A 72089-nucleotide genomic window follows, 5' to 3' on the forward strand; every position below is an offset into this window, starting at 1 on the left:
CTAAAATAATTATTAAAAAATATAGCCGCAAGCGGCAATGATTGGCCTCCGCCACCACGCGATATAAGAGGAGGGGCTAACGTGCCCCAATCTTCCTCCTTTTATTACACCTACTGACCGCAGCACTTAGAACAAAAACATATATGACTTTTGATGGCTCACAACTGAGTTGGTTGGTCGGGCTAATGCCCCAGGAGGAGTTCATTAAAGCATTAAAGCATCACGTGTAAACATGTTCAGATTTGAAATAACATGGGAGGTTTCCTTCATCATATATATATATATATATATATATATATATATATATATATATATATATATATATATATATATATATATATATATATATATATATGACCTGGGTCTCATTGACTTTTTTGATCCGATGCCAAAATGTTTTTTTCCTCTTTTAACTTTCAGCTTGAAACAGCTGCAACAACAATAATCTGCAATGTTGTATTTTTTTATTTAATCAACTAGATTTTAAATATTTTGTTGTGAGTACTCAAATGAAACATGTTGTTTAATGAACTTCGCTTTTGGGACTGATTGGTCAGAGATATTGTGTCTAATATTGATTTAAAGTATCGTTGTTATTTATATAGGCCGTAACAATGGTTACGGTTGTTATAACAATCGTTGTGACATCAGGATTATGTGTCATAAAAGCTTCCGGAACGTGAAAGGTTCTAAAACGACTTGAAGTCCTCGACGTAGAACTATTTTGGGTGGCGGTAATACTTGGATTCCAACCGCCATAAAACACCTAAGAAGAGAAGAAGAGTTGAGCGGACTCAACGTACGGTGAACGTACGGCATAAAACACCAAAGAAGAAGAAGAATAGGAAGAAGAGTTCAGTAGACTCCAACCGCCATAAAACACCAAAGAAGAAGAAGTTCAGTTGACTTCAGTCGTAAAAAGTCTGCTTGACTTGTCTTTTCTGCTTTTGTGAGACAGCAGAGTCTCAGAAATCAAGGGTCTTCACTGACCAATCAGGGTAAGAAGCTCTTTGGACACTGGGTTTATTGACCTTTCTGGTCATATCATAGTTTTTAAAAGGAATGCATGCAACAAATTTTGTGTCTCTATGACAAACTTGACGTCGGGATGTCTCCTATAAGTGCAATGTATAGACTTTTTAGGTGCTGCTGTTACGCACAAAAAATTGAATGAAACAACATTTTTAACAGATTCTTAATTTTGGGAAAAATTAATGTATTTTCTGGACTTTAAGTCGCACCGGAGTATAAGTCGCACCAGCCAAAAAATGCATAATAGAGAAGAAAAAACATGTGAGTTGCACTTTTGGGGGAAATTTGTTTGATCAAATCCAAGACCAAGATCAATTTAAAATAATAACATTAAAGAACAAGTGGTACTAGCTGTGCAAATTGGACGGACATGATACAGTCATAGTTTAAGTTTAAGTTCCCTTAAGACTCTGCTTCTCAAACATTTCACTTTACCACCTCAGAAAAATTGACCTTTCAAATACCACAATATGTCATTTCCAGATCTAGACCAGGGCTAACACAGATTTATTATGAGAAAACATGTGGAAGACAAAAATGTGGCTTAAATGGACTCTTAAATTCAGCAAATATTTGAACTGCAAAGAAATCAGCGTACCGCCTGAAGGAGCTCAGGTACCACAGTTTGAGAAACCCTTAAAAGCCTTAAAACACAAATCACATCTTTTAACGACCCAGAAAGGTATGACCCCTAAAAGTCAATGTTTTGTTGTTGCCAGGAGTGTGCCAATGCTGTCCTGTTCTCTATTCATCCGACTATTTTATATTCATGTGGCACCTGCAGTGAAAAGGTGTGGCATTCTCAAAAGAAGTGGTCCGAGGAACAGGGGCCTAAAGTATGTGCAGGACCTAAAGTATGTGCAGGACCTAAAGTATGTGCAGGACCTAAAGTATGTGCAAGACCTAAAGTATGTGCAGGACCTAAAGTATGTGCAGGATCTAAAGTATGTGCAGGACCCAAAGTATGTGCAGGATCTAAAGTATGTGCAGGACCTAAAGTATGTGCAGGATCTAAAGTATGTGCAAGACCTAAAGTATGTGCAGGACCTAAAGTATGTGCAGGACCTAAAGTATGTGCAAGACCCAAAGTATGTGCAGGATCTAAAGTATGTGCAGGACCTAAAGTATGTGCAGGATCTAAAGTATGTGCAGGACCTAAAGTATGTGCAGGACCTAAAGTATGTGCAAGACCCAAAGTATGTGCAAGACCTAAAGTATGTGCAGGATCTAAAGTATGTGCAGGACCTAAAGTATGTGCAAGACCTAAAGTATGTGCAGGATCTAAAGTATGTGCAAGACCCAAAGTATGTGCAAGACCTAAAGTATGTGCAGGATCTAAAGTATGTGCAAGACCTAAAGTATGTGCAGGATCTAAAGTATGTGCAAGACCTAAAGTATGTGCAGGATCTAAAGTATGTGCAAGACCCAAAGTATGTGCAAGACCTAAAGTATGTGCAAGACCCAAAGTATGTGCAAGACCTAAAGTATGTGCAGGATCTAAAGTATGTGCAGGACCTAAAGTATGTGCAGGACCCAAAGTATGTGCAAGACCTAAAGTATGTGCAAGACCCAAAGTATGTGCAAGACCTAAAGTATGTGCAGGATCTAAAGTATGTGCAGGACCTAAAGTATGTGCAGGACCTAAAGTATGTGCAGGATCTAAAGTATGTGCAGGATCTAAAGTATGTGCAGGACCTAAAGTATGTGCAAGCCCTAAAGGGACAGATGGCCACTCTAGTTCTATATTATTTTCAGATCTCTTTAGCCCTTTATGGTCTACTCGGTGGTTGATGCCAGAGGCTTTGTGGCTCTCGCTTCACATTCACGTGCCAGTGGAGGGATTATCTCTGGAGATGAGCAGCACGTGGAGTGCGTGGAGCGCGTGGAGTGCGTGTCCGGTGCAGGCGCGGGTGGGGGAGACGCAGGCGGAGACGCAGGGGGAGACCAGCTGACCTCAGCCTTCACAGGAGATGTGCCTGGACAGAGCTCCTCGTGTCGGACCAGAGAAAGTCAGATTGGACAAGAGAAAAAACTATATCCCAGTGTGATTTCAAAATAAGAATGGAATGTTCAGTTTGAAGGCTTAGGAGTGTTTTGGTTCAAAGAAATGTACTTTAATTATGAATAAATGATGGCTAATTGTAAACCTAAAATTGGGAGTGGGTTTACACCCACAACCCTAGGGTTGCTAGTTTGATCCCAGCTGAGAGTTGTATCCTTGAGCAGGCGTTTTCACACCCTGAAGGAGGCTTGAGGAAGCCGACACACATAGCTGTGTTTTTAATGTGCCATGAAAGGCCTTTGGAAGGCTTTTTAAATTTTTCTAATACAAAAAAGTGCCTGATATTCATCTTTTTGAAACTAAATGTACAATATGCACTTACCCATGCTCACTCTTGATGATGTGAATTACTTGCTCCATATCTCTGCTATGATGATTAAGATAAAATATAATTTGCCTTTAATGTAAAAGATAAATATAAATTTTTGATAACTATACACTGAAAAACTAAACTCTAGATCAGTGGTCCTCGCTTTTTTGTTCGCGACCGATAAAAACAACGGTCGGTTGCATTCATGACCCCCAAACATAAAAAGTAGGCTACCCCCAAATATTTTATCTTATTTGCAAGCAGCAGACCTAGATACAAAATGTTGGTCGGCAAAGAAATAATTATCTACATTTACCACTGCATTTCATTTGAAGGGTGTCAAGCCTTGTTTAAGACTATTGTACAATGTTAAATTTTTACCACATACCATCAATGGACCCCCTCAAATCCTTTCACAACCCCAAGAGTGAAAACCACTGCTCTATATTATACTATACTGTGTATAATGTGTGTGTGTGTGTGTGTGTATATATATATATATATATATATATATATATATATATATATAATGAAGGAATACCAAATATTAACTTTACTTATTGTATTAATACTGTATTTTGATATAAGTTAAAGTTATATATATATATATATATATATATATATATATATATATATATATATATATATATATATATATACTGTGACATATTGTCAATAATCCCTCGTGTAATATTTTCTGTCCATATAACAGAGAGTGTCATTATTATTATTATTATTTAGAGTTATTTCTAAGTGATCTGTTTTCATTATATTTCTCCTACTTTAGATTATAAGAGTTATTTTTAAGTTATCTGTTTTTATTATATTTCTCCTCATCTGTGTTGCACCAGTGGAATTTCCCCATCGTGGGACAAATAAAGATGATCTTATCTGATACTCTAATGACATCAGCAGTACTCTTTGTTATCCCGTCCTCACTAACACGTCAGGGACAGAGCCTGGGAGAGAGGGACAGGCGGGCCCCCCAAACTGCAAGAACATTGGGCTCAATCACAAACGCTTTGTGTATTTTGCAGAGTCTTATTTTGAAGCCCGTACACCCGTGCGCATTCCCGTTTCCGGCCCGCTTGACTCTTCGGATTCTCCGGAAAAAGCCGAGCCCAGGAGACTTCGGCTCCGCTCGGACACACAGCACCCGGCTGTATGGTGGAGAACACGTCTATATTTTTACCTTTTTCTGGGAACCGGCTGTATGATTAAGCTACAATCTTCAATGAGTAAGCACATCCCAGTAAGTACACGGCCTTCCGCTCTGCATTTACACACTTTAATCTGAAACGTGTGCAATCTGCGCTTTTATCCCACGGTTTAGCAGCAGCGGCAGCAGCAGCTGGCCGCTCCGGCGGAGACGAGACGGTGGCCTGCAAGTTTCTTTTGTCGTAAAAAACAATAGATTTCGCGAAAGGCCCGCGCGTGACATTGACCCACGGCGTCGCGGGCGGACGCGCGGTTCGCGGCGGTGACATTTGCGTCGTGTTCCGTGCGTCGAACCGTCGGGTAATGTTGTTTTGGCGTCGCCCTGGACTACACCTTAAGGGCCTCTAGCGCTGCGTGATGGCGCCCACGGTCCGCGCACACAAAGCCCCGCACTCCGCCGCTCTCCTGCGCCTTCAACCGACACATTTACACAGAAACCCCCCCGAAAAATAAACGACACCCCAAAAAAACGCGTTCCGTCCACGATGCCCCACTTTTGGCACGTTTCTGCCGTTTGCGTTTGGCGTCGTGCGCATTATTATTGCACCGTTTGCGGCTTGATACCGGTTTGTCCGTCTCCCACTTTATCCAAATTGTCTTTTTTTACGCACACATTGCTTTTTATGTTGCATTTCAAAAGATAACGAATGATTGTACATGTCAAGCTTCGTGTAATTAGCCTCCCCCCCCCCCTTTTTAACCTCTTAATCAACTTAAACGCGTTGTGGGCTGTTTCCCATGTTGTTGACTGTCACTGTGGTCGTGTCAGGGGCCAGTTCCTAAGCAGATTCATGAGCTTGTGTAATGGCTGCTTTCTTTATCTCATCAAACGTCAATTACACGACTGGGGGCTGGAGGGAAATCGGACTTGGCGGAAAGCGCAGTTCCCCGGTATCAGATGTGGGAGCACAAAATGGCAGAGAGTGAGCGAGAGAGAGAAACGGTTTAGTGAGTGCGAGTTTGAAGGTGCAGGAGCCTGGCTTGGGGCCTCTTTGCGCAGATAGTGGGGGCCTCTTTGCGCAGATGAATGTGACCTACATGTTACAAGTGACACATCCGCACGATCCAGGATCAGAAAGTCCATGTACAGTAACAGCAGGGCAGGAAGCAGGGAAAACTGGACAATAAATGCACAATAAATGGACAATAAATGAAGATTCAAGGCTCAAGCTGAATCATTTCCTGGGATGTTTCATTAATACTTCCATTTGCTTGGATTTTAAAACATGCCAAGACCTGTGTTGACATTTTTGAGCACAAATATCATGGCCAAAAAATTACAATTGACTATTAATATCCATAACATGTTTAGCGATTATTTTGATAATGTCGTTTTTAAATATAATGAATGCTTAAACGACCGTTATAGAAGCATATTTTGTTGCATGGCTGTCAAAAGTATTGGAAATCGGATGCTAATCGATACTAAAACTTTAATCAAAACTAGATACTCATTTGATCCCGTATCGATTCTTTACAATGACACTTCCTGAGTAGTTTTAGAATGATCTTGTTTGTCAGTCTATTGTTTAAAACCTTGATACAAATGTTGATCCCAGAATCCAGTTTATTCCTTAGTTTCGAAATTGAGTTGGAAGTTATGGAAGTTAAGTATCGTAATGAGTAGTTCTTTTTTCTTCTTCTGCCAATCTTGTGATAAAATGGCGATTTATATTTGCTGGCGATTTATCACGATTTAAATGCAACGCAAACAATTATTGTCAACGCTCTTTTGCGATGAATAACCTATAATATTGTTTATGGTCCCATCTCCATCCAAGGCCTAAATGTGGAGGACAGCGTTTGTAAATCACTCTATCCAAAGTTTTTCTTGGATACTACAATATATTGCTGTCAGGTGTCAATAAATCTTGTTATTGGCTAATGCAAGAATGAATATCGCAAATGCTAAATCTATCGCGATGATATGGAGCCGCACTCTGGATTAGCACCCGTTCAGAGCGGCGTCTGCGTCTGAGCGGCGTCTGAGCGGGTCTTGCTCAACGGCAGTCCTAGTTTTATGTGCAGATGTGTCTTAAGGGCCAACTCGAAGTCAGTGTTGGATAATACATGTGTTCGCTCATCCGGGAACTTGTGCAGCGGCAACCGAGTCCGCCATTTTGAAAGGGGCACAACAGCGCATCTACTACATACGAAATCCAGGAAATATGGGGCCAAAATGCCAAAAACCTGCTTAATCTGTCAGGACATCGCTCTGTTGACTGACCAAGAAATGAGAGCTTTGTCGTGTGCCTTAGTTTTGCCGTTATCGTCTAAAGAATCAAAGTATTCGTAGCTCATGATGTCGTAGAAAAGGATGCAGTCGTGTTGGTTTTTATATATCGCGTGCCCTTTTCAAAATTCCGCTACAGGGAAGTCCCGGCTGTACGACGTCACCGCGAACGCATGTATTGCACGTGTCGGATCAGTTCGTTGGCGTTTCTTTCCTGTCCCTTTTTCACATTCTTTAAAGTCGGGATATTGATCTAAAATGCTGCTGCTGCTGCTGCTGCTGCTGCTGCTGCTGCTGCTGCTGCTGCTGCTGCTGCTGCTGCTGCCGCTCGCTAACCCCCCGGTGTTCTCCCCTGTGTCCTGCAGCAGTTCTGTGGTGTTCTGGGTCACACATTTATGGAGTTTCTGAAGGGCAGTGGAGACTACTGCCAGGCACAGCACGTCGTAGATGCAGACGAGTGAACGGCCAAACTCGCCATCCAGCCGCCGCCACACTTGAGCCACAGGAGGGTACCCCGCGTCGCAGGCAGGACCGGCCCACCCTCCCCGAACCAGCGACAACTCTGTCTGGATGGGGTAACTCCAACCGCTGCACACTGCCCTCCACCTGGCCGCAATAAGGTGGAACCAGCCTTGTTTTTTCTTTATTTTCCCGTTTTATTTTCGTCCAGAAATCTTTTTTGGTTCTGATTGTCCGCCCTTTTTTCCCGGCTTCCAACTCTTCGATATCGCCCCGACTCTAACGCTACAGTCGCCGCCTTCGTCTACTCGTCCCCAATTGTTTTTGAAAGAAGCCTGGAGGATTTTGACCCATCTGTCGTTATCCTGTGGCATTCCCTCCACGTCTTAAAGTGTTTACATCCGCGCTTTTTCTGTTGTTGCTCCGTACGAGACATTTGGCTTTTGTTACATTTTCTAGTTTACTTTTCCGTTGTCAAAATGGCTCGTATGAACAGACCGGCCCCAGTGGAGATCACCTACAAAAACATGAGGTTCCTGATCACCCACAATCCCACCAACGCCACGCTGAACAAGTTCATTGAGGTGAGAGAACGCGCTGAGCGGCTGTGAGGAACTGCTGCAGGGTTTGCAATGGGTTGTGTTCAAATGCAGGTGTTTGCCACAGACTTGGAAGGATTTGAAGTTGAGGGAGACACAGTTTTTGGTCATTTTAACCCCCTAAACATAAAAGCCTTCACTTGGAAATGACAACATAATCCAATCTGCACCTTTTTAAAGATGTTTAGATTCTTTCATTGAATCACTTCCATCCATAGATCTCTCTGGGACGTTGTAACTAAAAGCCGTTTTCTCCAAATGCATACAACTAGGATCAAACAGAAGGATTTGTTTGTATCTAAATCCAAGCTTGATTTATCATTTTACGTCCTCCAAAAATAAGGTGAAATTTTACACCAATTTTCAGTAAAATAAGAAATCCAAAATCCCCTCTATAAATACTTGTCTAATCTAATACATCAACAAAATAATTTCAAATCATTCTAAACCTTGCTCTGTCCATTTTTCAGATTCATATGCACCAAATGTGTGCAATTTTTTTACACATAAAATTGCTTTATGCATGTTTTGAATTTATTTCAAGTTGATTTTCTTTTCTTTTTTTATTATTGTTGTTTGGTTAAAACAAAACAAAAAAAGCTCTCGACATCCAAGCACAGAATAAGAGAGACAGATTTGTTATTTGGCTTCTTGTGCCTGCCCTTCTCTCCAACTCTCACATTGATGGACATTTCTCTAAATTAAAATATTTTCCCCTTCATCTGCAGCGTCTCGCCTGAAGTCTCAAAGTGTAAATCTTGACTTGGGTTATGGAGCTTATCAAATTGGTTGTCTTTAGTTCCCTGTTGGCACGAATAGAGCAAAATATAGTGAGGACGAGGTTCAAATCCCTCCAGATATAATTTAAATCACAAGTGAACTGAACTTTGCATTTTAGCTTGAGAAACAATCTGAACTGCTGCAATGATTAACAAACTAATAATTATACTTGTGTTTTGCTAATGATAAATGTTCTGTACAGACTCTAAAACGCACCCAAAAAGACGTTTCTATAGCAAAGACGGTAGCCATTTATTTTTACATCAAAATATCAAAAATAAACTTTCTGATTTTCATCAATAATACACTTTTTTTTTTTTTTTAAATGTATTGAAAAAGTCTCAACGTTCAATAGTTTTACTAGTTGATTAATCTAAACAAATAATACAAAATAATTGCAGCCCTCCTTGACCTGTAGAGCCTGAACACAACCTGTGGAGTTATGAACATGTTTGTGAGTGTCATTGTTCTGCTTTAATGACAGGAGCTGAAGAAGTATGGAGTGACCACCGTGGTGAGGGTGTGCGAGGCCACGTATGATGCCACTCTGGTGGTGAAGGAGGGGATCCAGGTCCTGGTGAGTCACTACAGTCAAACTTACACAAGCACAACTGACTTGTTTACAAGAAGAAAGAGCTGGGCACCTGACTTGTATTCTTCCGTTTTCAGTTCAGCTAATAATAGTCTTGTATTTCTCGTCAACCCGACATTAAGAGCTGTAAACATCGCTGTGACTGAGCTTTGGTGGTTTGCCCCAGTTTCACTTCTGTCTGTGAAAAGCTGAAGGTGTCCCGCAGGCGGCCCCAAAGCTGTCCCCGTAGGCGGCCCCAAAGCTGTCCCCGTAGGCGGCCCCAAAGCTGTCCCCGTAGGCGGCCCCAAAGCTGTCCCCGTAGGCGGCCCGTAGCTGTCCCCAAAGCTGTCCCCGTAGGCGGCCCCAAAGCTGTCCCCGTAGGCGGCCCGTAGCTGTCCCCAAAGCTGTCCCCGTAGGCGGCCCCAAAGCTGTCCCCGTAGGCGGCCCCAAAGCTGTCCCCGTAGGCGGCCCCAAAGCTGTCCCCGTAGGCGGCCCCAAAGCTGTCCCCGTAGGCGGCCCCAAAGCTGTCCCCGTAGGCGGCCCCAAAGCTGTCCCCGTAGCCGTCCCCCGTAGCCGTCCCCCGTAGCCGTCCCCCGTAGCCGTCCCCCGTAGCCGTCCCCCGTAGCCGTCCCCCGTAGCCGTCCCCCGTAGCCGTCCCCCGTAGCCGGCCCCCGTAGCCGTCCCCGCAGCTTTACACTTGGCAGAAAAAGCATGCCTACGGAGATAAACTATGTGCCAAAGGAGAGTAAGAAAGTGGTCATAGATTCTTCCTCCTTTTGCAGTTGAAAAATCAGGAACTCCAGCTTTAAATTCCATTGGACAAATGTACAATCAAACTTGTGCTTGTGCAAAAAGTAGTTTTCCCGGAGCATGTTTTAGTTATCAGGCTAAATGTCCAACTCAAACTGTGGGTTGTGGATTTGTTTATTAAATATAGAGTAAATTCATCCCACATTTTGTAATATTTTGAGCTGGTCCATGTTTAGAACGTAGCAATAGTGTAGTCCTGTTTTACCCCTAATTTAGCCCGGTTTTAGACTTGTTCAGACGCGGCAGAGAAAAGCTTAGATGTCAGCGGTGCAGTTTGTCTCGGCCCCTCTCGCCTCGTCTTCACTAACATCGCTCTTTTCCTGCTGTGAGCTCAGCCTTTCGCTTCTTTGTTTGGGTTTCCGAGCGACCGCCTCTGACACCACTTCCTCTGCTCTGTGCTGCTCCAGGATTGGCCGTTCGACGATGGAGCGCCTCCGTCCAACCAGATCGTGGACGATTGGCTGAACCTGCTCAAGCTGAAGTTCAGGGAGGAGCCCGGCTGCTGCGTCGCTGTGCACTGTGTGGCAGGTCTGGGCAGGTGAGAAGAATACTTAATGTATATGAACCGATCTCTCTGTGAAAAGCTGGGAAGTGGCATAGCATGATTATGAACTGGGGCTGGGGGATGTGGTGATAAAGGTTGAATAGTTCTCTCATTCCTGTGACAATAAGGGCTGCAATCCACTGGAAAAAAGTCTTTGTTGACTATAGACCTCCTCGTGCATCGATAAGTTGTCTAAAAGGAACGTGGCCAAAGTCTTATAAACGGCACATTTATCTGTAAAAAGGTAGAATAATGTCATTAATTGCTCAAACTCCAGCAAACTCTCTCTCTCCATGCCATGTGGTTAATATGAATCTTTAATATAAATAAAAGAATCATTAATTCTAATAAAAATCTTGGTCGACCAATGAATCGACTGCTCACCTCCTTTTAGGAACAATATATAATTCCTGTGGAGATGTGGAGATGGCCATAATGTACTGCTGTACCACTTTGTTATAAATATTGTCTTCAAATGTTCCAAACAGAGCTGTCGTCCTTTAGCCGTTTACTCGATTGATGGTTTCTTAGTTGACCAAATCTTTAAGGCTGAAGTGAGTTCCCTGATGGACTGGAGGCAGGTGCAGTGTGTGAGCTGTGACTCCTTCATATGAACAGTCTCCTCCCTCTGTCCAGACTCCACAGCTTTCAGCTTCCACATTCTGAACAAAGGATCTGTCTTTCCCGCAATTGAATGGGATTTATTGTGTATTTATGATGAGATGTTGCCGTCCAACAGGAATGATTTTGTATGTGTCTGTTATGTTATCATTATTAAAGTTTTGATGACAAACCTGACAATTGCTGCACAACAAATCTACAACAAATTATTATTTTCTGAACGATACAAAAAAGCAGGAATTACCCCAAAGTGACAAAACAAGTGAAAAAACGATGATCTCAAGCGGTGGTAAATATCTGATTTGTGGACCTTTAGCCATCTAAACAACTAATCGATAGAGTGCTGCTCGTGGTGGAGTGCTCGGCACATATGCCTGTGGTTATGTGAAGCGAGTTTAATCTGCCTCACTTATGAGCATGAATTTTTGCATGAGATCCTTATGCCCCGCCTTCTTTTAGTTTTCAACCAGTGCGCTCTGAAAAATTGTCAAGTTTTTTAACCATATGGTCTGATTTGGTCATGTTTAAGGTGAAGCCATTTCAAGTTGCACAGGAGCATTAGTCAAGTGCAGCTCTAATTCTATTCATCTGCAGACTTTAGTATGTTTTTCTTACCTTGACATTTGCCTTTGGCAGAGCTCCTGTTCTGGTGGCACTCGCTTTGATCGAATGTGGGATGAAATACGAAGATGCTGTCCAGTTCATTCGACAGTAAGTTTATGCCTTTTCTTTCATTGTTTTGTTATGAGACAGACGCAGAAAGAGTGTTAAAATACTTTGGCCGTTAAACAAAGTACAAGACGACCAGTGCAAATGACCCAGTTTGAATGCTTTTGATGACTAGAGGAAGTTCACCTTGTACAAAACAAAGTGTCCACAGCACGATCTGGATCTACAGAAAAGTGAAGCCATGACTCATCACTGACTCATCACTGACTCACCGCTCTTACTCATGCAGCAAATCATTCATGTTGTTCATGTCATGCCTGATTACACTGCGTTTCAAATGCGGTGGTTGTGTTGGACAATTATTACCAATGTTTTTAGAATCCTCTCTAAATTGCTTTGTCTGTGGCCAAATATAACTTCCACAAACTACTTTACAGAGTTAGATTTGAACGGTCAGGCTGTAAACAAAGGCAATTGAGCTAACTCATTTTGATAACGGGTCTAAACTGGGGACTTAAACTGGGGTCTAAACCAGGCATGTCCAAACTACGGCCCGGGGCAACGACCAACCTAATATTAATGTTCCAAGTCTTAATAAAGGGGCGGAGGCTCATCAAAATAATGTGAAATGCTAAATTTCAAATGATAAATACAACATTGTCGGGTTGTTTGTGGCCCTCTGCTCCACATAAGTTTCAAAATGCTGCCCTCAATGAAAAAGGTTTGGACACCCCTGGACTTAACCAAAGAACTTAAACTGGGGTCCAAACCAAGGGACTAAAACTGGGCTAAAATAAAGAATTACAATGAGTAAATGCGTGCTATTATTCAAACTTATACGTTTCAAATGTAGAAAAATAAAGGTTGCTGCCAGTGCAACAAACTTTTTAAGATGAATAAAAATAAATGTGTCATTGTCATTTATTGTAGTCAAACAGTAATAATTTAGACCTTTATCCTCTGCTGCTCATATTTGATCCGTCACAGCTCGTAGTTTTGAAACGATCTCACTTGTTTGTCTCTTCCAGGAAGCGTCGAGGAGCCTTCAACAGTAAGCAGTTATTCTATCTGGAGAAATATCGTCCAAAGATGCGCCTGCGCTTCAAGGACTCCAACGGCCATCGCAACAACTGCTGCATCCAGTAAAAATAGCATATTCAGAAAATACAAAAAAAAAAACCGACAGCCAAAATTCGAGCCAACCAACTTATAACCATGAAAGTCCTGGCTAGCGCTTCACTGGCAGGCTTATATCTTTATTACATTGTGTTGAAGTACTTTTGTTTAGAAATTCCATGCGCAACTTTTTATCAATGATTCCTTCCTCCTCCAGGTATCAAAACGTGTCAAAATAGAGCGAACAGTCCCTAAGTGTGCCCATTAAAAGATGAGAAAAGGCAGCATGAATCAATGTAAGATGTTGGATTATACATATTTGAATTGGCCAGTCTGTTCCCTGTTCTTCAAAAATGGGTTGCGTTCACTTTCTTAGATTGTGTCAATGTAAAAGATGAAGTGTAGGACCCAATATTGATGTAATTAATACTAAAAGAAGTCGCCAAAATCCTCAATTTGTTCCTTCGCAATTGGACCTACAACTTTACTGTATACATTCTATGGCTTGATGCTTTTCTGTCTGCAATCACGTTTTAGTAATTTGAAGATCTCATGGGTTTAGTCTCCAAATCTACTATTATTGGACCTATTGGCCACATAAGATTATAACTAGGGCGGTTTTAATGTCCATCTGCAACGGTCAAATACAGTAGGGCGAGTATGGAATGATTCTTGTCATTCTCGAACTTTCGATTTACCCTGATACTAATCATTGATGTGTGCAGGGTTCAAAAATGATATGAGATTATGTTTGGATACGTGACAAATGATATGAAAGTGAAAAAGTTTAAGCAAATCAAGGTTTTCACACTCGTGCACAGGCCCGGCCGGCATGTCTCGAAGACGCGCACTTTTTAACCAAATGGGGAATACAGTTGCTGCTTTTTATGATTTTTTTTATTTGTCTGTAGTGTCTCATTTGACCATTTGCACCTCCAAAAGAATGACTTGAAACCAACATGAGTTTGAGAAGGAATACCAACGTCCTTGTGTGTAATAGTTCTGATATTTTCTCTCGGTGATGTAAAGTAGACATCTTAGAGCTTTTCAAAAATAAATTTCATTCAAAGATTTTGGCAATTAATACAAAACATTTTTTATTTTAATTTTTCAAAATGTTTCCCCATTTAACCCATACTCAATAAAGGAATATCTTATCTTATCTTATCTTATCTCTATGTAACAAATTAACATTAAACTACTGACTTGATACAGCAGTGTTGATATATAATCTGTTTTCAAAATGGTTTCACGATTAAGCCAAAAGTTTAAGATAGTTTATGGTTAATGAGATGAGAAAACCTTTTGTCGTGCAATGGGGAAATTAAATCAAGATTATAGTCTGCCAAGGATATCAAAATAAGAGACGGAAATAAAACCAAGGCCCTCCCGACGGGTTGAAGTTTAAAAGCCTTTATTTAAACCTGGCATATTATATGAGGAGCTCCACAACGTTATTTTAATTCAGGGAAAATTTTTAAATAGTTACATGAACTGCAGCAATGCATTATAATGGTAAGAATAATATGAATTGTAAATGCGCAACAAAATGGAATGGTCATGATATTGGGTTAAATTGTTTGTATTTTCAAAAATGTGTCGAGTAATATTGTGTCTACTGCCTTCATCTAAATTCTTGGCATTAAAATATATAAATATCTAGAATGTGAACACACCTTGTCTGGTATTGTCCCTTTTTAAATGAATTTGTGGTGACTGATTAGAAAGAGCTATGCCTTCCTTAGAATTCACATCCATAAATGCCTTACAATCGAAGTGCACCAACTGGCTGGCATTTAGAAAGGTGTTTGGTTTTTCTACTCAGAACAAAAACTAAAGAAAAAAAAAAAAGAAACAAATTGTTGCCTTCGTCTCGTGCAGGAAGTCTTAACAATTATGCCCTTTCAGTACAGTTTTTTACTATAAAATGCTTAAACGTTGCATATTTGTTGAGCGAAGTCTAGGAGCTGTTATTTTCCTATCGAACCCTTTTGTTTACCAAGTTACTGCCATGTCCAAAATGTGATTCTGTTTTTAGTTTTCCCCATTTATTTGCGTTCTTTATTCTTTTCTTTAGCTTCAAACTGGACTTCCAACGTCTGCTATATTTTGTATGCCTTTTTTATTTTTTTTTTGTCAGTAACTTAAAGACTTCGATACTTGATGATGATTTTATGTATTTGAAAATGTGTACTATTACTTTTAGTTTGGCTATTTATACTATCAATGGATGTGTGATTTAGTACCGTGAGCGACAAAACTTGTACCTTGTTCACCGACCTGTGAGAGTACATTAAAATGATACACCAAAATCCAAATGAGTGGGTTTTTTGTTTTCAAAATGGCACTGCAGTTATTTACATCATTATGATTACATACTGGGTGCACGGTGGCAAAGGCGGTTAGCGCTCTTGTCTCCCAAGAAGGAGATCGTGGGTTCGTTTCCCGGATCAGACCAACATCACATGATCTCTCTGGGTGGAGTCTGCATGTTCTCCCCGTGTTACCGTGGGTTCTCTCCGGGTTCTCCGGCTCCTCCCACCGTCCAAAGACAAGCATGTGTTAGGTAAAATTGGTGACTCTAAATTGGCCCGAATGAATGTGAGAGTGAACTGTCTGTGTCTCTGTGTTGGCCCTGTGACAAGTTGGCCACTGTCCAGGGTGTACCCCGCCTAAGGCCCGAAGTCACTGGGATAGGCTCCAGTCACCCGCGACCCCGAAAGGGAACAAGCGGTAGAAAATGGATGGATGGATGGATGGATGATGCTATCTTTATTATATTCATAGATACTGGGTTACATTTACTTCTACCACGCCTTTTAAATATATATTTTTTTTTTCTGATTTGTGTTTGGGAAGAAAACACAATTACATCAAATTCTAATTTAGATATCAGATGTGTTTCCCCAAATATAATGTATAAAAATATAATAGTATATCCCTCAGTGTTAGTTTTTAACAACGTTTGACTACTCGTAACTTGTTTTTCGATCCCACATTGCACACAGCAATACTGTGCAATAACAAGTGAATCACTGGTACATCACTGAAGTCACTTGACCTGCTATTATATGCTGCCTATAGACAGTTTAAACATTGTATATAATCATGTTGTAGTCTTTAAGTTTGCCTTACTTGCAAAGTGTCATTATTACATGTTACTATTGTTTGTGTAACACTGGAATATCCCATTTTTTTTTGGGACATTTTTGGATTGAAGTAATTTAATCACAATTTTAGATTTTGTTAATTGGACATCCCAATGTAATTATATTTAAATCAATGGTCAAACAAAGGTATTTTATTGCGATGATTGTCAGTGTTTATGACCATTTTTGTTTCAACTTTATTCATATGGCTCAGTTAAACTTCACCTGACCAAAGTGTTTCACATAAAAGGAAACACATAGACTTCCAAGACTTTATAATTAAATACTATACTTTAAGTAAAGGTATTTTCTAAATCACCACTTATATTACATACAACACCATAAATATATAGCACGATAAAGCACAATTGAGCTGAAGAGGCCTCACATGTTATACTATGGTTAGGTGCTAATAAAGTAACACCAAATGCATAAGATAAGATAAGATATTCCTTTATTGTCCACACATGGGGAAATATCATGTCCCCCCCTCATGGTGAAGTAATTGCGGTGACGGACCCGTATTTTAGTTTGACTTAAACAAACTTTATTGATCCACAAGAGAAATGACCTGATGAAGGAAGCCTAGAGAAAACACAGAAGCCCGGGAATTGAACTCAAGACCTTACTGTCAGTAAAGAATGTGATCACCTTCAAACCACCTCCCATGTTGTTATTCTTAAAAATACTCATTAGAGTGAGTTTGGAGGAGCTAAGTATAGTTTAGAAATGCAGTATCTGTGTTAAGTTTGTTTATAATAGTTGTTAAAAATGGTCTTTTGAGGCTTGAAAGAACATGGAGTTGTTGTAGTTAAAAAGTGAGTAAGAATGAACAATAAGAGCCTTTTTAAATGCAGAAAACACGAGAAGGCACCTGGGTTATTTCATCAAATGTGTCAAATTCCAAACAAAACGACGATTGTAGATTAGGACAATGATAGTACATATTGGTATGCAAGACATTTTTATTACTGTAATGCCCTTCACTAAAACTCACTTTGCAATTCAGTTTATGGTTGATCCTGTTGCAAGAATTACTATGGCTTAATACATTAAAATATATATATATATATATATTTTCTTGTGCTCAATATTTATGATAAACTTATTTTTCTTTGCAATAGTGGTAACATTTTGCTAGTTTCTTTGTGTTAAGATTTGAGATAAGATTTTCAGTTGTATGTAGGCCATTGAAACTTATGAACGTATGTCACATTATATACTCCAGTTAACTATGTTTATTTAATGGAGTTCAGGTTTTTTTGTACTTTTGAATATTTTTTATAGTTAGGGTTATTATTATATTGTCTTTTGCCCATGAATCTATTACAAACTGTTGTAGTATTATGAAGTGCTTATCACACTTTTCCCCCCAAATAGATGTAGAATAGAGATGATGTAAACCGTGTCAATAATCCAAAACGTTCTTCTTTCTTCTTCTTTTTCTTCTTCTTCTTCTTTGGTGTTCTATGGCGTCTGGTATCCAAGTTGTTGTTGTTGTTGTTGTTGTTGTTGATTTATGGCGGTTGGAATCCAAGTGTTACATTACCGACTTTATTTAGACTTTATTCTTTAGACTTTTTTCTTTCGACTTTATTATTTCGACTTTATTATTTAGACTTTCTTCTTTAGACTTTATTATTTAGACTTTATTCTTTAGACTTTATTATTTAGACTTTATTCTTTAGACTTTATTATTAGGCCCGAGCGCCACAAGCTGGCGAGAGGCCTATTAATCTCGTAAGGCCGTGCGAAGCACGGCTGCGAAAGTGCGCACGTAGTGCGCACGAAATCGAGCGCGAAGCGCTCGCCCACTTCCAAACGCTCACTAACGCACTCCTTCACTCATGCACGCCCCGTGCATACTAATTAGTAGTAGGAAAATGGAACATTACCGTTGTAAACGGGCGAAGCCCGTGCAAAAGTTCGCACTAAACGAGCATTTTACATTGAGATGACGACCGCGAAGGTCGTCATCTCCATATAAAGCACTCATTTGCGCTAAGTAGCTCACGAATACGTTCCCCATCTCTTGCATGTTCCGTGCATATAAGCATGTAATGCAAAAATTGAACATTATTACTGTATAGAGGGCCAAAAACACAAAGTGGGCGGAGCCCACTCAAAATTATCGAAAGTACCCGTCAGTGACCAGGGACCCACACCATGAGGTAGGAAAGCGCGAGCGCTTTCCGAAAATGTATAGTTTATGATATTTGAAAAATGGGAAACATTGTTTTCGCATCGGAATATTCTTCTTCTTCTTCTTCTTCTTCTTCTTCTTCTTCTTCTTCTTCTTCTTCTTCTTCTTCTTCTTCTTCTTCTTCTTCTTCTTCTTCTTCTTCTTCTTCTTCTTCTTCTTCTTCTTCTTCTTCTTCTTCTTCTTCTTCTTCTTCTTCTTCTTCTTCTTCTTCTTCTTCTTCTTCTTCTTCTTCTTCTTCTTCTTCTTCTTCTTCTTCTTCTTCTTCTTCTTCTTCTTCTTCTTCTTCTTCTTCTTCTTCTTCTTCTTCTTCTTCTTCTTCTTCTTCTTCTTCTTCTTCTTCTTCTTCTTCTTCTTCTTCTTCTTCTTCTTCTTCTTCTTCTTCTTCTTCTTCTTCTTCTTCTTCTTCTTCTTCTTCTTCTTCTTCTTCTTCTTCTTCTTCTCGGGACCAACCCCCCTATTTTTCACCCAGTGAACATTGACGAAAAGTCACAAAAATTTGCACACCTCTAAAAATCGTGCCTCTCTACATTCTGGCTATTTCCCTTTTCTAAAATAAAAAAATTGGCGCGTCAGCGCCCCCAAATGTACCAAAAATGCATTGAGATGGGAAATGACCCAAAAAAAATCTGATCGTAGAATCATGAAATTTGGCGCAGAGGTAGATGGTGACAAGAGAAGTAAAAAATATTATTACGGCAACGTCGTCCGCCCAACCAAATGTCGGCCATATTGCTTCAAAAATGGCTAAACATGACTTTGGAGTTTTTCCAAACGTCGTACTTTTACGAACTCCTCCCAGGGCGTTGGCCCTAAAAAGCTGAAATTTGGTGAAAATGCTACTGAGGAGTGGGACATCAAAAGTTATCCAAATTACATTGATACCTGTCACGGTCTCTGAGCGGCGAAGCCGCAAACTGTAGCTAGAATTTCAGAAATCTCCCAAATTTAACATTTCTGCCGTTTGCGCAGATAAAGTCCGAATTGCGTCAAATTAGAATCAGTTGTTAAACTCTTTGCCCTAAACCTACTTGAAGTGAAATTAATTAATTTGGCGCCACAGCGCCCCCTACAGATTTTATATGGAGGTTAAATATTTAGTTTTGCGAAATTATATGAAATTTGACACACAACTCAATTTTAGCATCCCCATCAAAAAAGTCAATGAGACCCATGTCATAATTGTTATGGCGTTGCCGTAACGATGACCGAAACCTTCCATGTTATTCCAATGGGGAAATCTCCAGAACATGTTTACACTTTAGACTTTCACAAACTCCTCTTAAGGCGTCAGCCCTATTAACCTGAAATTTGGTGAGACTCATCTTCAGGATGTGGACCACATTTTTATTCAAAGAGTCACAGAGTCACATTTTGCCAAGAATTCAAAATAAAATTGCTTTTTGATGGTAAAACAAAGGGGAGAAGATGTGACAGCGTCACAGATTCAGCAGTAGGCGTAATAAAAGGACAATTGGGGCGCGTTAGCGCCCCCTCCTCTTGCGGCGTGGCGGCGGTGTGGCGAGGGCCGATCATTGCCGCTTGCGGCTATATTTTATACATTATTATTTAGACTTTATTCTTTAGACTTTATTATTTAGACATTATTATTTAGACTTTATTCTTTAGACTTTATTCTTTAGACATTATTATTCAGACATTATTATTTAGACTTTATTATTTAGACTTTATTCTTTAGACATTATTATTTAGACTTTATTATTTAGACTTTATTCTTTAGACATTATTATTCAGACATTATTATTTAGACTCTTTGTTTGCATCAGACACTGAGTTTTTCTCGTGCACGTTTCTGATTGGCCCAGCGAGTGGAAACAATATGACGTAACCAGGAAGCAACTCATGACGCGGAAGCAGTTCATGGATCTATCATAATATCGACGCAGTTTCGCTTTGATATCATAGTTTGCGGCTTGAATCCACGTTTGGGATTTATTGTGCAAAGATGAAGTGGGCATTAATCTTTTCAGCTGCGTTTCTGTTTTTGGAGCCTGTTTGTTGCTGGAATGACGGTAAGATTTGAACGTCCTGTGTTTACATTTTACCGAGTGAATGTAACGATTAGCTATAAAATATTACAATTCAAACTGTATTTTCTCTTGTACTAGAGTATTACATTGTTGGTGTATAATTCGAATCTATTCGCGCGTTTGTGAAACGTTTCAAAGTTTAGAACTCCTGGATATTTATTATGTCATAAAGAAAGATTAAAGCGCGTATGAGGCAGGTTTTCCTAATTATGACTTTGTTTGGTGGGATAGAACCTGTGGTAAATGTTTAACATCAGTCAAGTGGCAGTTTATGAAGAAATATTCAAGTTTAGATTTCAGGAAGTAAAAAAAGTAAAAAATAAAAATATACCGGAAGTAGCTACTGTAACTATTACGTAGTAGTAACGTTACTAGAATCCCTCTGTCTATGTCATTATTATAACAGTTCATTAAAATGGACACATTTTGATCAGAATGGGGAAAGCGCTTTATTGCCATTGTCTGAGAACAGAATTCACAAACTAGGAAAATGCTTTGGCATTAAAGTGTAACACACAACAAAGGATAATAATAATAGCAAAATATATCAAAATGGGCGTGTATAAAATTGCGGATTTACAAATAAAATAAAAGTCATAATTCTTCCAAATAGTTCATAAATCCAACGGCAGAGGGAAAGAAAGTGTTCTTGTGGCAGGAGGTTCTGGTCCGGTCTGTAGCCTCCTGCCTGTTCATTGACAATGGCATTAAACCCTTTCTGACTCTGAAATAGTCCAAATATATATTAGATAAGAGTTTAATAAGAGCGTTTTTTTTATCAGTTTTTATTATTTACTTTAGTACCTACCTTGTGTTGCAACACTGGCATTTCCCCAGTGTGGGACAAATAAAGGCTTATCTTATTTATTTATATAATATACATTTAATATATATTTGAAAAAAATAAATCCAGGTTTGTAAGAGTTGGTTGAGTCTTGGGGTCAGAAATCCTCCAGAAACTACAACTAAAGGTTCCTGCAGTCCACAGATGTAAACAAAGTGAAGGACAGTGTAAGGAAACCATGTCTCTCTCCTCAGCAGGTAGTGTTCTGCTGCGGGACATCCAGGTTCTGACTCTGTATAAGGACCGCTACACAACCGGGCGCCGGTCGAGTCCGATGCCCCAGCTGCAGTGTATGGGGGGCTCCGCCGGGTGTCACGCCTTCGCCCCTGACGTGGTCCAGTGTCAGAACAAAGGCTGGGACGGGGTGGACGTGCAGGTGAGCCAGTCAAAGAGGATTACATGGGTTTCACTGTTAACACTGCTACTAGGGCTGCAACAACTGTTGACTTTTGAAATAATCGTGTGGAGAAAAATAATTAATAATCAAATAATCATAGTCATACTTCTGGGGTGTCTGAACCTTTGTCATCGAGGGCCCATTTTGAAACTTATATGGAGCGTCCACACCTTTTAATAAGACTTGGAACATTAATATTAGGTTGGTATAACGTAAACATGTTTAAAAATGTTTAATTTTACAGTAAAAAGTTCTACTTTTTGTTGTTGGACCAACTTAGCAGGAAGCCGGAGGGCCAATAATTTTTTTCTGAGGGCCGCATTTGGCCCCACAGTTTGGACGTGTCTGTACTTGATCTGGACTGTACAGACTCTAAAACACACAAAGAGACATTTAGATCAAAAGTTCATAAATTACTTAAAACTAGCTCTTTCACTGGTCTAAGGCCAATTTATAGAGCTAGTAAAAGATAAGAGAGATATCCTAACGGTATAATTAATTGGTTGATTGGTTAGCTTTTAACCACTAAAGGAATTTTTTTAATTGCATTTATTTGCTGACTCTGTCCCAGTTTTCAATGATGTGCAAAAATAGTAATGATAGAGATGTTACAGGCTCTAAACTGCGACTTAGGACTGCAATTAGCTATTATTTTAGTAGTTGAAATATTCTGACTGAAGGCTTTTAGAGAAAGTTTATGAATTAAGTGTATTATTGATGAAAATTAGTAGTGTTTGATTTTTTGACATTTGTTTTTAATAATGCAGCTGTCTTTGTTACAAAACGCTCTGTTTGTATGTTTGTTTGCTTGTTTGTTTTAGAGTCTGTATAGGACATTAATTATGATTATCAAACTATGACTGATGATTGTTTGTTATAATTAAATGAGAGTTCTATTGTGGCTGTAGTGAAAGGGTTTAGGTTCATTAGGTCCTTACGTTTTGATAAGGTCAGGATTCTTCTGGTCAGACCTGTGTTCTTGTGTCATGTTGAGGCTGGACTCATGCAGGGCCGGCCCAAGCCTTCAGGGGGCCCTAAGCGAAAACATTTTTGGGGGCCCCTCACCACGTCATCAGAATCAGTTTTATTGCCATTGTCAGTGAACAATTCACATATGGGAACTTTCTTCAACGCAAACAAAGCGCAACAAAACTCCAGGGCATCCGTTTGCCAGTTAGTTTATTCTCAGCACCTCACAAGCTCAAATATTGATACTTATGATAATATTGAACTTAAATCCCACAATGCAACTTGGTATTCCGCTGACATCACCTCTAATCCCTGTACAAATAACACACGTCCCAGATATGTTTTTGGGCGTATTTGTGGGCGTTAAGGGTCGACAGCCACATTAACACATTAGTTTAAATTAATGAACAGGGGGGTCTGGGCGCCAGAGATTTTCAGACCTTTTTTGGGTCTTCTGGTGCATTTTAATGTGGTCCAGCCGGCTAAAGTAAGAGTAAAATGTTGAGGTTGTAATGCTATAAAATGATGATGTGATGAAACTGTGCCAGGAGAAAATCATTAAAGCCAGTTATTAATACATTAGTGTACTTAATTACTCAATACAATATTGGCTATGAAAAATAATTATGATCAAATTGATTCATTTTAACTGAAAATGTAAAAGTAATAGTTATCCTTACTAATTTATCTTTTACAGCTCCCAACTGTTCCTTCTTGCCAAAGTGACAAAACAAGTTATATTAAATTAAACAAATGGCATAAGCATTGCTTGATTAACAATTAACACTGATAAAACAGTGCAAACATGTTATTCCCAGAGAATGAACAGAACGAGAAGTGAAGGTCCAAACCTCGCTATTGTGAAGAGACTGTGTTTCTGCAGCTTTGCCACTTTTATATAAAAATATATAGTATTATTCTATAACAGACGTAATCATAATATGTCTGGTTATTTTTCACTATCAGTTTATTATAATTTATAACAAATAGTCTAATGATGCTTTTTAAATAAATGTAAATGTTTTATTGCTCTATTAAAAGTTAATTACAATATAAATGTTTGTTCTGATCAGAACACCACACACTGGACTCCTGCATGAAACAATGCTGCGATGTGATTGGCTGATGGACCTCACGTGCATAAACCTTTACGTTCCTCTCATTGCACGTTAAGAAGTCAAAGTCAAACAGACATCACGAGTCACGATTGATCTCACACATGGTGATGTGAGAGAGAGGGACGCAAACTCAAACCCGCTCATCTCTAAGTGAGGCTGCACAGGGGCCCGGGACAGGGGCCCGGGACAGGGGCCCGGGACAGGGGCCCGGGACAGGGGCCGCACACTGTTCACTCCAAAGTCTCACGTCAGAGGTTCTGGACGAGACGGCGCTCGTCTGGACCGGATCTCCGCCTCTTAGTGACCGGGGCATAGAGGCCCCTCACCGGCCTCACCTGCAGCTAACACGGGGCTGGTGTAAATGTTAAGCTCATTATCTTTCATTCAGACACATATTGTGCTCGGGGCAGAGCTCTCGTCGCCTCCAGCCTGAGCGAACGTGACAGACTCGTGTTGTTTCAAACAGCAGCATTAACCGTCTCTTTGTAAGAGAAGTTCAATACCTGGAGAGTGTTGTTGAGTTTGCAGTTTCTTTACATCGTCAAGAAGTTTCTTCTTTCGTTTTTCGGCATCGGGGGGATATATTCCTCTGGACATGAGGACCACGCAGGGACCACGTTCTGTTGTGTTTATGTTTTGCTCTTGTTCTCCTCGCGCACAATGAAGTTGCCCAATCAGCGCAGGTTTGGTGTCTTGGTTGCCAGATTGTCATTACAAATAAATGCGGTTTGTGTGTTATGTTACCGCTGTGTGCGCTGCCGCGCCAGCAGCGCTACTACACTAGTTGCACACGCTGCGCTTGCACTTCGCATAAAACGGGTTGCCAGATTGGGGGCCCTACTAACGCCTCGGGGCCCTACGCGGCTGCTTAGTTCGCTTATAGGCTGGGCCGGCCCTGGACTCATGGCACAAACACACAGGTTCGACTAGAAGAATCCTAAACTAATGCCTTCTACCTTGCAGTGGGAGTGTAAAACAGACATGGATAACAAGTACCGCTTTGGGCGCATCGATGTGAGCTGTGAGGGCTACAACCATCCGTCCGACCCGTACGTCCTGACCGGCTCCTGTGGGCTGGAGTACACGCTGGAGCTGACGGAGGAGGGACGCAGGAAGAACCAGGGCCAGAACCAGGGCTCCGGCGGGTTTGGAGGTACAGTGCATACTCTGGTACAAGTGATATTTCAGCATCTAGACCAGGGGTGGGCAAACTACGGCCCGCGGGCCACATCGGGCCCGCCAAGCTTGTCCAAGTAATATTTAAAACATTTTTATTTATTTATTTATTTCAGGCATCTGTTTGCACTTGTATCCTCAATAAATATGACGTGAAATTAATTAAATAATAGATTCAATAGCCTATATTTGACAGAAAAGTGATATTTTATTTGATATTTAATTTCTGGGATTTTTTTTTTTTTTCACACCAATGATCACGGGCTTAAACCTAAATACTGTTCATTTTCTGTTTTACTAATCTTTTTTTTTTTATTTATACGTTGTCATCTCATTGTCAATGACTCTTGCATGAGAGTCGTCCAGATGACTACAACTGAAGCTTTTTCTACTATAAATGGTATTGCCATTTCTTTTGTGGAAGAACAACACAAAACAACAGACAATTGAGACGTGAAATTAAAATAATACATGATTTTGTTTCCTGAAGATGTTAAAAGATTGAACGTTGACTTAATGATTGAAGAGTCCATCTGCGTGTGATCTAGTCTCAGTATAAATGCAGCTGTTCTGTGAAGGCCACAGAAGATTAAGAGAATGTTGAGGATCAAACAGCATCATGAAGTCCAGTGACCACAGCAGACAGGTCAGGGAGACAAGATGTGGAGTTTAAAGCAGCGTCACTGTTCAATCCATCCTCCGGGAATGGACAGAGCATGACACGACTGCAAATCTACCAAGACACGGCCGTCCACCAGAACGTACATCTGAACAAGGCCAAATGTTCTGTGTGGTGTAAAACTGACGGGCACATGACTCTGAACACACCATCTCTGTCAAACATGGAGGTTCTTCTGCTGGGACAGGGACGCTGCTCAGAGCTGATGGGACGATGGGCGGAGCCAAATACAGGGCAAAAGACTTGAGGCTGGGACAGAGCTTCACCTTCAGCAGGACAACGACCCTGAACATAAAGACAGAGCTGGAATGGAACGGTTTCAAACGACTGTGCACAAACGCTCACCATCAGATCTGACTGAGCTTGAGCTGATTTACAGAAGAAGAATGAGCAAACATGTCAGTCAAAGCTGGTAGAGACGAACCCCAAAAGACTTGCAGCTGTAAATGCAGAGAAAGGTGCTTCCACAGAGTATTGACTTTAGCACGCTGCACTTTTCAGAATTTATTTGTAAATCACATATGATTTTCTTTTCACGTCACGTCATTTCGTATTGTTCTTTCACCAAAAAATGCCACTAAAATGTATTTGAGTTTGTGCTTGTGACAGGACAAAAGTTCCAGGAGTTCCAATACTTACGTAAATACGCTGTAAACAGAACAGTTTTGAGCCTAGAGTTGAACATTGTCAGAGCAGAGGCCTGTCTCACATCTTCAGGACGACTCCTCCAGATGTTAGCTGCATAAAACTGAACACCTTTTTTTAACATTATTCCTAGCATCATAAAATATAGAAAATATACAAAACTCCAACTGAAATTCAAAATCTGTATTTGTAAAACGATATAACCTTCTACATGGTTGTTTTTTGTTGTCAGGTTTTGCGTCCAGTTTCTTCAGTGGTTCCTCTGGTCACAAGTCCCAGTCTCCTCCGCCTCAGAGCTCGTTCCCTTCGGATGGAAGCGACTCTGGAGGCCTGCTCGGTTTAGTGCTGCTGCTGCTCATCGCCTTCGGGATCTACAAACTGTTCCTCAGCCAAAACACTGCGACTCCGGGGCCCCAGCCCGGTGGGCCCCAGCCCGGTGGGTCCCAGCCCGGGGTCTCTGCTCCTCCTCCTCCAGGGTTCCATCCTGACTACACCAGCACAGGTACACAACACTCAGGCCTGTTACCATTTAGACTTGTTTCATTTGCTCAAAAGATAAAGCAAAACCTGACCTAATGTAAGAAAAAACACGTGCAAGATAAAACGTGGTCTACTCTTTAAGTTATAAACCGGTTTGTGTCTGGACTAGATCTGTTTTAGCGCGTTCACACTTCAGAACTTTCATATTTGATTTAGTCCAAAGTCCAGGCCCAAACAGCTGGTCCAGGAAAGAGAAGTGGTGTCGTTCGGGATCGAGGTCTGGTGCAATGTGAACATGAAAGATTAGACCAAAAGTGACACAGATCAGACCACGCGGGAGGAACGTGAGGAAGAAACGTGAAGTGAAGGGGTGAGACAGAGCCTGAAGTGAAGGGGTGAGACAGAGCCTGAAGTGAAGGGGTGAGACAGAGCCTGAAGTGAAGGGGTGAGACAGAGCCTGAAGTGAAGGGGTGAGACAGAGCCTGAAGTGAAGGGGTGAGACCGAGCCTGAAGTGAAGGGGTGAGACCGAGCCTGAAGTGAAGGGGTGAGACAGAGCCTGAAGTGAAGGGGTGAGACAGAGCCTGAAGTGAAGGGGGTGAGACAGAGCCTGAAGTGAAGGGGTGAGACAGAGCCTGAAGTGAAGGGGTGAGACAGAGCCTGAAGTGAAGGGGTGAGACAGAGCCTGAAGTGAAGGGGTGAGACAGAGCCTGAAGTGAAGGGGTGAGACCGAGCCTGAAGTGAAGGGGTGAGACAGAGCCTGAAGTGAAGGGGTGAGACAGAGCCTGAAGTGAAGGGGTGAGACAGAGCCTGAAGTGAAGGGGTGAGACAGAGCCTGAAGTGAAGGGGTGAGACAGAGCCTGAAGTGAAGGGGTGAGACAGAGCCTGAAGTGAAGGGGTGAGACCGAGCCTGAAGTGAAGGGGTGAGACAGAGCCTGAAGTGGTTAAAGTCTACAGTAAAGTCAGGTCTAATGCTGCTTTGGCACGGCGGAGAGCTGGTTTAAGTGTCAAATAACTACAAACAAATCTGCCAAAATACAGCCAGCTGCTTAAAATATTAGCTTTATTTGTCCTTTTGATTTTGTTGAATTAACAAATGCACTTAAAGGCTTTTTCCAGAGCCACTAAAGCCCAGAAATTCAGTGAAGTCAAATTTCAGCTATTTCAAACCAAGTAAAGATTGAAATATGGTGACGAACAGCTTCTAGATAGACAATATGTATGAATTATTTGTGTTATTGTTGACTCTGTTTTGATATATAATATAGGACTTTTCCTGTGTTTTAGAGTCCATATAACGATTACTTATAACGAACTTTGATTATTTAAATTATTCGAATAGTCGACTAGTCTGATTATTTTTTTCAGCCCTATAAGGAATTGCAGTTTTGACAAACCTTGAGTCTCTAGGATGTTCACAGACTGATCATTCGATACAATAACCTGAGGTTTGTGTTAATGTTTGCTCGTTGTTTGGCAGGTTATCCCGACGCTAACCCGAGCTACGGCTTCAGCAGTGACTACACGCAGGGCCAGAATCCGTACACCGGGGGGCGCTCTACTCACAACACTGGGCCTGCAGGAGGAGGCTTCTGGACCGGGATGGGAACAGGAGGAATTCTGGGATATCTGTTTGGCCGCCAGAGGTCAGTGTAGTTTGAGGTGCAAATGAGGTGGAATAGTACTTTTGATCTGCTGTTTGTGCTGCGCTCGTCTGGGCCGAGGTGAGAAGGAGCTGTGGACCTGAGCAGGAGCTGATCTGTGCAGAAGATGCTGCTGCAGCAAGTTCAGATCAGGCCAAACTTTACTAGAATGTGTTCCTTATATTTCTATTTGGATCAGTTGGTTGGATGTATGAAGTTATTGGAGCAGAATGGATTTATAAATAAGTGCTTTGTGGATAAACATGACATTTCATACATTTTCTTATTCAGAGTAAATAAATGACACATTTGGTAATTTTTTTCAAAAATGTATCGAGATATGTATCGTATTGAGGTAATTGTATATCGGAATATACGTGTATCGGGATATATATCGTATCGTGATCGCAATACCCTCCCTGTCAATAAGCCACAGGTGCCCACGTTGTAACATGAGATATTTATTCATAAATGAATGAGGTGGTGATGCGTCTTTTGAACCGGGGGCTCGCAGCGCACCCGAGGGCCCCTGTGCTGCCGGACTAATTAGACACATTTCTAAGTGAATATGAGTTGGATTGTAATAATACACACAGCATTTTGAAGTTTAACAAACAGAAACACATCACAGCTGTCCAAAAAAGCTGTGCAAAATTTTTATCTTTTTTTTTGCCTTCAAAGTTAAAAAAAAAGAAGAATTTGCCTACCGACCGACCCACTTGAAAAATGTTGGGTCGGGTTACAGCAAACAGACAATTTATTTGGGGCAGCCTTATCTATATATTCTTTACACAAACATGTGACACATATTATAACACATATTTAATTCCAATTGAGTCTATTCCAAGCCAAAATAAGTTTATGGTCTTACCTTTACAATTAGATAAGCCGGGTTGTAAATACGACATAAACGAGATAGCGCAACAGTCCGCGGGCTCCGGAGCAACAGTCCACGGGCTCCTGAGCGCCCTCTGTCATGAGGCAGGCGTATTGTTTGCCTCAGTGAACTTTTACTGCTGTTTGATAGTGAATCTGAGCCTAAACACGTTTCACAAATACATTTCATATATTATCCAGCATATGTAAGTACAGAGCCCATCGTTAGAGTATTTCATTTGTTATAAACAGAGGAACTGCACTGTTAAAAATGGAAAAAAGACTGTTAATGTTACGGTCCATTCACGTTTTGAACCTTGACAAAGACATTCACCGACACATTTGAGCTCATTCCTGATGCTTCTTAAAATATGGTTGTAATATGGTTGTTAAGTTTCAGTGTAGTTGGCTCCTCCCTTCAGAGACGTTTGAGCAGCGTCAGGACTGAAGAAGCCACTTGGATGAGACAAAATGTGTTCGAAGTGACAGAACTCGAGCTTCTCCTGCTACGGCGTAACCCCATCTCCGCTGACATGTTTTATGATTTCAGGTCCCAGCCGTATCCGAGTCGCGGATATTACGGCCACACAAACAATTACTCCAGACCCTTCACTTCGACTTACACCTCCTCCTCCTCCTCTTCCTCCCCCTCTCCACCCTCCGGGACCAGGACCGCTTCAGGTCAGACATCAAGCGCTTCTCTGAGGACTAAATCAGGACATAATCTGTAATAATAACCATAATAATAAGGTTTACAGTTTTACCACGCCCTCTTTGTGGTCCATTAATCCATTGGCAGGACATGTTTTTTGTAGAGAGAGTAACTGTGCCATAGTTTGAGGACCACAGACAAAGATTAAATTATACTGACAGATTTTTAAAAATAATTTATATTTTATTTTTGTACGTTTGATCCCGTTTTATTTTATTTTAAATCATTATTACTACTTTTATTTGTATGCCTTTTTTTTTTTAAATGACAAACAAATAATAAAAATATTTAACCAATAATAAATGACTAATAATAAAGTTTAAAATCTGTCCTTTTTGCCATAAGCTGTATAAAACGGTCAAGTCCTGTTAATGACAAACCTTAAAGTGGCTTTTGCTGCTGAAATCACATGTAAATAACATACAATAATTTTGTGTTTTTTCTCTTATTGCTGGACATTCACGTCTGTAACGAACAGCGTAACTTCCCGTGAACTCACTCGCTCTGTTTGTGTTGCAGGTTTTGGAGGAACCAAAAGAAGATAGATGTTTTGTGAGTGTGACGTGTTTAAAAGCTGTGCAGAGTTCAGGAGTTATTACCGTCAATGAAAGCAGCTTTAGGTTTTTGAGCCTATATTTTTATTAATACATTGTTGTCATTTAAGTTGAGAAACATTTTTAATATACAGACTTTTTATTCACAGTTCTGTCATTGTGTGGTATAAATATAATCTGATTGAATTACCTGTTATTTCAATATTTCATGATAATTTTGTCAACTTTGCTGTGAAAAGTATTTCTGTTTTGCACATAGTTCAGTTTTTACTTTTATTTGAAGGTTAAACATAATATAAAAAGTTATAAAACATGTATGCAATGCTTTGTGAAAAACAATAAAACATCAAATCGTCTGTTTAAATTGTGTTTTGTTCAGTGATGTTTTCATCCAGACACTTAAAGTTGTGAAGAGATTATTTATTGAAAACTAATCAAAATACATGTTGTACTTTTAAGTATAAAGTGCATATTAAAACATCAGATTATAAGCGTCATCAAGGCAATAAAATCTCTCTTACTGACAATAAAATCTCTGTTTGCAATTTAAAGCAGGACTAATGTCAGGTTTAAAGGAGACGTGCTTTTTTCAGGTACTTAATATTTAACTGTAACATAAGTAGATCATCATTTTACATTTTGTACATTAAAACAACATTGTTCTAAAATGTCTCGTATAAGCTCCGCCTCTTCATAGTCACCAAAACATGCAGCATTTTTAACAGCTTTTTCTTTTTGAAAAGTGGCTACCTGACATTTCAGAGCCCCACATAGTTCACTCAGAGTCTTAACTGTTTTCAAACAATTGTAACTAAGTACAGGGATATGGGCGGGGATAGGGGGCAGGGGAAAACAGGACTTTTCTGAGCACTCGAGCCTCCGTTACAGAACAAGATGAACTCAAACATGCAGGAATCGATCAAAATACAACTTTGCATAAACTAATGATAAGGAAACGCTGTCATAATGAGATTAAAAGTCCTTAAAGTTGACTTAGCTTGTCACGTCCCGTTTAATGTATAAATATATCGACCAAGTACAAAAAAGTGCATTTTCCGCTCCGGTTTCCTCCCGTTCCAAAGGCCGGACCCTCGTCTTTCTCTCTAACAAACCACGGAGCGAAGATTTGCTGTCGATTTACAGAAAATGTCAAATGTGCTGTTTATTTTCCTCGTGGAGCTGTGCGTCCTGTATTTCCTCCGCTTTGCCTTGTTTCATCCCAAAGCGCGAGGTCAAGACTGAGACGGAACACGACAGAATTAACCAAAGAAAAAGATACGTAAATATACAGTATACTCGAGCAGTTTTAGCTGTTTCCTGTTGAATAATTGCACAGCAGTGGTGAAATGTAACAGAGTACACAAGTAAAAGTACTGTCAAATTTAAAATGTAAGTTGTAAGTGTCTGTACTTTGCTCTCTTTTTACTTTTGCTTTTTGTCACTACATCTGACATCAGGCGTTTTCTTTTTTACAAGTTCAAGCTAACAAAGAACATAAAAATTACTCGTGTCAAAATCAATACATTTGACTTATAGTTCTCAAAATGTGTGTGGGAAAAAAAGTACATTTTATATTTATTTTGCACCTGTATCTGTACTTTTACTAGTAGCAGAGAGTGGCCCCTGTGTGAAGTCGTAACCATGACTAACCAACGATCAATATCTTACTCACTCTTATCTCATAAAACAGAATGTGCACAAACAGTTATTGTTATTGACACCATTTTGGGGTCACTCTTGACAATAGGGGGGGGCAATTTCACACACTGGCCAATCCATAACCATTATAAATGATAATTATCTCAAAAAACAGCGCACACACGTTGATATTGTGTGCACAGACGTTTGACATCATTTTGAGGTCAATGGGACACTACGGGGGGCCCCAATTGGACACTACGGGGGGCCCCAACTTCACACAGGCACAAATGAGACTCAAAGGAGAGATGTGAGGCTCATTCCGCATTCTGTTTGGAGCATCGTCCTGAACCAAAAACACCAAATTATAACGGTCAAATATTCACGATTCCTTCAAATGTTCACTCTCTGTCGACTGTGGAATATGTTTTAAGTGTTTGTGCTTGTTGAGTTTACCCTGGGCCGTGTCCGTCGGTAACCATTTCCCTGGAAGTGGAAGTTTGTAGAAAATGGAGGATCTGAACACCAGGTCCAAAGACGAGGAGGAGAAGGACGGGGGGAGTTTGGGAGGAAGAGGGTGTGGCGACTCTGGCTCCTCCCACGAGACCTGGACAGAGGCAGTGACACAGACGCTGAGCGGACACTGACCAGACACAGCGTTCTGAGCGTGGACGAGGCGCCGCAGAGAGCAGGAGGTCTGAGCGTGTCAGGTTGTCAAACGTTTAACAGAGCTCGGGGGCCAAAACGCCAAAAATGTTCCGTATGTGGAGAGACATTCGCAAAAAGGATGTAAAAAAAGTAAACAAAAGAGAACAATCCAATAAACAAAACATGAACATTCTCATGCTAGAGCTGGATAAAGGTTTCATTCATGAGCTTCATGTTTGTAAGTGGCATTTTGAGAATGTTTCACCAGAAATGGGAAATGATGTACCATGTTCCCCGGTACCTACGTTCCCCAGTACCTATATTCCCCGGTACCTATATTCCCCGGTACCTATATTCCCCGGTACCTATGTTCCCCAGTACCTACGTTCCCCAGTACCTATATTCCCCGGTACCTATATTCCCCGGTACCCATGTTCCCCAGTACCTATATTCCCCGGTACCTATGTTCCCCAGTACCCATGTTCCCCAGTACCTATATTCCCCAGTACCCATGTTCCCCAGTACCCATGTTCCCCAGTACCTATATTCCCCGGTACCTATGTTCCCCAGTACCAATGTTCCCCAGTACCCATGTTCCCCAGTACCTATATTCCCCGGTACCTATGTTCCCCAGTACCAATGTTCCCCAGTACCCATGTTCCCCAGTACCTATATTCCCCGGTACCTATGTTCCCCAGTACCAATGTTCCCCAGTACCTATATTCCCCAGTACCCATGTTCCCCAGTACCCATGTTCCCCAGTACCTATATTCCCCGGTACCTATGTTCCCCAGTACCAATGTTCCCCAGTACCCATGTTCCCCAGTACCTATATTCCCCGGTACCTATGTTCCCCAGTACCAATGTTCCCCAGTACCCATGTTCCCCAGTACCAATGTTCCCCAGTACCCATGTTCCCCAGTACCCATGTTCCCCAGTACCCATGTTCCCCAGTACCAATGTTCCCCAGTACCCATGTTCCCCAGTACCCATGTTCCCCCTTTTCTATGAACGAGGGAACTATGCTAATACTCGCATAGACAACTGTTCCAGATTCCACTTCTCCAATAATTGTGCATAAATGTAGGTTTACAGCAGCGTACAATAACCCAGGTCTGGGGGACATAGGACTGACCCCAAAAAGACCCAGTGACATGTTCCCCCCACATCTGATCTTAAACTTAAAGGGTTCAGTTTGCTGAGTTACAGATCATCTCGTTCCAAAAAGCAGTGCTAAATAAAACAAAACTATTCAATAACATGAATCCTAAATTGGAATGAGCTATTTATTCATTGCATCATAAATGTCAATATCTCTTCTCGTTCTCGTGGAGCAAACTGTCACGTCTCCTCGTTTCTTTTGAACCGTGGAAACGTTCATTCTGTCTCACTCTTGGAAAAGGCGTTACAAACCTTGGGCGTTTCCACTTCCACATCGAGGATCTTCACCATTGTCTCTGCACAAAGAAATAAACAAATGTGCTCATAAATATCACAGTTAATCTTCTTCTTCGTCACAACATTCACACATCTTCTCTTTGCTCTTCTTCTTGGCTTCCTGTTTGTTACAGTTCTAACACTTTCATCTACAAATATATTAACTCTCCTCTGTCCGCCAAGAGCATAATATTACCGTGGTTAAAAATACGTTTTAGTTGGTGGTTTTTGTATCTAAAAGTACCAAGAACAAAGACAAAATAAGATAAGATAAGATATTCCTTTATTGTCCACACATGGGGAATTTAGTCTACATCGCTTTTATTATTACATTTAGTCTACAAATGTAATAAAGATATAAATAAAATGTAAAATAAAAAGTAAATGTAAAATAAAATATAAATGTGAAATAAAATGTAAAAAATATATATATATATATATATATATATATAAATGTAAAATAAAAATATAAATGTAATAAAAATATAAATGTAATAAAATTATTACATTTAGTCTACATCGCTTGCGTTCACATGGCGACAGCGGCTGAACGTGTCAAACTGTCTTTAACATCTGTAAAGTGTTTCCCTTTGAACACTGAAAAACTAAACATAAAGCACATAAAGCTCAAACAAACAATGAAATTAACAATTTTATTAGTATTTTTGGACCAACTGTGTCGATAAAGTTCATTTGAAGTCCGAGCACTTTAAACCCGACGTTCCTCTCCACGAGTTCAGAAGGCGTGGCCCGAGCAGTGATTCTCCTGATTATCTGTGGTGGGGCCCCTCCCACGGTCCCTCCTCACGTCTGGCACCTGACAGCGAAGGCCCTGTTGCCTGGTGACGACTCTCAAGCTTTAGAAATAACACAAACCACTTCAAATCATAGACGATTTCAAATCCTCCAGCCTGCAGCCGCCTTTAGTTTGATATGAGTGAATTATGTTGCCTGAGCCGCCAGCCCCGCCCACATTCTGTTCGAGTTCCTAAGGGTCTGGAATCCGAGTCAGAGCCAATGAAGTCGTCGGTCATCCATTTACCGACCAATCCCAGGCGGAGGTTTTAACGTGTCACACTGAGATACGGAAGTAGCTCTTCACCCCCGTTCCAAAACATTCAAGATGGCGGACCCAACACGTGACCCGGCCCGTGACCCGGCTCGTGACCGAGTGTTTACTTCTGCTCTGGCTTCGGTTTGAACGATGAGGAAAGTCCGCTCTACTCGCCGTGATGAACGTGCGTTACATGCGGTTATACGAAGGGCGTCATCACGATTCAGGAGACATTTTCTGCGTTCAGGACGGATAACGCGGGACACGCCTCGTTGACATGGGCTACGTAATATCTGGTTAAGCGTGTCGCGTTTTTTGCGTCACTTCTGGGTTTATGTGATTGGTTCTGTCTCTGCTCTAAACTCCGCCCTAGAAATGTAAACGCAGCGGTCGAGCCCCAGAGCCACTCACAGTTTTAATAAGTAGTTTGAGCTAAAAAAAAATCCCCAAAAGTGTGGTTCCAGTCCCTAGTTCCTACTCGGTGTGAATGCGGATCAACTGAGGACTGGACACTGAAAAGGTTCCTGCAGTGTGAAGACACTATAACCTTTCTGGAGGAGAGATTTAGAATAACATACTCATTGCGGTTGCTTCCTCTTCCTCTTCTTCCACTTCCTCTTCCGTAGAGCTGTCGTACGCTGCCTCTTTGGGCGTTTCCCTGTCGGGCTCTGACACACCTACGTATGAAGACAAATCTGGTGGAAGTTTCTGATCTTTTCCCAAGATCTGTTCCCACTCTTCCCTGGAGAACACCGGCCCGATGTTAAGGCTGCAGAGACAAGACGCCACCGTGAGAAACAGGGAACTGACGCACCAAAAACTATTTATTTCACTTATTCGTGTGTAGTTTTGCAGAAAGCGAGCAGATCTGGGAACAAATCAATCTAAAAGTGATGTGTCCGTCCCGGAGACGCCTGTCATGCTGCAATGTCAAATCAATATGGGAAGGAGTGTCTGGAGTGTCTGCCAATGTGGTCCCATAAATGTGGATTTGGCTAGATGTTTTTTATTTTTTATTTTTATTTAGTTAATTTGATTGTATTTCTGTTTCTGTCATTTCTTTGTGATTTTAATGCATTTTTCCTGCTGTGAAGCACTTTGAATTGCCTTGTGTATGAAATGTGCTCTACAAATAAACTTACCTCGCCTTATTCGTCGTTTATTGTCTGTATAAAACAATATGTTCTCTGCATTTGATCCAGAGTAAATACGTTTGGAAGAGCGATACACGGCTACGGCAAAATATCGCAATAAACGATAATATTGAAACTACTATGACACAATAACTTTACAGCAGGATAATCCCACTCAACCATTTCTAAATATACAATGTACAACAAATAAAAAGCTGAATGAAACACTTTTGTAGTTAAATAGTAAATAATTAGTCATAGTAGTTACTCAGCTCTCTCAAATCTTATTGTAATACAGTAAATAACAAAACACACACTTGGTCATATCTAACGATAATTAGATTATTGTTACTTTTAAGACCTTAATAAACAATATCATTTTATTACAGAAATGAGCCAAACGCCTGATCCATTTGGACATTCTGAACCTTCTGAACAAACAAATCAATTATTTTTAAATCTTATGAACAAGACACTTCAAATAATGTTAATGCTAAATTAAATACTCTCCTTAAAAATGACTTAAAAATACCTAAATATAACAAGATGATTCTAAATGTATTTTGGCAAAAGTCAGAAAAGTGCTTCAACAAAAATATCTGTCTGATCAGAGATGAAAGTGTGCAATTCTTTACTTATTTTTAAAAACAAATTGCCACAGATTAGGTCCTTTATATAATGTAAATGGATGCTTATATTGGGCATACAACTATTCTGCTTCTGTCTGTTTTAGTCACACAAAATTAATGCATGATAACATATGATATGACTGAAACTAAATGAACTGAACTGAACAGAAAACTCATTTGAGCTTGAATAGTTCCCAATTGGAGCCTTCCAGAAAAGATGTCGTATAGTCTTGAGTTAAAACAAGGCCACACAGTATTAAAGGAGACATGTGCTGTTGTCAGCTTCTTAGTCTTGAACTAAAACATTAGATCTTTTTACATTTTGATCATTGTAAACTGCAATATTGCTCTAAAACGCCCGAGTAATAGAAACATTGCATTGACTTCCTGTTCAAACCTGCAGCACAGATAAGCTCCGCCTCTCCATTGTGACTTTTCACTGTAACCAGCAGCAGACTATTTACATGTTTCTATTTTTAAAACACTTCTATATGACCTTTTAGAACTCTAATTGTGTCACCCGGATACAAATAATCCCAACTGAGCACAGAGAAGTGGGCGGAGATAGGGGGTAGGTGAAAACAGTGTGAAGTTGCAGGACAATATAGGATTTACTCAAAACGTGCAGAAATCAACCCAGTGATGAGGAGACACAGTTGTAACACTTTTGCATCATATTATTACCTTTTTATAGTGTTTTTAATTATTATTGTAGTATTGAAATTAGTAAAAAATATCAAGCCTTTTTGTTAAAATGTTAGTTTGTGGCAGCACTAAATCCGATTAATCCGATTTAGTCTAAATAGATTGACTGATTATTCTAAAAACAGTAATCTCAAACGATACACACTTTGTATTTGCTCTGGTTCCGCCCACTTTCTTTTCTTTTCTTTCTTTTTCTTTTTTTTCGCTCTCTCTCTCTTTCTTTTTATTTATTTTTTTTTTTTCTCCTTCTTTCTCTTTTTTTTTCATTTTTGACAATGTTACTGGACTGTATATTTATTTACACACAAGTATTGATTGGTCTGTGTTTATTCTTTCAATGAAAAAATAAATAAATAAATAGATAAACTGAAAGATGGTTGTCTGATTACTAAAGGATTGTTATGTTCTCTAAAGTTTGATATACTTTAATAACTTTTGGATTATAAGCACACTATGTTAAAAGTCAACATTGTTTAAACGTGAATGAAAAGAAACAAACAACAAAATAACAAAATACGGAGCTTAAATAAAAAAGTCAATTGAGCACAAAACAGGACCTCTAATGTGATGAAAACATATTAGAGCATATTAGCATGGCATTAAACATATTATCTCTTTTGATTTGATTTAACAAAAGCAGCATGTTGTGTATTTACCTCCAGGCCGAGTCCGATTCATTTCTTTTATGTGAGTTTTTCTGCTGCGTCGTCGTTTTTGTCGATCCGTTTAGAGGTTCATAATGAGACGTTTCCTCATCGCTCTCCTCCTGCAGCAGCAGAACAAGGTCAAAACACTGAACAAAACATGAATTTAATCACCCATTATCCTCCAGCACCGCATAATACAACATCACAATTCAACGATTATTCACGATTACAGCGAACCCTCGTTTATCGCGGAGGTTACGTTCCAAAACGAACACCGGCCTCGCAATCTTCAATTTGGCAAGCGGTTTTACGTACGTGTACATGTTAATCCATAACGTTATTGACACACAGGTAGAGAAGACGCAGAGAGACTGTTTAGCCAATCAGAATGCAGAACACAATGCATGATGCAAATCCACGAAGCAGCGAGACCGCGAACATTTTCTACAGCTCACAATTCCTCTGACAAGTTTTTCTCAAATCAATGTGTGTAATGTGCAGCCCAAATGGTCAATGTACGACAGTAAAATGCAGGTGTGGCTCAAAGAAAAGACTAAAGACTATTTGAACGTGAAAAGACTGTTTAAACGTGAAAAGACTGTTTAAAGACTGTTTAAATGTGAAAAGACTATTTGAACGTGAAAAGACTGTTTAAACGTGAAAAGACTGTTTAAATGTGAAAAGACTGTTTAAACGTGAAAAGACTGTTTAAATGTGAAGACTGTTTAAATGTGAAAAGACTGTTTAAAAGTGAAAAGACTGTTTAAAAGTGAAAAAGACTGTTTAAATGTGAAAAGACTGTTTAAATGTGAAGACTGTTTAAAAGTGAAAAAGACTGTTTAAAAGTGAAAAGACTGTTTAAAAGTGAAAGACTGTTTAAATGTGAAAAGACTGTTTAAATGTGAAGACTGTTTAAATGTGAAAAGACTGTTTAAAAGTGAAAAGACTGTTTAAAAGTGAAAAGACTGTTTAAAAGTGAAAAGACTGTTTAAATGTGAAGACTGTTTAAATGTGAAAAGACTGTTTAAAAGTGAAAAGACTGTTTAAAAGTGAAAAGACTGTTTAAATGTGAAAAGACTGTTTAAATGTGAAAAGACTGTTTAAATGTGAAAAGACTGTTTAAAAGTGAAAAGACTGTTTAAAAGTGAAAAGACTGTTTAAATGTGAAAAGACTGTTTAAATGTGAAAAGACTGTTTAAATGTGAAAAGACTGTTTAAAAGTGAAAAGACTGTTTAAAAGTGAAAATACTGTTTAAATGTGAAGACTGTTTAAATGTGAAAAGACTGTTTAAAAGTGAAAAGACTGTTTAAAAGTGAAAAGACTGTTTAAAAGTGAAAAGACTGTTTAAATGTGAAAAGACTGTTTAAATGTGAAAAGACTGTTTAAATGTGAAAAGACTGTTTAAAAGTGAAAAGACTGTTTAAATGTGAAAAGACTGTTTAAATGTGAAAAGACTGTTTAAAAGTGAAAAGACTGTTTAAATGTGAAGACTGTTTAAAAGTGAAAAGACTGTTTAAAAGTGAAAAGACTGTTTAAATGTGAAAAGACTGTTTAAAAGTGAAAAGACTGTTTAAATGTGAAAAGACTGTTTAAATGTGAAAAGACTGTTTAAAAGTGAAAAGACTGTTTAAATGTGAAGACTGTTTAAAAGTGAAAAGACTGTTTAAAAGTGAAAAGACTGTTTAAATGTGAAAAGACTGTTTAAAAGTGAAAAGACTGTTTAAATGTGAAGACTGTTTAAAAGTGAAAAGACTGTTTAAAAGTGAAAAGACTGTTTAAATGTGAAAAGACTGTTTAAATGTGAAAAGACTGTTTAAAAGTGAAAAGACTGTTTAAATGTGAAGACTGTTTAAAAGTGAAAAGACTGTTTAAAAGTGAAAAGACTGTTTAAAAGTGAAAAAGACTGTTTAAATGTGAAAAGACTGTTTAAATGTGAAAAGACTGTTTAAATGTGAAAAGACTGTTTAAAAGTGAAAAGACTGTTTAAATGTGAAAAGACTGTTTAAATGTGAAAAGACTGTTTAAATGTGAAGACTGTTTAAATGTGAAAAGACTGTTTAAATGTGAAGACTGTTTAAAAGTGAAAAGACTGTTTAAATGTGAAAAGACTGTTTAAAAGTGAAAAGACTGTTTAAAAGTGAAAAGACTGTTTAAAAGTGAAAAGACTGTTTAAAAGTGAAAAGACTGTTTAAATGTGAAAAGACTGTTTAAAAGTGAAAAGACTGTTTAAAAGTGAAAAAGACTGTTTAAATGTGAAAAGACTGTTTAAAAGTGAAAAGACTGTTTAAATGTGAAAAGACTGTTTAAATGTGAAAAGACTGTTTAAAAGTGAAAAGACTGTTTAAAAGTGAAAAGACTGTTTAAATGTGAAAAGACTGTTTAAATGTGAAGACTGTTTAAATGTGAAAAGACTGTTTAAATGTGAAAAGACTGTTTAAATGTGAAAAGACTGTTTAAATGTGAAGACTGTTTAAATGTGAAGACTGTTTAAAAGTGAAAAGACTGTTTAAAAGTGAAAAGACTGTTTAAATGTGAAAAGACTGTTTAAATGTGAAAAGACTGTTTAAATGTGAAAAGACTGTTTAAAAGTGAAAAGACTGTTTAAAAGTGAAAAAGACTGTTTAAATGTGAAAAGACTGTTTAAAAGTGAAAAGACTGTTTAAAAGTGAAAAAGACTGTTTAAATGTGAAAAGACTGTTTAAATGTGAAAAGACTGTTTAAATGTGAAAAGACTGTTTAAATGTGAAGACTGTTTAAATGTGAAGACTGTTTAAAAGTGAAAAGACTGTTTAAAAGTGAAAAGACTGTTTAAATGTGAAAAGACTGTTTAAATGTGAAGACTGTTTAAATGTGAAAAGACTGTTTAAATGTGAAGACTGTTTAAAAGTGAAAAGACTGTTTAAATGTGAAAAGACTGTTTAAATGTGAAGACTGTTTAAATGTGAAGACTGTTTAAAAGTGAAAAGACTGTTTAAAAGTGAAAAGACTGTTTAAATGTGAAGACTGTTTAAATGTGAAAAGACTGTTTAAATGTGAAAAGACTGTTTAAATGTGAAGACTGTTTAAAAGTGAAAAGACTGTTTAAATGTGAAAATACTGTTTAAATGTGAAGACTGTTTAAAAGTGAAAAGACTGTTTAAATGTGAAAAGACTGTTTAAATGTGAAGACTGTTTAAAAGTGAAAAGACTGTTTAAAAGTGAAGACTGTTTAAAAGTGAAAAGACTGTTTAAATGTGAAAAGACTGTTTAAATGTGAAGACTGTTTAAAAGTGAAAAGACTGTTTAAATGTGAAAAGACTATTTGAACGTGAAAAGACTGTTTAAAAGTGAAAAGACTGTTTAAATGTGAAAAGACTGTTTAAATGTGAAAAGACTGTTTAAATGTGAAGACTGTTTAAAAGTGAAAAGACTGTTTAAAAGTGAAAAGACTGTTTAAATGTGAAAAGACTGTTTAAATGTGAAGACTGTTTAAAAGTGAAAAGACTGTTTAAATGTGAAAAGACTGTTTAAATGTGAAAAGACTGTTTAAATGTGATTATGAGTATATTTATATATAATTGGACTTTATTGGAGGAAAGGGGCTCAGCTTGTATTCATTGGGAGTGGAATTATATGATCAAATAACATGTTTAACTGTTCAGATAAGTTAGAAATTGCTCTTTAAAAGGTAAGTGACTGACATTCAGCAAAACGTAAAATAAACTGCTAAAATAGGACGCATATTCCATCTATTTACATCTGCTTTAGCCAATCCACGACACACAATCTGACGTTAAGCATCCGTTATTATGCCAAACGAACTTTTCTTAAACATCTAAACACAAGGTAAACAAGATAAACAAATTGTGCATCAGCAGGACTTGAATTTACTGAGTCACATTAAGTTTAATAATAAAAAGCAAATTTCCTGAATAAAAGGTGAATGTAACTTGTCACTCACTCTAGAAGCTTTTTACTGCTGATGTGCATTTTGTTTCACCGTTTTTTTCAAGTAACCTTTACTTTCAGGTTTAAAGCGTTTGATTAGAATTGACATTTTTTTTATTTCTCAAAATTCCTAAAATTCTCAAGCTAAAATTTCCATGGGAAATTTAGGGGAATGTTCCACCTTTGCACTGGCTATTTGCCAAACCTTAACTTCAATAGAAATGTTGACACTATTTAAAAGCATTGAGTTTCTATTGAATCATTAGAAATTGATCCAAGACAAATCATTTAGATTTCGTAATGATCTAATTTAACCCAAAACACTAAATAGACAGTGACATAATAATACGCCTGGAGGGTCAACATTTTACTTTTCTACGTTTTCAGCGCTGCTTTTTAATTAAATACTGTTGGCTTTGGCAACAATTGTCATCTCATCTCTAAAAATAGCCTCTGATGAGCCGACAGATATTAGTTTATGGTAACAAAGATCAGCCTGGGGCATTTTTGGGAATGACTGAAGAGCGATGACAGAACTAACCTGTATCATTTCCTTGTTCGGCGGCACATCCTCTGCATTCCACAGACTCGACTCAACATTCATGTTATTGAAGATAATTTCTTCGTACACGTGCTCAAAGGTCGTCTCCCTCTCGGGCGGCAACGCCGGGCGAGCTCTGGTCTGTAAGTCACTTGTGTTCGTGGACGCGTCTTTTTTAACGACTTTCTGGCGCTTTGAAAAGATGGGGAAAAGGTCTGTGAAACTTCTGGCCCGGACCTGAGGCTCGGCTTGATTGTTACGCTTTTCCGTGTTGTCCGAGACGGAACGAGGCTTCTGGGGCCGAGGGTCTTCCATGACTTCAGGCTCTCGGTCGCTACAAACACAAGCAGTGCAGGCAAAACACATACACTTTCAACAAAACTGTCCAATCTGCAGCTGAAGTTCTGTCATTATTTTATTTAATTCAATTGTTTCCATAGATTTCTCTGGGACATTCTCCAAACAGACATAAAGATCAGCGCTTAAAGAAGCTCCTACACACATTCAACTCAACACACTTGGACTGAACAGGATGTTGACAGATCGTACGGAGGGATTCGTTGAAATCTAATTCCAAGCCTGATTTAATTTAAGTTTTACCAGCAAAAAATCCAGACATTTTTCGTTTTTGCAAAAGCGAGATCTTGTCAGAATATTGAATTAATGGTTCTTAATTTAGGTTGCGCGCATTTAAAAAGGACTGTTTTTCATCACAGTTATAACTTGGTGTTGGGTTTAGAGCCAGTTTATGATTAAGATGAACATGATGTGATTTCACAGGAGGAACTGGGATTAAACACAGAATATCACAAACTAGGAAAAATCAAGCTGGTTTGGTCAAAGTTCAGTCTTGAAAAAGAGGTCTCGATCTCAATGTTCTTTTAATGTTAATTTAATAGTAGAAGATTATGATTGATTGACTGATATGATTGAGGCTGAAGAAATGTTGGCTTTTCATTTTATCTACAGATATATCACCTACTTCAAAACAAATTACACTAATTACTAATGTAATAATTGGAAACGTTTTACAGTTAATAGATTTTGTCTCCAGTTGCAAAATGTTTTAAAGAGTTAACAACTTAGAATTGTGTTGACAGGCAAATAAGAAAAAACAGTGATTTCCTAAATGTTTTTCCTGTTCCACAGGTTAAATACTGTAAATACTCGAGGGCCCATGACGTTTGGAGATTATCTGTTCTTTTACTTCTGTGCCTACTTGCGTTGCAACAGCAAAATTTCCCCATTGTGTGGACAAATAGAGGCCATCTTATCTTATCTGTTGTTAGTTAAATAATTATGCAACTGACCCATCATAAAGGATTATTTTTAACTATAGAAATGTATTTTTCAGTCTCCGCAGGACATTAGACCGGCACGTTCAAACTTTCTCAGAAAAGAAGGATTTTACAAAGTAAGAATATAATAATGTCTTTTGACCTGAAGTTTAAACCCTGAAGCAGAGTTTGTCCTGGAGCAGAAACGTCATGAGGATCTGTCTCACTGTCTGAATGTGGACAGTAAGACAGAAAGTGACACAATCTGTGTTACGGTCGCACCACAGGACATTTTAGGGGTTTTGTTAAAAAACTACAAAGAATTGAAAAATAAATTCCTTCTAAATCTGTTGAAAAACATTATGATTGACATGATTTTAGAACTGATATTTGCTTGGCTTTTATTTTGGATGTGACACATTATTTCAACTATAGCCTCTTGAATCAGCTGATTTTTCACGTAACGCTTTGATATTTAGAATCGGGAAACTTGGTGGATAAATACAGTATATACATCATTTTACTATCACTACTACAATAATCAATGAACATCATAACATTAATATGGCCATTTGAAGACATCACAAGTATATATATTTACAGTGAGAGAAGGATGCGTCTTACCTGATGAAACGCTTTCTGTGTTGTATCTGACTCCTCCCTTTACCTGGCTTTTTATCTCAAATATTTCTGGAATGATGCTTGTGTTTACTGGCACTAGACGTTTAGGAATAACAAAAACTGACACAACCAGTTTTTTTCAACCACAACATTTATCTTCATGTTTATCTAATAAGGACATTTGTGACATTGTCTTGGCTATAACCATCACATCACATACTATGAAATATATGTCCCTCGAGGAGACTACTTTGGTTTTGGGCGTTACAAAAATACATTGAATAGAATTGAAATAGTTGATTCCTTTTTAACAATTTGATTTGTTATGAAATGTATTTTTGTTTTGAGTCTGTGATAACGATTACCACTATCAAAATACAACTTTTTTTTATAGTCCACTAGTCCACTGCATCCATTAATCAATGAGTTGATTAATGGATGCAGCTCTAATGTGGTGAGTGAGTGACAAAAGGCTAATGGCGTCGATTGGAGAAGGGAGTGAATAAACAAAGCAAATGTGCCAGAATGTTAACAACATAGAGTTGTGTAACAAACAAATATGAATCTAGGACATGTGCATCTATCAAAGTGTCATTCTATCAAACGCTCTCAAAATGATTGAGTGTTTCAGTAATAGAATAATTGTGACTTAAACAGATGCCGATGTGCAGAGAAAAGAGGTTTTCAGACGCTGACAAAGCAGTAATGACATCAAATTGACACAGGAAATGTGTAAAATGTGTGTTTTGATGAAAAATCTGTTTTGTCTGTAAATATACTCAATAATTCAAACGGCTTCACTTTAGTTTGAAAAGATCTCATTTACTTTTAATTAGAAGGGCTAAATGGTGCCTTTAAACAGTAGTGGAAAGTAACTAAAGTAAAAGTACTGCACTGTAAATTCTTTAGGTACCAGTATATATCTGTACATTACTCAAGTAAATTTACAATGGGCATTTTAACTGGACTTTTCGTATGGTTTGAGGGTTATTTTTTGCACGTTTATGATGACGTTCTGCCTAAAGGTTTTGAGTTCCAGACCCAGTTTGGAGCAAACAAACATATACACATAAAATTCACTAAAATTAAGAAATGGATTGGAATAGCTCCTGCATACCTTCAAAATCTGTGTGAAATACATTACGTGAAAAGTACATTTCTAAACACGTGCTTCAAAACTGTTGCTTAAAACAATTATTTATATGATACTTTTACTTGCGCATGTTTTTTCACTCTGTATCTGTACTTTTACAACAACATGTAGTACTTCTTCCACCACTGCCTTTAAAAAAGTGACAATAAACTCATAATTCACTCCAGATAACTCATCCTATCCCTCTCATTCCTGCTGCTGCTCATATAAACCCTTTATAATCCCAATAAAACAATAATTCGGCAAATAAAACTAATTAATCCACTAAACAACTAAAGCACTAATTAAACACACATTTATTTATTTATATTTTTATCGAAGAGCATTTTTACAACCTAAATGCTTCTGCCTCACGTATATAATAACACAAAACTACTTCTATACGGTTATTATGAACTACTTATTTGGCAGCCAATCACAAAATCTCGTCTAAATCACGTGACTTGGAACCCGGAACAATAACAACCGTGGAATCCTTCCGATCAACGTCGCTTACTGGGCTTTTCTGGTTGCTGAAGTACAAGAATACAAAAAGAGCATTTTTACAGCCTAAATGCCTCTGCCTCACGTATATAAAAAACACAAAACTATTTCTATACGGCTATTATGAACTACTTTTATCGCAGCCAATCACAACGTCTCGTCTAAATCACGTGACTCGGAACCCGGAACAATAACAGCACTTCGGACCAACTCGAAGTAGACGCAGCTCAAAACGGGGACCAAAAACAAACCCTTCTTTACCTTCCCACGTCGACACAATGAAATCCGCTTTACTCCACGTCACGGTGCCGTTCGTGGCGTGCGTGGCGCTGGCGAACACGTCCCTTTTCGACGCGGTAAACGTGGATTTGTCGTACGACCACTACGCCGAACCCACCGTGGACTCCTTCCCGCGCTTCCTCGCCATGCCGCTCAACTCTCTCATCAACGTCGCGTACGCGTTGATGGGGCTCTTCTGGTTGCTCAAGCACAAGAGCCAACGCGAAACGGAAGACGACGCGTACATGCGGGAGGTTTTCGCGCTGATGGCGATGTTTTACGCGCCGGTGCAGTGGACGCGTCTGGCCCTGCTCACGCGCGCGCCCGCCGTGCTGGATCAGTGGTTCACGCTGCCTATCTTCGCCTGGGTTCCCGTTTGGATCGGCGTCATACAGAGTAAATCGAGTCAAAAGCACGCGCCGATGCTCGAACTGTGCTCCGTGCTGAGCTACGGCCTCGCGCTGATGTTCGATCGCGGGTTTGAGGTGGCGTTGGCGTGCCACGTGCTCGTCGCGGTGCTGAAGGGAGCGCAGGTCCAGATGCGTCTCGGGGATGGTCAGACTTTGAGGTACCTGGTCCTGGCGGTGCTGTCCTGCGCCGGGTTTGTGGTGCTGAAGCTGCTGGACCACTGGCTCGCCCGCTTTTGGCTGTTCCAGCGCGTCACGGGACATTTCTGGTCCAAAGTGTGCGACGTGCTGCAGTTTCATTACAGTTTCTGCTTCTTGACGACACTGACGCGAATTACGCACAAAGCACAAGACTGAGAACGTGTTGAAGAAATGTGAATAACAGACTTAATATATATAATATTGTTGCAATGCAAAATGAATAGTGCTCATTCAGCGTTTCAAAGGTTTGGACAGAATGCACTGTCCATTTGTCCTTCTGTTAAACTGTGGCAGAGCAAAGAAAATGTTTCAAATACTACAACAAACTTATCATGTTCACATTGCACATGGACAGTACATTTTATTGATTTACAAGGCTCTTCCATTTGCCCTTGTAGTTATTGTGATATTATGTTGTTATACTCTTAGCGATGGGCGATATTGACAAAAATGAATGTCTCGATATTTTTTTATACCCTCAATACTATAGTCTGTAATAAAAGTTTGAAAATTATAACTTTTAAACCGTTTTAATCAGCTTTAATCTTTTTTTTTTCTATATTGAAATGTTTTCTTGAAAACAACATTCACAATATTAGTTGACATTTGGGACTAACATTAATTCAACCTCAAACAGGGTGAAATATGAGCATAAGAAACGTTTTATTAAATGATTAACTTCTTTGGCTGATGAGCATTTTGGAGATGTTTTCCCTCTGGTCACTGCGGTGGTCGGTGTCACTGAAGTAAAAGAACAAGAGCAAAAAATACTAAATAAGTAAAAGTAAAGACGTTACAAAAAGTTCAACTTTTTGTTGTTTGAACCAACTTAGCAGGAGGAGGGCCAACAATAATGGGACGCATTTGGCCCCGGTGTAATCTATATGAGATTTTCCCTTCTTTTTTTATTATGGTTGCTAGGTAAGTTATAGAATGACCTCTATTTTATGTCTCATCTGCTGCTCACGTCCAACCAGGAAGTTACCTTATAAATGTCATGGAAATGATCAAACTAGGGGAAAATATTTGCATTTTTCTTCGTAAAATCTTAAAATAATAATTTTCACTACGTCAGGGGAAACCAAAGTCTCATCTGTCATATGCACTTTAAGTAAAGTTACTGGAGAGCGCGCCCTCTCTCACTCTCCTTGTTTTATTTTCTTTTCTTTATTACAGTACAGCGTAAAACACGCACTTTGAAGACGTACAACTACAGTAGGTGGCAGTAAATGCTCCTTTTTAGTTGGCTGCCAACTGCCACTAAAAGTAACACAACAACACAAGTATAGTCACTGACGACCTCTATAATTCCAGTTTGTGAATGGCAGTGAGCACAGGTTCAGTCTGTGTGTGTTTTCTGGTCCAGAGCAGAGCGAGTCCCGCCTCTCTGAAGTCACGATGACCCAAAAAAATGAGAGGGTTCAAACTGCAGTCCAAATACGACACGACTGATGACACTGTGCGCAGCCAAGCAGGAGACGGGGAGAGGTCCGACCTGCCCAGAAGAATCACCTGCCAAATAGAAACGGGAGAAGGTGAGAAATGTAGTTCTTCATGTCGTTGGCACTATGAAAGAAAATGTTTCATCAGATTTAGTGTACTTTATCTATACCAGAACTTAACTGCAAAAGTACATGGCAATAGTACAAAGTATTGCCATTCATTTGAGATTAAATGTGTTTTGTTTGAGTTTGAATTGTTAGTATTGTGATCTCTGCTTTATACGTATATACATAATGTACCTCGTCACCACAGTACTACAGTATAAATACCAAATACCTCAGACATAACGAAGGGTGTGTAGCAGAGTGTGAAGGCCACCGCCAGCAGGGGCGCGATGTCAGAGAGGTCCACTTCTTCGTCACTGCGGCAAAGACACAAGTTTCACATTTTTGACTTAATAAAATGTAATTAAAGAAAATAAAGGTGTTGTCAGGTATGTGTCAAATCATAACTATTGGGTAATTTATAAAGATTTTGGCCCTTGTTTACAATATGGTTGCTAGGTAACGGTTCATGTCCAACCAGGAAGTAACATTATAAACTTTACCAAAATTGTCAAACTGGGGAAAATAGGCAAAATCTTCAGTAAAACCTTTAATATAATTATGTTTATTGTGTTTTGGTGACATGTTAAAACTTTTTTTTTTTTTAATCAACTTTTTTTGCAGCATTTTTTTTAGTATTTTAGTATTATCTCAATTTGGATATATTTCTCACCTCTAACTTGAAAGAGTCTAGTTAAACCATGATGTAAGTGTTTATTTGAACCTGTTGCATCCGGCTGTCCTGACGATGCAGCCGAGGATCATGAGGACGAAGGGGAAGAAGATGCAGACAGAAAAGGCGCAGAGGATGTAGATCAACATGTCGGAGTAACTGCTCTCCCAGAACACAGCACAAAGCATCTCCGCAGGGTCGTATCTGCAAACACCTTTCTTTCATCATCAATATTTCTTCTATTGTACATCGAGACTTTTATTATACATTATTAAACAAATAAAGGTTGAGATATAGTGAATGAAGGCTTATACATAGAAAATGTTTGGAAATAAAGTACATTATTAATGACAATCTGAATTCATTATTATTATTATTCGTTATTCTATATTTTGACTTAGTAATGCCTCTGTCTTTGTTATAAACGTTTTTTCCTCATGTATTTTAGAGTCTGTATAGTCCAGATAACAATTGCAATGATAAATTCAGCATCACTGTGAATTTAATCTTGAACTGGAAACACAATACTTGTTAGATAAATTGCCAAGAGATATTTTTGAAAATTCACTCAACCCAAATGTATAAAACAAAGGGCCCAAAGACTGATGTATTATTGTCATATGTAAACTACTCTAGTCAGTTTAATTTATAAATGATGTCCATCCAGTTGTTTATTCCATACTTGATCCAGGAGTAGATGACCGGCACGGCCCCAAACACAGCTCCAGTCGCCCACGAGCTCAAACAGGCTCCAAATACGAGAAAGACGCTCACTTTTCCTGAAGACCTGATCAGACGTTGCACAGAGAGGACGGCTGCAAACAAGAGGATGCAGAGAGTGTGCTCGGATACAGAACTGGTAACAGGTGCAAACGACAGGTAACAAGGGCAAACAACAGGTAACAAGGGCAAACGACGGGTAACAAGGGCAAATGACAGGTAGCAGGTGCAAACGACAGGTAACAAGGGCAAACGACAGGTAACAAGGGCAAACGACAGGTAACAAGGGCAAACGACAGGTAACAAGGGCAAACGACAGGTAACAAGTGCAAACGACAGGTAACAAGGGCAAACGACAGGTAACAAGGGCAAACGACAGGTAACAAGTGCAAACGACAGGTAACAAGGGCAAACGACAGGTAACAAGTGCAAACGACAGGTAACAAGAGCAAACGACAGGTAACAAGTGCAAACGACAGGTAACAAGTGCAAACGACAGGTAACAAGAGCAAACGACAGGTAACAAGTGCAAACGACAGGTAGCAAGTGCAAACGACAGGTAACAAGGGCAAACGACAGGTTGCAAACGACAGGTAACAAGGGCAAACGACAGGTAACAAGTGCAAACGACAGGTAACAAGTGCAAACGACAGGTAACAAGGTGCAAACGACAGGTAACAAGTGCAAACGACAGGTAACAAGTGCAAACGACAGGTAACAAGGGCAAACGACAGGTAACAAGTGCAAACGACAGGTAACAAGAGCAAACGACAGGTAACAAGTGCAAACGACAGGTAACAAGTGCAAACGACAGGTAGCAAGTGCAAACGACAGGTAACAAGGGCAAACGACAGGTTGCAAACGACAGGTAACAAGGGCAAACGACAGGTAACAAGGGCAAACGACAGGTAACAAGGGCAAACGACAGGTAACAAGTGCAAACGACAGGTAACAAGGGCAAACGACAGGTAACAAGGGCAAACGACAGGTAACAAGGGCAAACGACAGGTAGCAAGTGCAAACGACAGGTAACAAGGGCAAACGACAGGTAACAAGGGCAAACGACAGGTAACAAGGGCAAACGACAGGTAACAAGGGCAAACGACAGGTAGCAAGTGCAAACGACAGGTAACAAGTGCAAACAACAGGTAACAAGGGCAAACGACGGGTAACAAGGGCAAATGACAGGTAGCAGGTGCAAACGACAGGTAACAAGGGCAAACGACGGGTAACAAGGGCAAACAACAGGTAACAAGGGCAAACGACGGGTAACAAGGGCAAATGACAGGTAACAAGGGCAAACGACAGGTAACAAGGGCAAACGACGGGTAACAAGGGCAAACGACGGGTAACAAGGGCAAACGACAGGTAACAAGTGCAAACGACAGGTAACAAGGGCAAACGACAGGTAGCAAGTGCAAACGACAGGTAACAAGTGCAAACAACAGGTAACAAGGGCAAACGACGGGTAACAAGGGCAAACAACAGGTAACAAGGGCAAACGACGGGTAACAAGGGCAAATGACAGGTGGCAGGTGCAAACGACAGGTAACAAGGGCAAACGACAGGTAGCAAGTGCAAACGACAGGTAACAAGGGCAAACGACAGGTAACAAGTGCAAACGACAGGTAACAAGGGCAAACGACAGGTAACAAGTGCAAACGACAGGTAACAAGAGCAAACGACAGGTAACAAGTGCAAACGACAGGTAACAAGTGCAAACGACAGGTAACAAGAGCAAACGACAGGTAACAAGTGCAAACGACAGGTAGCAAGTGCAAACGACAGGTAACAAGGGCAAACGACAGGTTGCAAACGACAGGTAACAAGGGCAAACGACAGGTAACAAGGGCAAACGACAGGTAACAAGGGCAGACGACAGGTAATAAGGTGCAAACGACAGGTAACAAGGGCAAACGACAGGTAACAAGTGCAAACGACAGGTAACAAGGGCAAACGACAGGTAACAAGGGCAAACGACAGGTAACAAGGGCAAACGACAGGTAACAAGGGCAAACGACAGGTAACAAGGGCAAACGACAGGTAGCAAGTGCAAACGACAGGTAACAAGGGCAAACGACGGGTAACAAGGGCAAACGACGGGTAACAAGGGCAAATGACAGGTAGCAGGTGCAAACGACAGGTAACAAGGGCAAACGACAGGTAGCAAGTGCAAACGACAGGTAACAAGGGCAAACGACGGGTAACAAGGGCAAACGACGGGTAACAAGGGCAAATGACAGGTAACAAGGGCAAACGACAGGTAGCAAGTGCAAACGACAGGTAACAAGGGCAAACGACAGGTAACAAGGGCAAACGACAGGTAACAAGGGCAAACGACAGGTAACAAGTGCAAACGACAGGTAACAAGGGCAAACGACAGGTAACAAGTGCAAACGACAGGTAACAAGGGCAAACGACAGGTAACAAGGGCAAACGACAGGTAACAAGGGCAAACGACAGGTAACAAGTGCAAACGACAGGTAACAAGGGCAAATGACAGGTAACAAGTGCAAACGACAGGTAACAAGGGCAAACGACAGGTAACAAGGGCAAACGACAGGTAGCAAGTGCAAACGACAGGTAACAAGGGCAAACGACAGGTTGCAAACGACAGGTAACAAGGGCAAACGACAGGTAACAAGGTGCAAACGACAGGTAACAAGTGCAAACGACAGGTAACAAGTGCAAACGACAGGTAACAAGGGCAAACGACAGGTAACAAGTGCAAACGACAGGTAACAAGAGCAAACGACAGGTAACAAGTGCAAACGACAGGTAACAAGTGCAAACGACAGGTAGCAAGTGCAAACGACAGGTAACAAGGGCAAACGACAGGTTGCAAACGACAGGTAACAAGGGCAAACGACAGGTAACAAGGGCAAACGACAGGTAACAAGGGCAAACGACAGGTAACAAGTGCAAACGACAGGTAACAAGAGCAAACGACAGGTAACAAGTGCAAACGACAGGTAACAAGTGCAAACGACAGGTAACAAGAGCAAACGACAGGTAACAAGTGCAAACGACAGGTAGCAAGTGCAAACGACAGGTAACAAGGGCAAACGACAGGTTGCAAACGACAGGTAACAAGGGCAAACGACGGGTAACAAGGGCAAATGACAGGTAGCAGGTGCAAACGACAGGTAACAAGGGCAAACGACAGGTAGCAAGTGCAAACGACAGGTAACAAGGGCAAACGACAGGTAACAAGTGCAAACGACAGGTAACAAGGGCAAACGACAGGTAACAAGGGCAAACGACAGGTAACAAGGGCAAACGACAGGTAACAAGTGCAAACGACAGGTAACAAGGGCAAACGACAGGTAACAAGGGCAAACGACAGGTAACAAGTGCAAACGACAGGTAACAAGGGCAAACGACAGGTAACAAGTGCAAACGACAGGTAACAAGAGCAAACGACAGGTAACAAGTGCAAACGACAGGTAACAAGTGCAAACGACAGGTAACAAGAGCAAACGACAGGTAACAAGTGCAAACGACAGGTAGCAAGTGCAAACGACAGGTAACAAGGGCAAACGACAGGTTGCAAACGACAGGTAACAAGGGCAAACGACAGGTAACAAGTGCAAACGACAGGTAACAAGTGCAAACGACAGGTAACAAGGTGCAAACGACAGGTAACAAGTGCAAACGACAGGTAACAAGTGCAAACGACAGGTAACAAGGGCAAACGACAGGTAACAAGTGCAAACGACAGGTAACAAGAGCAAACGACAGGTAACAAGTGCAAACGACAGGTAACAAGTGCAAACGACAGGTAGCAAGTGCAAACGACAGGTAACAAGGGCAAACGACAGGTTGCAAACGACAGGTAACAAGGGCAAACGACAGGTAACAAGGGCAAACGACAGGTAACAAGGGCAAACGACAGGTAACAAGTGCAAACGACAGGTAACAAGGGCAAACGACAGGTAACAAGGGCAAACGACAGGTAACAAGGGCAAACGACAGGTAGCAAGTGCAAACGACAGGTAACAAGGGCAAACGACAGGTAACAAGGGCAAACGACAGGTAACAAGGGCAAACGACAGGTAACAAGGGCAAACGACAGGTAGCAAGTGCAAACGACAGGTAACAAGTGCAAACAACAGGTAACAAGGGCAAACGACGGGTAACAAGGGCAAATGACAGGTAGCAGGTGCAAACGACAGGTAACAAGGGCAAACGACGGGTAACAAGGGCAAACAACAGGTAACAAGGGCAAACGACGGGTAACAAGGGCAAATGACAGGTAACAAGGGCAAACGACAGGTAACAAGGGCAAACGACGGGTAACAAGGGCAAACGACGGGTAACAAGGGCAAACGACAGGTAACAAGTGCAAACGACAGGTAACAAGGGCAAACGACAGGTAGCAAGTGCAAACGACAGGTAACAAGTGCAAACAACAGGTAACAAGGGCAAACGACGGGTAACAAGGGCAAACAACAGGTAACAAGGGCAAACGACGGGTAACAAGGGCAAATGACAGGTAGCAGGTGCAAACGACAGGTAACAAGGGCAAACGACAGGTAGCAAGTGCAAACGACAGGTAACAAGGGCAAACGACAGGTAACAAGTGCAAACGACAGGTAACAAGGGCAAACGACAGGTAACAAGTGCAAACGACAGGTAACAAGAGCAAACGACAGGTAACAAGTGCAAACGACAGGTAACAAGTGCAAACGACAGGTAACAAGAGCAAACGACAGGTAACAAGTGCAAACGACAGGTAGCAAGTGCAAACGACAGGTAACAAGGGCAAACGACAGGTTGCAAACGACAGGTAACAAGGGCAAACGACAGGTAACAAGGGCAAACGACAGGTAACAAGGGCAGACGACAGGTAATAAGGTGCAAACGACAGGTAACAAGGGCAAACGACAGGTAACAAGGGCAAACGACAGGTAACAAGGGCAAACGACGGGTAACAAGGGCAAACGACGGGTAACAAGGGCAAACGACAGGTAACAAGTGCAAACGACAGGTAACAAGGGCAAACGACAGGTAGCAAGTGCAAACGACAGGTAACAAGTGCAAACAACAGGTAACAAGGGCAAACGACGGGTAACAAGGGCAAACAACAGGTAACAAGGGCAAACGACGGGTAACAAGGGCAAATGACAGGTGGCAGGTGCAAACGACAGGTAACAAGGGCAAACGACAGGTAGCAAGTGCAAACGACAGGTAACAAGGGCAAACGACAGGTAACAAGTGCAAACGACAGGTAACAAGGGCAAACGACAGGTAACAAGTGCAAACGACAGGTAACAAGAGCAAACGACAGGTAACAAGTGCAAACGACAGGTAACAAGTGCAAACGACAGGTAACAAGAGCAAACGACAGGTAACAAGTGCAAACGACAGGTAGCAAGTGCAAACGACAGGTAACAAGGGCAAACGACAGGTTGCAAACGACAGGTAACAAGGGCAAACGACAGGTAACAAGGGCAAACGACAGGTAACAAGGGCAGACGACAGGTAATAAGGTGCAAACGACAGGTAACAAGGGCAAACGACAGGTAACAAGTGCAAACGACAGGTAACAAGGGCAAACGACAGGTAACAAGGGCAAACGACAGGTAACAAGGGCAAACGACAGGTAACAAGGGCAAACGACAGGTAACAAGGGCAAACGACAGGTAGCAAGTGCAAACGACAGGTAACAAGGGCAAACGACGGGTAACAAGGGCAAACGACGGGTAACAAGGGCAAATGACAGGTAGCAGGTGCAAACGACAGGTAACAAGGGCAAACGACAGGTAGCAAGTGCAAACGACAGGTAACAAGGGCAAACGACGGGTAACAAGGGCAAACGACGGGTAACAAGGGCAAATGACAGGTAACAAGGGCAAACGACAGGTAGCAAGTGCAAACGACAGGTAACAAGGGCAAACGACAGGTAACAAGGGCAAACGACAGGTAACAAGGGCAAACGACAGGTAACAAGTGCAAACGACAGGTAACAAGGGCAAACGACAGGTAACAAGTGCAAACGACAGGTAACAAGGGCAAACGACAGGTAACAAGGGCAAACGACAGGTAACAAGGGCAAACGACAGGTAACAAGTGCAAACGACAGGTAACAAGGGCAAATGACAGGTAACAAGTGCAAACGACAGGTAACAAGGGCAAACGACAGGTAACAAGGGCAAACGACAGGTAGCAAGTGCAAACGACAGGTAACAAGGGCAAACGACAGGTTGCAAACGACAGGTAACAAGGGCAAACGACAGGTAACAAGGTGCAAACGACAGGTAACAAGTGCAAACGACAGGTAACAAGTGCAAACGACAGGTAACAAGGGCAAACGACAGGTAACAAGTGCAAACGACAGGTAACAAGAGCAAACGACAGGTAACAAGTGCAAACGACAGGTAACAAGTGCAAACGACAGGTAGCAAGTGCAAACGACAGGTAACAAGGGCAAACGACAGGTTGCAAACGACAGGTAACAAGGGCAAACGACAGGTAACAAGGGCAAACGACAGGTAACAAGGGCAAACGACAGGTAACAAGTGCAAACGACAGGTAACAAGAGCAAACGACAGGTAACAAGTGCAAACGACAGGTAACAAGTGCAAACGACAGGTAACAAGAGCAAACGACAGGTAACAAGTGCAAACGACAGGTAGCAAGTGCAAACGACAGGTAACAAGGGCAAACGACAGGTTGCAAACGACAGGTAACAAGGGCAAACGACGGGTAACAAGGGCAAATGACAGGTAGCAGGTGCAAACGACAGGTAACAAGGGCAAACGACAGGTAGCAAGTGCAAACGACAGGTAACAAGGGCAAACGACAGGTAACAAGTGCAAACGACAGGTAACAAGGGCAAACGACAGGTAACAAGGGCAAACGACAGGTAACAAGGGCAAACGACAGGTAACAAGTGCAAACGACAGGTAACAAGGGCAAACGACAGGTAACAAGGGCAAACGACAGGTAACAAGTGCAAACGACAGGTAACAAGGGCAAACGACAGGTAACAAGTGCAAACGACAGGTAACAAGAGCAAACGACAGGTAACAAGTGCAAACGACAGGTAACAAGTGCAAACGACAGGTAACAAGAGCAAACGACAGGTAACAAGTGCAAACGACAGGTAGCAAGTGCAAACGACAGGTAACAAGGGCAAACGACAGGTTGCAAACGACAGGTAACAAGGGCAAACGACAGGTAACAAGTGCAAACGACAGGTAACAAGTGCAAACGACAGGTAACAAGGTGCAAACGACAGGTAACAAGTGCAAACGACAGGTAACAAGTGCAAACGACAGGTAACAAGGGCAAACGACAGGTAACAAGTGCAAACGACAGGTAACAAGAGCAAACGACAGGTAACAAGTGCAAACGACAGGTAACAAGTGCAAACGACAGGTAGCAAGTGCAAACGACAGGTAACAAGGGCAAACGACAGGTTGCAAACGACAGGTAACAAGGGCAAACGACAGGTAACAAGGGCAAACGACAGGTAACAAGGGCAAACGACAGGTAACAAGTGCAAACGACAGGTAACAAGGGCAAACGACAGGTAACAAGGGCAAACGACAGGTAACAAGGGCAAACGACAGGTAGCAAGTGCAAACGACAGGTAACAAGGGCAAACGACAGGTAACAAGGGCAAACGACAGGTAACAAGGGCAAACGACAGGTAACAAGGGCAAACGACAGGTAGCAAGTGCAAACGACAGGTAACAAGTGCAAACAACAGGTAACAAGGGCAAACGACGGGTAACAAGGGCAAATGACAGGTAGCAGGTGCAAACGACAGGTAACAAGGGCAAACGACGGGTAACAAGGGCAAACAACAGGTAACAAGGGCAAACGACGGGTAACAAGGGCAAATGACAGGTAACAAGGGCAAACGACAGGTAACAAGGGCAAACGACGGGTAACAAGGGCAAACGACGGGTAACAAGGGCAAACGACAGGTAACAAGTGCAAACGACAGGTAACAAGGGCAAACGACAGGTAGCAAGTGCAAACGACAGGTAACAAGTGCAAACAACAGGTAACAAGGGCAAACGACGGGTAACAAGGGCAAACAACAGGTAACAAGGGCAAACGACGGGTAACAAGGGCAAATGACAGGTAGCAGGTGCAAACGACAGGTAACAAGGGCAAACGACAGGTAGCAAGTGCAAACGACAGGTAACAAGGGCAAACGACAGGTAACAAGGGCAAACGACAGGTAACAAGGGCAAACGACAGGTAACAAGTGCAAACGACAGGTAACAAGGGCAAATGACAGGTAACAAGTGCAAACGACAGGTAACAAGGGCAAACGACAGGTAACAAGGGCAAACGACAGGTAGCAAGTGCAAACGACAGGTAACAAGGGCAAACGACAGGTTGCAAACGACAGGTAACAAGGGCAAACGACAGGTAACAAGGTGCAAACGACAGGTAACAAGTGCAAACGACAGGTAACAAGTGCAAACGACAGGTAACAAGGGCAAACGACAGGTAACAAGTGCAAACGACAGGTAACAAGAGCAAACGACAGGTAACAAGTGCAAACGACAGGTAACAAGTGCAAACGACAGGTAGCAAGTGCAAACGACAGGTAACAAGGGCAAACGACAGGTTGCAAACGACAGGTAACAAGGGCAAACGACAGGTAACAAGGGCAAACGACAGGTAACAAGGGCAAACGACAGGTAACAAGTGCAAACGACAGGTAACAAGAGCAAACGACAGGTAACAAGTGCAAACGACAGGTAACAAGTGCAAACGACAGGTAACAAGAGCAAACGACAGGTAACAAGTGCAAACGACAGGTAGCAAGTGCAAACGACAGGTAACAAGGGCAAACGACAGGTTGCAAACGACAGGTAACAAGGGCAAACGACGGGTAACAAGGGCAAATGACAGGTAGCAGGTGCAAACGACAGGTAACAAGGGCAAACGACAGGTAGCAAGTGCAAACGACAGGTAACAAGGGCAAACGACAGGTAACAAGTGCAAACGACAGGTAACAAGGGCAAACGACAGGTAACAAGGGCAAACGACAGGTAACAAGGGCAAACAACAGGTAACAAGTGCAAACGACAGGTAACAAGGGCAAACGACAGGTAACAAGGGCAAACGACAGGTAACAAGTGCAAACGACAGGTAACAAGGGCAAACGACAGGTAACAAGTGCAAACGACAGGTAACAAGAGCAAACGACAGGTAACAAGTGCAAACGACAGGTAACAAGTGCAAACGACAGGTAACAAGAGCAAACGACAGGTAACAAGTGCAAACGACAGGTAGCAAGTGCAAACGACAGGTAACAAGGGCAAACGACAGGTTGCAAACGACAGGTAACAAGGGCAAACGACAGGTAACAAGTGCAAACGACAGGTAACAAGTGCAAACGACAGGTAACAAGGTGCAAACGACAGGTAACAAGTGCAAACGACAGGTAACAAGTGCAAACGACAGGTAACAAGGGCAAACGACAGGTAACAAGTGCAAACGACAGGTAACAAGAGCAAACGACAGGTAACAAGTGCAAACGACAGGTAACAAGTGCAAACGACAGGTAGCAAGTGCAAACGACAGGTAACAAGGGCAAACGACAGGTTGCAAACGACAGGTAACAAGGGCAAACGACAGGTAACAAGGGCAAACGACAGGTAACAAGGGCAAACGACAGGTAACAAGTGCAAACGACAGGTAACAAGGGCAAACGACAGGTAACAAGGGCAAACGACAGGTAACAAGGGCAAACGACAGGTAGCAAGTGCAAACGACAGGTAACAAGGGCAAACGACAGGTAACAAGGGCAAACGACAGGTAACAAGGGCAAACGACAGGTAACAAGGGCAAACGACAGGTAGCAAGTGCAAACGACAGGTAACAAGTGCAAACAACAGGTAACAAGGGCAAACGACGGGTAACAAGGGCAAATGACAGGTAGCAGGTGCAAACGACAGGTAACAAGGGCAAACGACGGGTAACAAGGGCAAACAACAGGTAACAAGGGCAAACGACGGGTAACAAGGGCAAATGACAGGTAACAAGGGCAAACGACAGGTAACAAGGGCAAACGACGGGTAACAAGGGCAAACGACGGGTAACAAGGGCAAACGACAGGTAACAAGTGCAAACGACAGGTAACAAGGGCAAACGACAGGTAGCAAGTGCAAACGACAGGTAACAAGTGCAAACAACAGGTAACAAGGGCAAACGACGGGTAACAAGGGCAAACAACAGGTAACAAGGGCAAACGACGGGTAACAAGGGCAAATGACAGGTAGCAGGTGCAAACGACAGGTAACAAGGGCAAACGACAGGTAGCAAGTGCAAACGACAGGTAACAAGGGCAAACGACAGGTAACAAGTGCAAACGACAGGTAACAAGGGCAAACGACAGGTAACAAGTGCAAACGACAGGTAACAAGAGCAAACGACAGGTAACAAGTGCAAACGACAGGTAACAAGTGCAAACGACAGGTAACAAGAGCAAACGACAGGTAACAAGTGCAAACGACAGGTAGCAAGTGCAAACGACAGGTAACAAGGGCAAACGACAGGTTGCAAACGACAGGTAACAAGGGCAAACGACAGGTAACAAGGGCAAACGACAGGTAACAAGGGCAGACGACAGGTAATAAGGTGCAAACGACAGGTAACAAGGGCAAACGACAGGTAACAAGGGCAAACGACAGGTAACAAGGGCAAACGACGGGTAACAAGGGCAAACGACGGGTAACAAGGGCAAACGACAGGTAACAAGTGCAAACGACAGGTAACAAGGGCAAACGACAGGTAGCAAGTGCAAACGACAGGTAACAAGTGCAAACAACAGGTAACAAGGGCAAACGACGGGTAACAAGGGCAAACAACAGGTAACAAGGGCAAACGACGGGTAACAAGGGCAAATGACAGGTGGCAGGTGCAAACGACAGGTAACAAGGGCAAACGACAGGTAGCAAGTGCAAACGACAGGTAACAAGGGCAAACGACAGGTAACAAGTGCAAACGACAGGTAACAAGGGCAAACGACAGGTAACAAGTGCAAACGACAGGTAACAAGAGCAAACGACAGGTAACAAGTGCAAACGACAGGTAACAAGTGCAAACGACAGGTAACAAGAGCAAACGACAGGTAACAAGTGCAAACGACAGGTAGCAAGTGCAAACGACAGGTAACAAGGGCAAACGACAGGTTGCAAACGACAGGTAACAAGGGCAAACGACAGGTAACAAGGGCAAACGACAGGTAACAAGGGCAGACGACAGGTAATAAGGTGCAAACGACAGGTAACAAGGGCAAACGACAGGTAACAAGTGCAAACGACAGGTAACAAGGGCAAACGACAGGTAACAAGGGCAAACGACAGGTAACAAGGGCAAACGACAGGTAACAAGGGCAAACGACAGGTAACAAGGGCAAACGACAGGTAGCAAGTGCAAACGACAGGTAACAAGGGCAAACGACGGGTAACAAGGGCAAACGACGGGTAACAAGGGCAAATGACAGGTAGCAGGTGCAAACGACAGGTAACAAGGGCAAACGACAGGTAGCAAGTGCAAACGACAGGTAACAAGGGCAAACGACGGGTAACAAGGGCAAACGACGGGTAACAAGGGCAAATGACAGGTAACAAGGGCAAACGACAGGTAGCAAGTGCAAACGACAGGTAACAAGGGCAAACGACAGGTAACAAGGGCAAACGACAGGTAACAAGGGCAAACGACAGGTAACAAGTGCAAACGACAGGTAACAAGGGCAAACGACAGGTAACAAGTGCAAACGACAGGTAACAAGGGCAAACGACAGGTAACAAGGGCAAACGACAGGTAACAAGGGCAAACGACAGGTAACAAGTGCAAACGACAGGTAACAAGGGCAAATGACAGGTAACAAGTGCAAACGACAGGTAACAAGGGCAAACGACAGGTAACAAGGGCAAACGACAGGTAGCAAGTGCAAACGACAGGTAACAAGGGCAAACGACAGGTTGCAAACGACAGGTAACAAGGGCAAACGACAGGTAACAAGGTGCAAACGACAGGTAACAAGTGCAAACGACAGGTAACAAGTGCAAACGACAGGTAACAAGGGCAAACGACAGGTAACAAGTGCAAACGACAGGTAACAAGAGCAAACGACAGGTAACAAGTGCAAACGACAGGTAACAAGTGCAAACGACAGGTAGCAAGTGCAAACGACAGGTAACAAGGGCAAACGACAGGTTGCAAACGACAGGTAACAAGGGCAAACGACAGGTAACAAGGGCAAACGACAGGTAACAAGGGCAAACGACAGGTAACAAGTGCAAACGACAGGTAACAAGAGCAAACGACAGGTAACAAGTGCAAACGACAGGTAACAAGTGCAAACGACAGGTAACAAGAGCAAACGACAGGTAACAAGTGCAAACGACAGGTAGCAAGTGCAAACGACAGGTAACAAGGGCAAACGACAGGTTGCAAACGACAGGTAACAAGGGCAAACGACGGGTAACAAGGGCAAATGACAGGTAGCAGGTGCAAACGACAGGTAACAAGGGCAAACGACAGGTAGCAAGTGCAAACGACAGGTAACAAGGGCAAACGACAGGTAACAAGTGCAAACGACAGGTAACAAGGGCAAACGACAGGTAACAAGGGCAAACGACAGGTAACAAGGGCAAACGACAGGTAACAAGTGCAAACGACAGGTAACAAGGGCAAACGACAGGTAACAAGGGCAAACGACAGGTAACAAGTGCAAACGACAGGTAACAAGGGCAAACGACAGGTAACAAGTGCAAACGACAGGTAACAAGAGCAAACGACAGGTAACAAGTGCAAACGACAGGTAACAAGTGCAAACGACAGGTAACAAGAGCAAACGACAGGTAACAAGTGCAAACGACAGGTAGCAAGTGCAAACGACAGGTAACAAGGGCAAACGACAGGTTGCAAACGACAGGTAACAAGGGCAAACGACAGGTAACAAGTGCAAACGACAGGTAACAAGTGCAAACGACAGGTAACAAGGTGCAAACGACAGGTAACAAGTGCAAACGACAGGTAACAAGTGCAAACGACAGGTAACAAGGGCAAACGACAGGTAACAAGTGCAAACGACAGGTAACAAGAGCAAACGACAGGTAACAAGTGCAAACGACAGGTAACAAGTGCAAACGACAGGTAGCAAGTGCAAACGACAGGTAACAAGGGCAAACGACAGGTTGCAAACGACAGGTAACAAGGGCAAACGACAGGTAACAAGGGCAAACGACAGGTAACAAGGGCAAACGACAGGTAACAAGTGCAAACGACAGGTAACAAGGGCAAACGACAGGTAACAAGGGCAAACGACAGGTAACAAGGGCAAACGACAGGTAGCAAGTGCAAACGACAGGTAACAAGGGCAAACGACAGGTAACAAGGGCAAACGACAGGTAACAAGGGCAAACGACAGGTAACAAGGGCAAACGACAGGTAGCAAGTGCAAACGACAGGTAACAAGTGCAAACAACAGGTAACAAGGGCAAACGACGGGTAACAAGGGCAAATGACAGGTAGCAGGTGCAAACGACAGGTAACAAGGGCAAACGACGGGTAACAAGGGCAAACAACAGGTAACAAGGGCAAACGACGGGTAACAAGGGCAAATGACAGGTAACAAGGGCAAACGACAGGTAACAAGGGCAAACGACGGGTAACAAGGGCAAACGACGGGTAACAAGGGCAAACGACAGGTAACAAGTGCAAACGACAGGTAACAAGGGCAAACGACAGGTAGCAAGTGCAAACGACAGGTAACAAGTGCAAACAACAGGTAACAAGGGCAAACGACGGGTAACAAGGGCAAACAACAGGTAACAAGGGCAAACGACGGGTAACAAGGGCAAATGACAGGTAGCAGGTGCAAACGACAGGTAACAAGGGCAAACGACAGGTAGCAAGTGCAAACGACAGGTAACAAGGGCAAACGACAGGTAACAAGTGCAAACGACAGGTAACAAGGGCAAACGACAGGTAACAAGTGCAAACGACAGGTAACAAGAGCAAACGACAGGTAACAAGTGCAAACGACAGGTAACAAGTGCAAACGACAGGTAACAAGAGCAAACGACAGGTAACAAGTGCAAACGACAGGTAGCAAGTGCAAACGACAGGTAACAAGGGCAAACGAAAGGTTGCAAACGACAGGTAACAAGGGCAAACGACAGGTAACAAGGGCAAACGACAGGTAACAAGGGCAGACGACAGGTAATAAGGTGCAAACGACAGGTAACAAGGGCAAACGACAGGTAACAAGTGCAAACGACAGGTAACAAGGGCAAACGACAGGTAACAAGGGCAAACGACAGGTAACAAGGGCAAACGACAGGTAACAAGGGCAAACGACAGGTAACAAGGGCAAACGACAGGTAGCAAGTGCAAACGACAGGTAACAAGGGCAAACGACGGGTAACAAGGGCAAACGACGGGTAACAAGGGCAAATGACAGGTAGCAGGTGCAAACGACAGGTAACAAGGGCAAACGACAGGTAGCAAGTGCAAACGACAGGTAACAAGGGCAAACGACGGGTAACAAGGGCAAACGACGGGTAACAAGGGCAAATGACAGGTAACAAGGGCAAACGACAGGTAGCAAGTGCAAACGACAGGTAACAAGGGCAAACGACAGGTAACAAGGGCAAACGACAGGTAACAAGGGCAAACGACAGGTAACAAGTGCAAACGACAGGTAACAAGGGCAAACGACAGGTAACAAGTGCAAACGACAGGTAACAAGGGCAAACGACAGGTAACAAGGGCAAACGACAGGTAACAAGGGCAAACGACAGGTAACAAGTGCAAACGACAGGTAACAAGGGCAAATGACAGGTAACAAGTGCAAACGACAGGTAACAAGGGCAAACGACAGGTAACAAGGGCAAACGACAGGTAGCAAGTGCAAACGACAGGTAACAAGGGCAAACGACAGGTTGCAAACGACAGGTAACAAGGGCAAACGACAGGTAACAAGTGCAAACGACAGGTAACAAGTGCAAACGACAGGTAACAAGGTGCAAACGACAGGTAACAAGTGCAAACGACAGGTAACAAGTGCAAACGACAGGTAACAAGGGCAAACGACAGGTAACAAGTGCAAACGACAGGTAACAAGAGCAAACGACAGGTAACAAGTGCAAACGACAGGTAACAAGTGCAAACGACAGGTAGCAAGTGCAAACGACAGGTAACAAGGGCAAACGACAGGTTGCAAACGACAGGTAACAAGGGCAAACGACAGGTAACAAGGGCAAACGACAGGTAACAAGGGCAAACGACAGGTAACAAGTGCAAACGACAGGTAACAAGGGCAAACGACAGGTAACAAGGGCAAACGACAGGTAACAAGGGCAAACGACAGGTAGCAAGTGCAAACGACAGGTAACAAGGGCAAACGACAGGTAACAAGGGCAAACGACAGGTAACAAGGGCAAACGACAGGTAGCAAGTGCAAACGACAGGTAACAAGTGCAAACAACAGGTAACAAGGGCAAACGACGGGTAACAAGGGCAAATGACAGGTAGCAGGTGCAAACGACAGGTAACAAGGGCAAACGACGGGTAACAAGGGCAAACAACAGGTAACAAGGGCAAACGACGGGTAACAAGGGCAAATGACAGGTAACAAGGGCAAACGACAGGTAACAAGGGCAAACGACGGGTAACAAGGGCAAACGACGGGTAACAAGGGCAAACGACAGGTAACAAGTGCAAACGACAGGTAACAAGGGCAAACGACAGGTAGCAAGTGCAAACGACAGGTAACAAGTGCAAACAACAGGTAACAAGGGCAAACGACGGGTAACAAGGGCAAACAACAGGTAACAAGGGCAAACGACGGGTAACAAGGGCAAATGACAGGTAGCAGGTGCAAACGACAGGTAACAAGGGCAAACGACAGGTAGCAAGTGCAAACGACAGGTAACAAGGGCAAACGACAGGTAACAAGTGCAAACGACAGGTAACAAGGGCAAACGACAGGTAACAAGTGCAAACGACAGGTAACAAGAGCAAACGACAGGTAACAAGTGCAAACGACAGGTAACAAGTGCAAACGACAGGTAACAAGAGCAAACGACAGGTAACAAGTGCAAACGACAGGTAGCAAGTGCAAACGACAGGTAACAAGGGCAAACGACAGGTTGCAAACGACAGGTAACAAGGGCAAACGACAGGTAACAAGGGCAAACGACAGGTAACAAGGGCAGACGACAGGTAATAAGGTGCAAACGACAGGTAACAAGGGCAAACGACAGGTAACAAGTGCAAACGACAGGTAACAAGGGCAAACGACAGGTAACAAGGGCGAACGACAGGTAACAAGGGCAAACGACAGGTAACAAGGGCAAACGACAGGTAACAAGGGCAAACGACAGGTAGCAAGTGCAAACGACAGGTAACAAGGGCAAACGACGGGTAACAAGGGCAAACGACGGGTAACAAGGGCAAATGACAGGTAGCAGGTGCAAACGACAGGTAACAAGGGCAAACGACAGGTAGCAAGTGCAAACGACAGGTAACAAGGGCAAACGACGGGTAACAAGGGCAAACGACGGGTAACAAGGGCAAATGACAGGTAACAAGGGCAAACGACAGGTAGCAAGTGCAAACGACAGGTAACAAGGGCAAACGACAGGTAACAAGGGCAAACGACAGGTAACAAGGGCAAACGACAGGTAACAAGTGCAAACGACAGGTAACAAGGGCAAACGACAGGTAACAAGTGCAAACGACAGGTAACAAGGGCAAACGACAGGTAACAAGGGCAAACGACAGGTAACAAGGGCAAACGACAGGTAACAAGTGCAAACGACAGGTAACAAGGGCAAATGACAGGTAACAAGTGCAAACGACAGGTAACAAGGGCAAACGACAGGTAACAAGGGCAAACGACAGGTAGCAAGTGCAAACGACAGGTAACAAGGGCAAACGACAGGTAACAAGGGCAAACGACAGGTAACAAGGGCAAACGACAGGTAACAAGTGGAAACGACAGGTAACAAGGGCAAACGACAGGTAGCAAGTGCAAACGACAGGTAACAAGGGCAAACGACAGGTAACAAGGGCAAACGACAGGTAACAAGGGCAAACGACAGGTAACAAGTGCAAACGACAGGTAACAAGGGCAAACGACAGGTAACAAGGGCAAACGACAGGTAACAAGGGCAAACGACAGGTAGCAAGTGCAAACGACAGGTAACAAGGGCAAACGACAGGTAACAAGGGCAAACGACAGGTAACAAGGGCAAACGACAGGTAACAAGTGCAAACGACAGGTAACAAGGGCAAACGACAGGTAGCAAGTGCAAACGACAGGTAACAAGGGCAAACGACAGGTAACAAGGGCAAACGACAGGTAACAAGGGCAAACGACAGGTAACAAGTGCAAACGACAGGTAACAAGGGCAAACGACAGGTAGCAAGTGCAAACGACAGGTAACAAGGGCAAATGACAGGTAACAAGGGCAAACGACGGGTAACAAGGGCAAACGACGGGTAACAAGGGCAAATGACAGGTAGCAGGTGCAAACGACGGGTAACAAGGGCAAACGACAGGTAGCAAGTGCAAACGACAGGTAACAAGGGCAAACGACGGGTAACAAGGGCAAACGACGGGTAACAAGGGCAAATGACAGGTAACAAGGGCAAACGACAGGTAGCAAGTGCAAACGACAGGTAACAAGGGCAAACGACAGGTAACAAGGGCAAACGACAGGTAGCAAGTGCAAACGACAGGTAACAAGGGCAAACGACGGGTAACAAGGGCAAACGACGGGTAACAAGGGCAAATGACAGGTAACAAGGGCAAACGACGGGTAGCAAGTGCAAACGACAGGTAACAAGGGCAAACGACAGGTAACAAGGGCAAACGACAGGTAACAAGGGCAAACGACAGGTAACAAGTGCAAACGACAGGTAACAAGGGCAAACGACAGGTAACAAGTGCAAACGACAGGTAACAAGGGCAAACGACAGGTAACAAGGGCAAACGACAGGTAACAAGGGCAAACGACAGGTAACAAGTGCAAACGACAGGTAACAAGGGCAAATGACAGGTAACAAGTGCAAACGACAGGTAACAAGGGCAAACGACAGGTAACAAGGGCAAACGACAGGTAGCAAGTGCAAACGACAGGTAACAAGGGCAAACGACAGGTAACAAGGGCAAACGACAGGTAACAAGTGGAAACGACAGGTAACAAGGGCAAACGACAGGTAGCAAGTGCAAACGACAGGTAACAAGGGCAAACGACAGGTAACAAGGGCAAACGACAGGTAACAAGGGCAAACGACAGGTAACAAGTGCAAACGACAGGTAACAAGGGCAAACGACAGGTAACAAGGGCAAACGACAGGTAACAAGGGCAAACGACAGGTAGCAAGTGCAAACGACAGGTAACAAGGGCAAACGACAGGTAACAAGGGCAAACGACAGGTAACAAGGGCAAACGACAGGTAACAAGTGCAAACGACAGGTAACAAGGGCAAACGACAGGTAGCAAGTGCAAACGACAGGTAACAAGGGCAAACGACAGGTAACAAGGGCAAACGACAGGTAACAAGGGCAAACGACAGGTAACAAGGGCAAACGAAAGGTAACAAGGGCAAACGACAGGTAGCAAGTGCAAACGACAGGTAACAAGGGCAAATGACAGGTAACAAGGGCAAACGACGGGTAACAAGGGCAAACGACGGGTAACAAGGGCAAATGACAGGTAGCAGGTGCAAACGACAGGTAACAAGGGCAAACGACAGGTAGCAAGTGCAAACGACAGGTAACAAGGGCAAACGACGGGTAACAAGGGCAAACGACGGGTAACAAGGGCAAATGACAGGTAACAAGGGCAAACGACAGGTAGCAAGTGCAAACGACAGGTAACAAGGGCAAACGACAGGTAACAAGGGCAAACGACAGGTAACAAGGGCAAACGACAGGTAACAAGTGCAAACGACAGGTAACAAGGGCAAACGACAGGTAACAAGTGCAAACGACAGGTAACAAGGGCAAACGACAGGTAACAAGGGCAAACGACAGGTAACAAGGGCAAACGACAGGTAACAAGTGCAAACGACAGGTAACAAGGGCAAATGACAGGTAACAAGTGCAAACGACAGGTAACAAGGGCAAACGACAGGTAACAAGGGCAAACGACAGGTAGCAAGTGCAAACGACAGGTAACAAGGGCAAACGACAGGTAACAAGGGCAAACGACAGGTAACAAGTGGAAACGACAGGTAACAAGGGCAAACGACAGGTAGCAAGTGCAAACGACAGGTAACAAGGGCAAACGACAGGTAACAAGGGCAAACGACAGGTAACAAGGGCAAACAACAGGTAACAAGTGCAAACGACAGGTAACAAGGGCAAACGACAGGTAACAAGGGCAAACGACAGGTAACAAGGGCAAACGACAGGTAGCAAGTGCAAACGACAGGTAACAAGGGCAGACGACAGGTAACAAGGGCAAACGACAGGTAACAAGGGCAAACGACAGGTAACAAGTGCAAACGACAGGTAACAAGGGCAAACGACAGGTAGCAAGTGCAAACGACAGGTAACAAGGGCAAACGACAGGTAACAAGGGCAAACGACAGGTAACAAGGGCAAACGACAGGTAACAAGGGCAAACGAAAGGTAACAAGGGCAAACGACAGGTAGCAAGTGCAAACGACAGGTAACAAGGGCAAACGACAGGTAACAAGTGCAAACGACGGGTAACAAGGGCAAATGACAGGTAACAAGGTGCAAACGACAGGTAACAAGTGCAAACGACAGGTAACAAGTGCAAACGACAGGTAACAAGGGCAAACGACAGGTAACAAGGGCAAACGACAGGTAACAAGGGCAAACGACAGGTAGCAAGTGCAAACGACAGGTGACAAGGGCAAACGACAGGTAACAAGGGCAAACGACAGGTAACAAGGGCAAACGACAGGTAGCAAGTGCAAACGACAGGTAACAAGTGCAAACAACAGGTAACAAGGGCAAACGACGTGTAACAAGGGCAAATGACAGGTAGCAGGTGCAAACGACAGGTAACAAGGGCAAACGACGGGTAACAAGGGCAAACAACAGGTAACAAGGGCAAACGACGGGTAACAAGGGCAAATGACAGGTAGCAGGTGCAAACGACAGGTAACAAGGGCAAACGACAGGTAGCAAGTGCAAACGACAGGTAACAAGGGCAAACGACGGGTAACAAGGGCAAACGACGGGTAACAAGGGCAAACGACAGGTAACAAGTGCAAACGACAGGTAACAAGGGCAAACGACAGGTAGCAAGTGCAAACGACAGGTAACAAGTGCAAACAACAGGTAACAAGGGCAAACGACGGGTAACAAGGGCAAACAACAGGTAACAAGGGCAAACGACGGGTAACAAGGGCAAATGACAGGTAGCAGGTGCAAACGACAGGTAACAAGGGCAAACGACAGGTAGCAAGTGCAAACGACAGGTAACAAGGGCAAACGACAGGTAACAAGTGCAAACGACAGGTAACAAGGGCAAACGACAGGTAACAAGTGCAAACGACAGGTAACAAGTGCAAACGACAGGTAACAAGAGCAAACGACAGGTAACAAGTGCAAACGACAGGTAGCAAGTGCAAACGACAGGTAACAAGGGCAAACGACAGGTTGCAAACGACAGGTAACAAGGGCAAACGACAGGTAACAAGGGCAAACGACAGGTAACAAGGGCAGACGACAGGTAATAAGGTGCAAACGACAGGTAACAAGGGCAAACGACAGGTAACAAGGGCAAACGACAGGTAACAAGTGCAAACGACAGGTAACAAGTGCAAACGACAGGTAACAAGGTGCAAACGACAGGTAACAAGTGCAAACGACAGGTAACAAGTGCAAACGACAGGTAACAAGGGCAAACGACAGGTAACAAGTGCAAACGACAGGTAACAAGAGCAAACGACAGGTAACAAGTGCAAACGACAGGTAACAAGTGCAAACGACAGGTAGCAAGTGCAAACGACAGGTAACAAGGGCAAACGACAGGTTGCAAACGACAGGTAACAAGGGCAAACGACAGGTAACAAGGGCAAACGACAGGTAACAAGGGCAAACGACAGGTAACAAGTGCAAACGACAGGTAACAAGGGCAAACGACAGGTAGCAAGTGCAAACGACAGGTAACAAGGGCAAACGACAGGTAACAAGGGCAAACGACAGGTAATAAGGGCAAACGACAGGTAACAAGTGCAAACGACAGGTAACAAGGGCAAACGACAGGTAACAAGGGCAAACGACAGGTAACAAGGGCAAACGACAGGTAGCAAGTGCAAACGACAGGTAACAAGGGCAAACGACAGGTAACAAGGGCAAACGACAGGTAACAAGGGCAAACGACAGGTAGCAAGTGCAAACGACAGGTAACAAGTGCAAACAACAGGTAACAAGGGCAAACGACGGGTAACAAGGGCAAACGACAGGTAACAGGTGCAAACGACAGGTAACAAGGGCAAACGACAGGTAACAAGTGCAAACGACAGGTAACAAGGGCAAACGACGGGTAACAAGGGCAAATGACAGGTAGCAGGTGCAAACGACAGGTAACAAGGGCAAACGACGGGTAACAAGGGCAAACGACGGGTAACAAGGGCAAACGACAGGTAACAAGTGCAAACGACAGGTAACAAGGGCAAACGACAGGTAGCAAGTGCAAACGACAGGTAACAAGTGCAAACAACAGGTAACAAGGGCAAACGACGGGTAACAAGGGCAAACAACAGGTAACAAGGGCAAACGACGGGTAACAAGGGCAAATGACAGGTAGCAGGTGCAAACGACAGGTAACAAGGGCAAACGACAGGTAGCAAGTGCAAACGACAGGTAACAAGGGCA

The 72089-nt window shown here is 42.1% G+C and overlaps 4 protein-coding genes across 6 annotated transcripts in view; 3 read left to right on the plus strand and 1 right to left on the minus strand.

Moving 5' to 3' along the window:
* The first annotated feature begins 7616 nt into the window (after nucleotides 1–7616).
* ptp4a1 (protein tyrosine phosphatase 4A1) lies at nucleotides 7617–15336 on the plus strand. Of its 2 annotated transcripts, none has more exons than XM_072462444.1 (5): nucleotides 7617–7898; nucleotides 9178–9270; nucleotides 10482–10612; nucleotides 11876–11950; nucleotides 12937–15336. In XM_072462444.1, the coding sequence occupies exons 1-5, from the start codon at nucleotides 7794–7796 to the stop codon at nucleotides 13052–13054; spliced, it is 522 nt and encodes a 173-aa protein (XP_072318545.1). In that variant the 5' UTR covers nucleotides 7617–7793; the 3' UTR covers nucleotides 13055–15336. The 2 variants fall into 2 exon arrangements, with proteins under 2 accessions (XP_072318545.1, XP_072318546.1); XM_072462445.1 differs by having other exon boundaries at nucleotides 7642–7898; nucleotides 12941–15336.
* A 4941-nt stretch (nucleotides 15337–20277) lies between these two features.
* saraf (store-operated calcium entry-associated regulatory factor) lies at nucleotides 20278–30528 on the plus strand. Of its 2 annotated transcripts, none has more exons than XM_072463908.1 (7): nucleotides 20278–20406; nucleotides 21463–21644; nucleotides 24716–24905; nucleotides 26485–26754; nucleotides 28211–28376; nucleotides 29800–29930; nucleotides 30481–30528. In XM_072463908.1, the coding sequence occupies exons 1-7, from the start codon at nucleotides 20340–20342 to the stop codon at nucleotides 30504–30506; spliced, it is 1032 nt and encodes a 343-aa protein (XP_072320009.1). In that variant the 5' UTR covers nucleotides 20278–20339; the 3' UTR covers nucleotides 30507–30528. The 2 variants fall into 2 exon arrangements, with proteins under 2 accessions (XP_072320009.1, XP_072320011.1); XM_072463910.1 differs by having other exon boundaries at nucleotides 20280–20406; nucleotides 21466–21644.
* Nucleotides 30529–46628: 16100 nt separating this feature from the next.
* On the plus strand, nucleotides 46629–47612 carry tmem187 (transmembrane protein 187). Its single transcript, XM_072462982.1, has one exon. It carries the CDS (start codon nucleotides 46688–46690, stop codon nucleotides 47450–47452), a length of 765 nt encoding a protein of 254 aa, XP_072319083.1. The 5' UTR covers nucleotides 46629–46687; the 3' UTR covers nucleotides 47453–47612.
* A 986-nt stretch (nucleotides 47613–48598) lies between these two features.
* LOC140377367 (uncharacterized) overlaps nucleotides 48599–72089 on the minus strand; it is a 172163-nt gene continuing 148672 nt past the window's right edge. Inside the window, exons 2-5 of the mRNA XM_072462753.1 lie at nucleotides 50199–50372; nucleotides 49568–49720; nucleotides 49076–49160; nucleotides 48599–48808 (exon numbers count right to left, since the gene is read on the minus strand). Coding sequence (XP_072318854.1) covers nucleotides 48599–48808; nucleotides 49076–49160; nucleotides 49568–49720; nucleotides 50199–50372 — 622 coding nt within the window. The remainder of the gene's footprint in view (nucleotides 48809–49075; nucleotides 49161–49567; nucleotides 49721–50198; nucleotides 50373–72089) is intronic.

Source organism: Eucyclogobius newberryi, unplaced genomic scaffold (genome assembly GCF_026437365.1).
Source record: "Eucyclogobius newberryi isolate DKJ021-1_F unplaced genomic scaffold, fEucNew1.0.hap1 SCAF_4, whole genome shotgun sequence".
Classification (NCBI taxonomy): domain Eukaryota; kingdom Metazoa; phylum Chordata; class Actinopteri; order Gobiiformes; family Gobiidae; genus Eucyclogobius; species Eucyclogobius newberryi.

What these genes read in the sequence shown, in the direction of transcription:
- tmem187 (XM_072462982.1), top strand. Translation starts at nt 46,688, where the DNA reads ATGAAATCCGCTTTACTCCACGTCACGGTGCCGTTCGTGGCGTGCGTG.
- saraf (XM_072463908.1), top strand. Translation starts at nt 20,340, where the DNA reads ATGAAGTGGGCATTAATCTTTTCAGCTGCGTTTCTGTTTTTGGAGCCT. An exon ending in GGGCTCCGGCGGGTTTGGAG is followed by an intron (nt 24,906 to 26,484) that starts GTACAGTGCATA and finishes TTTTGTTGTCAG; the next exon opens with GTTTTGCGTCCAGTTTCTTC. An exon ending in CGGGACCAGGACCGCTTCAG is followed by an intron (nt 29,931 to 30,480) that starts GTCAGACATCAA and finishes TTTGTGTTGCAG; the next exon opens with GTTTTGGAGGAACCAAAAGA.
- ptp4a1 (XM_072462445.1), top strand. Translation starts at nt 7,794, where the DNA reads ATGGCTCGTATGAACAGACCGGCCCCAGTGGAGATCACCTACAAAAAC. An exon ending in AGGAGGGGATCCAGGTCCTG is followed by an intron (nt 9,271 to 10,481) that starts GTGAGTCACTAC and finishes GTGCTGCTCCAG; the next exon opens with GATTGGCCGTTCGACGATGG. An exon ending in TGTGTGGCAGGTCTGGGCAG is followed by an intron (nt 10,613 to 11,875) that starts GTGAGAAGAATA and finishes TGCCTTTGGCAG; the next exon opens with AGCTCCTGTTCTGGTGGCAC.